This window comes from Papaver somniferum, chromosome 1 (assembly GCF_003573695.1).
Source record: "Papaver somniferum cultivar HN1 chromosome 1, ASM357369v1, whole genome shotgun sequence".
Lineage (NCBI taxonomy): Eukaryota > Viridiplantae > Streptophyta > Magnoliopsida > Ranunculales > Papaveraceae > Papaver > Papaver somniferum.
In genome coordinates, this window is record NC_039358.1 from 217728247 (window position 1) to 217800335 (window position 72089).

At 37.8% G+C, this 72089-nt stretch overlaps 4 protein-coding genes and 1 pseudogene across 5 annotated transcripts; 2 read left to right on the forward strand and 3 right to left on the reverse strand.

Moving 5' to 3' along the window:
• The first annotated feature begins 7520 nt into the window (after window positions 1-7520).
• On the forward strand, window positions 7521-8162 carry LOC113360285. The gene has a single exon (XM_026603811.1). The coding sequence runs from the start codon at window positions 7521-7523 to the stop codon at window positions 8160-8162; it is 642 nt and encodes a 213-aa protein (XP_026459596.1).
• A 1400-nt stretch (window positions 8163-9562) lies between these two features.
• LOC113316039 (protein HEADING DATE 3A-like) lies at window positions 9563-13341 on the forward strand. Its single transcript, XM_026564274.1, has 4 exons — window positions 9563-9892; window positions 10148-10209; window positions 10701-10741; window positions 12678-13341. Exons 1-4 carry the CDS (start codon window positions 9692-9694, stop codon window positions 12902-12904), a joined length of 531 nt encoding a protein of 176 aa, XP_026420059.1. The 5' UTR covers window positions 9563-9691; the 3' UTR covers window positions 12905-13341.
• A 265-nt stretch (window positions 13342-13606) lies between these two features.
• Window positions 13607-19710, reverse strand: LOC113316028 (PTI1-like tyrosine-protein kinase 3). 2 transcript variants are annotated; one of them, XM_026564267.1, is made up of 8 exons: window positions 19600-19710; window positions 18820-18961; window positions 18233-18477; window positions 17953-18079; window positions 17431-17704; window positions 16639-16771; window positions 15777-15863; window positions 13607-14192 (listed from the first exon to the last, which is right to left on the reverse strand). In XM_026564267.1, the coding sequence occupies exons 2-8, from the start codon at window positions 18911-18913 to the stop codon at window positions 14067-14069; spliced, it is 1086 nt and encodes a 361-aa protein (XP_026420052.1). In that variant the 5' UTR covers window positions 18914-18961; window positions 19600-19710; the 3' UTR covers window positions 13607-14066. The 2 variants fall into 2 exon arrangements, with proteins under 2 accessions (XP_026420052.1, XP_026420048.1); XM_026564263.1 differs by lacking the exon at window positions 19600-19710 and adding an exon at window positions 19377-19518.
• Window positions 19711-21120: 1410 nt separating this feature from the next.
• Window positions 21121-25014, reverse strand: LOC113360293 (annotated as a pseudogene).
• Window positions 25015-25334: 320 nt separating this feature from the next.
• Window positions 25335-29910, reverse strand: LOC113316044 (coatomer subunit delta-2-like). Its single transcript, XM_026564280.1, has 12 exons — window positions 29754-29910; window positions 29446-29513; window positions 28720-28759; window positions 28388-28611; window positions 27987-28229; window positions 27683-27854; window positions 27241-27542; window positions 26699-26894; window positions 26463-26616; window positions 26180-26242; window positions 25978-26074; window positions 25335-25672 (listed from the first exon to the last, which is right to left on the reverse strand). The coding sequence occupies exons 2-12, from the start codon at window positions 29446-29448 to the stop codon at window positions 25583-25585; spliced, it is 1584 nt and encodes a 527-aa protein (XP_026420065.1). The 5' UTR covers window positions 29449-29513; window positions 29754-29910; the 3' UTR covers window positions 25335-25582.
• Between the last annotated feature and the right edge of the window lie 42179 nt (window positions 29911-72089).

Sequence of the window (72089 nt, forward strand, 5' to 3'; positions counted from 1 at the left end):
GACTACCAATTCCTAGATATATCACAGTATGTATACTTTGTATGTGCATTGTGGAAGTATAGTTCAGTTCCGGAACTATTTTTTGCGAACTGGTTTACCTGTGAAAAGGTCCGGAACTTCTGTTCACGTACCATGTTTGCGAACTGCTGGAAAAAGCCAAAGTCGGGAACTGTTGTTCGCGTACTCAGTTCGCGAACACAGTGGTCAAGTTCTAAAATCGGTTAAGTGTGATTTTCATACTCATGAACACAGGTTCGTTTGCGAACTAACGTCCCTGGAACTTTAATGATTAAGTTATGTGAACTAGTTTTACAAACCGTGGCATTATGTTCATGATTTGGTTCTTGGATAAGTACTTTGTAGAATTAAAAACCAAACTGATTTTGTTTCAAATGGTCCATATATGTCTTTATGAGATGATGAACATTTGAACAACTCTCTTGAAACACATTTAGATTCAATTGATTATCTATCATGATTGATTGGTCATCATATTCCTAAATTATAAGTATTAATATGGATAACTTCGATTAACTATTATTGAGCCAACAAGGTATACACGTTTGGGTATGGTTCATCCATATCTAAATTATATAGGTATATTTCATTTGTGTATATCAAGCTAATACCATCTAACGGTGGATATTGATTGCTTAGTTTCTAAGTAGACTTAGCTTGAATCTTAAATCGGGAGTTCATCTAACGGTGAATATCAATTGCTTTGTTACTAAGCTTTCTTAGCTTGATTGTAAGCATCCCTGATTTGAAAGACTGTATAAGGAAAACTCTAGTAGCTGGGAAACCTAATCCCGACACGCTCGTGTGTCCTAGTTGTAAACTAGATTTGATTCTCCTTTAACCTAGGTTTTTCCAAAACCATTATTAGGTTAACGACTTGAAGAATTGATTTGGGATTCGTGAAGCCAGATCCAACTATTTTCTCTGTAGTTGGGTATTCTGATTTTACTTGTTCTATCGTATTGAGTTTTATCTTCTCTAAGATTTAATGGATAATTATCTACGATAGGTAAGATATAAAAAGTAATCACAACAGTTCTTCGTCTCGACTCTTGTGATTCCGCAATAACTTCTTCTGTTAATCAGTTAGGTTATTGTGAGGTGACTAATATTTTTAGGCTGCTCTTCGGGAGTATAAGACCGAATTATTAGTTGGTTCCTGTTCACCTTGATCGAAAGACGGAACAAAAATAATAAAGGATAGCCATATCTGTGGGAGACATATTTGTTTATAAGTCTTCGACTTTGGGTCGTAGCAACTCAAAGTTGTGGGTGAGATCATCTAAGGGAACCAAGTGCGTAGAGTCTTGCAGGGATTCAAGAGGCATAAGGAACGCGACTGTACCTTAATCGGTGTGAGACTTGGTTAGGGCTCAACTACATTCCAGTCCGAAGTTAAATTGTAGTAAGCTAGAGTCTGTAGTGGCTTAATACAGTGTGGTGTTAAAATCTGGACTAGGTCCCGGGGTTTTTATGCGTTTGCGGCTTCCTCGTTAACAAAATTCCTGATTCTGTGTTATTTCTTTTCCGCATTATATTTGTTTATATAATTGAGATATCACAGGTTGTGCGTAGTACAATCAGTTGATAAATCCGACTTGATTGTTGTATAGAACTTGATTGACACTCGGCCATTGATCTTTGGTACCATCCGAGTTATTCTCATATCAATCAGTCTCACGGATTTCTATCTAGTTGATTTACTGATTGTATTGAGAAAGAGATAAAGCTCTTTGATATCTTTCTTGATTGAGTCTCACTTTTAAATTGGTGCTCTCAGAATTATACTAGACCCGCGATTTCAACAAAGGGTAACGAGTATGGGTATCCAATGAGTTTATAAGCTGTCACCTTTATGTAACCCGAAACCAGACGGATTTTTAGGAATATGTCCGCGTCTAATTCATCTCCGAACGAGTCAGGTGTCCAACCCAATAAAATTGGTTCGGATCGGGTTGGGTTAGACGGGTTTACTCAGCCCTAAATTCTCGCGCTACAAGATTTTTTTTTTGGCAACAGACCATGCCAAAGGGTTCACTTACTTGGAAACATGTTATAAGAGTCGAACTCTTTATCATTTGTGGGCCAAATGTTAGTTTCGAACCGTTTTTTTGGCATTATTCCATTTTGGAGGGGACTACTATTTCTTTTTTGGGTGGATATTTGAAGTAAAGTTGAGTCACTCTTATCCATATATTTATTTTAGTACCAAAATTTCCCTTTCTAATTAAGTTACTGTAGTGATTAGTGAGTTAATTGATGATTAGTGAGATTAAATTAATAAGTTGATTTTTTTCAAAAGAAGAATTATTGAGAGGGACAAGAAGAAGATGAAGATGATAATGAAGATGAGGGTACTCACGAATACTTCAAATTTAGTCAATGGTGCTTGAATTGGCCAACACATTCCTAAAAATGAACAATTTACAAATTGATTTCGGTTTGGTTAAAAAAGTTCGGCTATGACATCTGAAAAACAGGTAGCCGAACTCATTTTCAAGTGTAGTTCGGCTAATGTTTCTGAAAACACAGATAGCCGAACTCAGCTTTAATGGAGTTTTTTCTTTCTGAGAAAAGTTCGGTTAGGAGAAGAAAATTACGATGTAACCGAACTCAATATATAGGTTTCTCAAAGAAAAGTTCGGTTAGGAGAAAAACATTGCGTCGTAACCGAACTTTTTGCGACGTAACCGAACTTTTTGCGACGTAACCAAACTTTTTTTGATGGAACCGAACTTTTTGCGACATAACCGATTTTTTTGCGACGTAACTGAACTAAAAGTTCGGCTGGGACATTTTTTTTGCGAAGTAACCGAACTTTTTTCTGGGAAAAAAAAACCTCCATTAAAGTTGAGTTCGGCTAGTTCGACAAAGTTTTTCACATAATTCCTAGCCGAACTCTCTCTGCAACTTCCATTTTCAACTCATTTTGATGATTAATTCTCATTTTTTTAACCAAAAACGAATGACAGTAATGGGTTTGTGAGAATATATTTGTTAATGATTTAAATTAATCTATATATATATAGAGGTGGTGGTGGTAGTCAGAAGTGGTAGGTGATGGTCGGTGGTGGTGGGCGGAGGTGGTGGGAGGAGGTGGTGGTTATATATATATATAGGAAGTTATTAGGTTTGCTTTAAATTAAATTAGGTTAAGGGTAGGTTAGTCATTTCCACATTTTAGGACACCCCTTATAACTATAGGGTGATATTCTTATCAAATAGTAGTCTCCCTCCAAAATGGAGTAGTACCCAAAAAACGGTTCTTTGGTTTGCTATTATGGGCTCTATTTCTAGAATTTTAAACGGTAAGTGTTGTATCCCTCCTGTAACTAGGCTACACTGTAGTCTGCCTTTATCTATTTATATGTGTGCCTTAATAAGTTAGCTTAGCTGCCTATTGGTTAATTGTTGGACCGTTGATCATTAGCCGCGTGTCAGTTGAGGATTGAGCCTCATTAGGGTTCAATGATTTGCTATTAAAGCTGTAAGAAGAGTTTATCTCTTCAGACATGAAATTTGTTGTTAATGAAAACCTTATTGGCTGTGCCTGTGTGCACAGATTTGGCTTGAATCATCGATTCAAGAGGTGATTCTTCACCATTTTTATATTCTCTGTGTGTTAATCGTTGTAAGGATACAACAATTGGCATCAGAGCCGTTCGTATCTACTCAGATTTCATCTAACATTTTTTCCAATGACTATCAAAGACGTAAATGATAAGGTGGAAGCAGACACTGCTGCCATTACCAAATTGGAAGCAAATTTCACAAACTTTTCATCAGATCTGACTCCTAAATTCGATTTACTTATGACGAAGTTAGATTCAATACTAGAGCCGTCTATTACTTCTCATACAGAACCTCAGGGTGGCAATCGATTTTCAAATCAACATCAAAATCACTATCATCATCACCGTCTTCCTAAGATGGATTTCCCAAGATTCGGTGGCGAGAATCCTAGAGCATGGATACAGTAGAGTGAAAGATATTTTGAGTTGAATGATATTGAGGAACACAAGAAGGTGAATATTGCTACAATCTACCTGAAGGATAAGGATGAAACTTGGTTTCTAAATTTTCAGGTCAGTAGACATATAATTACTTGGAAGGATTTAGCTATCAATCTCTGTGCACGTTTTGAAAACCCTATTGAGGAAAATTTTGTTGGTAGTTTTAATAAGTTGGTGCAATCGTCATCTGTGGATGACTATTATGAAGAATTTGAGTTGCTCAAAACACTAATGTTGAAAATGAATCCTTCTCTGAGTGAAGAATACTTTGTTATGAGTTTCCTTAGTGGATTGAAAGATGAAATTGGCAAAACTATTTTATGTTTCATCCAAAAACTTTAGCAGATGCTTTTTCCCTTGCCAGATTACAAGAACAAAAGATTACTCTAGCAGCAGCTGCCACTAAACTATTTACTAAGTCATTCAACAATTCCTTCAATTCTAACAGGCAATATTCTTATAGTAATTTTCCACCCAAACCCATTTTAACTTCTCCAAAATCTTCTCCCCTCACTCCTAAATTTTCTTTCACCCTTCCCACCAAACTTAATTCCCCAACTCCTACAATTAAAAGACTTACACCTGAAGAAATGAATAGAAGGAGAGCTCAAGACTTATGTTATAATTGTGATGAGGTGTATAAGACTGGACACTTTTGTAAAGGCAAACAGAAGATTTTCATGCTTCAGATGGACAATGCTGAATCTCCAGAAACTGAGGAGGAAGAAGAAGTTTTTGAAGAAACTATTGAATCTCCAGTATAATCTGATGTTGAAATATCGTTACATTCTCGTACAGGGACTGCTACTGGTGACACAATTAGGATTCCTGCTCTTCTCTATGGCCAAACAGTATCCATTCTGATTGATACAGGAAGAACTACAAGTTTCATTGATAGTGCTTTAGCAAGTTCACTACACTGCCATATTGAATCCACTGATCCAATGGTAGTCACAGTTTCAAATGGGGAGAGAACATTCAGTAATGGTATTTGTCCACAGGTTACTTGGACCATGCAGAGCCAGCAATCTGTAGAAAATCTCAGAGTCTTACCATTTGGAGGATGTGACATTGTTCTTGGGGCAAACTGGCTTAGAACCTTAGGTGATGTACTTTTCAATTTCTCCAAGTTGTGTATTTCCTTCAAGTACAAGAATAAGAAAATTACACTCCAGGGGACAACACCAACACCTTCATTCTCCATGATGAGCAGTAATGCAATCAAGAAATTTTTTAACACCACTTCTCATGGCATAGTGGGTCATTTTTACTCCATATCTACCACCACCACAACACCCTCCACACCTCCTGAAATACTTCCACTACTTTAAGAATTTTCTGACATTTTTACAGAACCAACTCAGCTACCACCACAAAGGCATCTAGACCACACAATTCCCTTATACCCCAACTCCACCCCTGTGAATCAAAGAGCCTACAAATTCCCTTATATACAGAAGGAAGTGGTAGAACAATTGGTCAAGCAGATGTTAGAAACTGGAATCATCCAACCTAGCCATTGTCCTTTTGCTTCACCAATTCTATTAATAAAAAAAAGGACAACACATGGAGATTTTGTGTTGACTATAGAAAGTTAAACAACATCAAAATTAAGGACAAATTTCCCATACAAACTATTGAGGAGTTATTGGATGAATTGAATGGATCTATTATCTTCACAAGAATTGATCTGAGAGCTGGATACCATCAGATCAGAGTGCATGTTTCAGATATTTTCAAGACCTCCTTCAGAACACATCAAGGCCATTATGAGTTTAAAGTGATTCCATTTGGCCTCACTAATGCCCCGGCTACATTTCAAGCATGAGATATTTCAACCAGCATTGAGGAAATTTATCCTAGTTTTTTTTGATGATATTTTAATCTATAGCAAAAGTATGGCTGACCATTTGGAGCATCTCAAATTTACTTTCTCCTTACTCAGACATCATCAACTCTTTGCTAAGATATCTAAATGTTGTTTTGGACAATCCTCCCTAGAATATTTGGGCCACATTGTTACAGGTGCAGGTGTTTGTGCTGATCCAAGTAAGATTGCTTGTATGCAATCTTGGCCAACACCAACAACTCTAAAAGAATTAAAAGGATTTCTTGGCCTTACAGGCTACTATAGAAAATTTGTCAAGAACTATGGAGCAATCAGTAAACCTCTCACTGATCTTCTCAAGAAAAATTATTTTGTTTGGACTTCAGCAGCCACAACAGCCTTTGAACAACTCAAGCTAGCCATGTCAACAACACCAATCTTAGCCTTACCAGATTTCACTAAAATATTTGTGGTTGAGAGTGATGCAAGTGACTTATGTATTGGAGTTGTATTACTTCAGGAAGGAAAATCAATTGCTTACTTTAGAAAACCACTGGGTCCAAGAGCTAGAGCATTATCAACATATGAGAAGGAGTTTTTGGCCATTGTCATGGAAGTCCAAAGGTGGAGGCATTACTTACAAGGTGCCAAATTCATAATTCAAACTGATCATCAAAGCATCAAGTATTTCTTGGAGCAAAGAATTACTACACCCTTATAGCAGAGATGGTTGCTATTGGGATTTGATTATGATATAAGATACAAAAAGAAGCTGAGAATATAGTGGCAGATGCACTTTCTAGAAGGCCTCATAACTCAGCTCATTGCAACATGTTAGCTGCTTCTACTCCAGCATGGGCTCAAGAGGTACTCTCTAGTTATGCAAATGATGAAAAAGCACAGAACATTATTTCTAAACTCCTACTCAGCCCTTCCAGTGTAGAGCATTTCACTTACAAGGAAGGCATCTTAAGATATAAAACAAAATTATACATTGGTACTGGTGGTAACATCAGACAAGCTCTCTTGCACTCTCTACAGACTTCTGCCGTGGGAGGCCATTCTGGTATTCAAACTACTTATGCAAGAGAAAAATCACATTTATATTGGCAAGGCCTAAAAAAGGATGTATTGCTCTTTGTATCTCAATGTGACACATGCCAGAAAAACAAAACTGATCAGACTAATGCTGTTGGCCTTCTACAACCTCTTCATGTACCAGATCATGCTTGGAAACATATTACAATGGATTTCATTGATGTCCTGCCAACCAGCAACAAGAAAAATGACATCTTAGTTGTAGTAGACAGACTTACTAAGTATGCTCATTATATTGCCCTGCAACACCCATACACTGCTTCCTCTGTGGCAAAGGTTTTCCTCAACCAGATATTCAAACTTCATGGTTTGCCTTCCTCTATTGTGTCAGACAGGTACAAGGTATTTACAAGTAACTTTTGGACTAATTTATTCAAAACTTTAGGTACAAACTTGAATTTAAGCTCTACATATCACCCTCAGACAGATGGTCAAACTGAGTGGGTAAATGCTTGTCTGGCAAACTATCTAAGGTTTTAACAGGTCACAAGCCAAGCAGTTGGAGCAATTAGTTGTCACTTGCTGAATGGTGGTATAACACCAGCTTTCACAGAGGTTTAAAGATGTCTTTTTTCCAAGCTTTGTATGGCTATTTACCTCCCCATCTAGCTTTTCCTTCTACTGCTACTACTTCTGTGGATGTTGTGGAAGCTTACTTAAAATCAAGAGACTATATGCTTGACATCATCAAAGAATCTCTGCATCAATCACAGGACAGAATGAAACTCTATGTTGATTCCTCAAGAGTGGAACGTATTTTTGCAGAAGGGGATTTGGTCTACCTCAAACTCCAACCTTACAGGCAAGCATCAGTGTCCTTGAGAAGGAACTTTAAGCTCTCAGCTAAATATTATGGACCATTCAAAGTTTTACAAAGGATTGGTGCAGTAGCCTATAAACTTCAGCTGCTTTCACACTCCAGGATACACCTTGTTTTTCATGTTTCACAGTTGAAGCAGCATATTGGTGTGAAATACACACCTTCACCTACTCTACCTGTTGTGGATCTCCATAGTGAAATTATCATGCTCCCAGAGCAGGTGTTGAAGATAAGAACAGTACTCAGAGGCAACAAGATGGTGCACCAAATGCTCATCCAATGGACCAACTCCTCAGCAGACGATGCTACTTGGGAGGACATCTCCAATATTAGGTCTCATTATCCTAGATTTGCCTTCGAGGACAAGGACAATTTTCAGGGGTAGCAATGTTGTATCCCTCCTGTAACCAGGCTACATTGTAGTCTGCCTTTATCTATTTAGCTGTGTGCCTTAATAAGTTAGCTTAACTGTCTATTGGTTAATTGTTGGACCGTTGATCATTAGCCGCATGTTAGTTGAGCCTCATTAGGGTTTAATGATTTGCTATTAAAGTTGTAAGAAGAATTTATCTCTTCATACATGAAATTTGTTGTTAATGAAAACTTTTTTGGCTGCGCCTGTGTGCACAGATTTGGCTTGAATCTTCGATTCAAGGGGTATTCTTCACCGTTTCTCTTCTTTGTGTGTTAATCGTTGCAAGATTACAACAGTAAGTTTGTTGGAGCCGGGAGTATGAGAAGGTGTGAATATATCTAGTGCTGAAATTCTCAATATTTGCTTAGATGAATTAGGTGTCGATGTTGGTCTGTTTATAGTAGCAGAAGGAACAATTTGACCGCATAAATGTCTGCCATCATAAGGTTTTGGTTGCTATATAGAGAGACAGATGTGACTAATAGTAGTGTGGAAAATGTTTTCTACTTCTCTTCTTTGATTCTTAGAAATGACGTTTGGATTAACATGAAAAGACGCAGTGGGAATTAGCTGTGGATAGACAAGAATTCTCAACACATGCTGATGATTTTTCTTAGCAAGTAAAGAGACCACCAGTATAGCATGTCCATTACCGCTACCATATATAGAGCTTTCATTTATTTTTTTTCTCACATCGCGCTATAGATTTTCGAAGTCACGGATACCCATACACTTATGCAAGATATACACAGTTAATTTGGGGGTTAACTATTCACAGGTTTATTTTGTATGTATTTTACATACGCATACATTTTAGTGCCCTGCTGCTGGCACATATATAATTTTGCATGGCGCCAAATGACATTTTTGTCAAACTATATTATATTATTAGGTGATCATTAATAGTGAAGAGGATGATGCAAACAAAAATGTCAATGACGTACCATGTGTTATTATCAACTTGGTGAATCGAATTGTTCTTAGGATAAAGAAGAAAACAAAGTAGTTGTCGAATCACTCCACGCCAAGTGGCAAAAGGAGAGGAGAGAAATGGATTTGTAAGTCTATGGTTCCACATGGATGCATTTAGTACATGTATATTGATCTGAAGCCAATCACAAGGCAGCAAAATATTATGCTGAATCAGAATATATGGCTCCTGTTAGTCTAAGGACCACTGAGTAAGAGCGGGAAGAAGACATACACCACATGAAAAGCTTCTATTAGTTTCTGACCTAGAGCAACAAAGTAAAGTGGATAGATTCGGTGTAAACATTTTTCATCACCGAAGAAAGCAAGATAAAATTTGAGAATTTTTATGCCACCCTCTAAATGTATCTTGCCTATATATAGACTTAGCTACTTAGTGATCTGCCATCATCATTTTTGCAATATATATATATACTTGCAAAAACACTAGCAAGATAATACTCATTTCATTACGTACCTTCTTCATTCTGCTAGATCTCTCTCTTTTGTGTCTCTAGTTAGCTAGCTTGATGCGCAGAGTACCAAGAGATCCATTGGTAGTAGGGAGAGTAGTAGGGGATGTATTAGACCCCTTTGAAAGATCAGTACCGATTAGGATATCATATACTTCAAAGGACGTCACTAATGGTTGTGAATTTAAACCTTCTGCTGTTGTTACTCAACCTAGAGTTGAGATTGGGGGTGATGACATGAGGACCTTTTACACTCTGGTAACTCTATATATATAGTGGTGTTACTCTCTATCTCTTTCTCTGTTCATGTTGGAGCTTCATGAATCGTAAACAAGTACTGTGTGGTTACATATGTGCATAAATTAACCATGCATGCACATATATAGACCTGCTTTCTAGTTTGAATCTCATGATTTCTTTCTGTTTCTGCTTTTGTTGAATTAATTAGTCTTTAGTTTTACGAGGCGTATGATCAAACACTAACTACATGAATATATGTACTTTTAACTGCAGGTAATGGTAGACCCTGATGCACCTAGCCCTAGTGATCCAAATTTAAGAGAATATTTGCACTGGTACGTTCAACTGATGATCTCCCGTAGTCTCATCCCATGCATGTGTCCATGCTAGACTTTAAAATGGGAAAATAATTGTTTCGAAAAGAGAGCTTATCTTGTCAGTGGTACTGGTTACTTAGTCATGTCCCAAAGCAAGCAAACTTGACAAATCGTTGAGGTGTGTGTGTCTCTTGAGCAGTTGAGGTTGAATCACTTTAATGAGTACACTGACTACAAAGAGTGAGCCAGAGAGTGATCAAACAACTTGTTTCACCTTTTGCCGGTATACTCATATTTCAAATACCCAAGTTTGAATCACACCAGTACCAGAAGTCCCTCGCTGATGGTTTTTTTTTTTGTTTTTTTTGTAGATTTCTTGAGTTTTCAGAATTTATCTATTTTTATTTTAAATAAAAAAAAAATGTTTCCACTAATAATTGCAGAATCACATCGTATGTTTCTTACTTGGCATTTTGTTTGAGTCTCATGATGATTTGTTTGGATTTTAGGTTGGTTACTGATATCCCAGGAACAACAGGAGCAACATATGGTATGTCAAAACAAATCCATTACAATCTAAACTTCTACAATATTCCAAAAGGGAAAAGAGATGTATCTTTTTAAACTTGTCTAGGCTGGCAGTGCATAAAACACAACCAGTGACCTAATTGCACTTTTTTTTTTTCTTTTTATCTTTTCACTTTTCTCTTTTCTCTTTTGGTCTTTTCCGGAAAAGAAATATCTTTCAACAAAAATCGCACAAATTCTTGTGTTTCGTAGAATTTAATTTCATGGTATTAGCGATCTTTTCATGGATATAACATGTTTGTGTGTTTTAAACTTGATTTCATAGAACTCCGTAAAAAAATCTTTCCTTACCTTCCCCGGGATAATGATTTCATGGTTTCTTTTCTCTGCAATTATACACAACCTTAATTCTCATAGTTGAATTCAGTGCAGTAAGTTGTCTGGATCCAGGTCAGGAACAGAGCCAGATAATCACTTGCTAATTGATTTTTAAAGCTTATTTGTTTGTATATAATTTTACTAAAATATCTTATAAACAATTTTTATTTTCATTATTTTACCTCTATGCATGATTTTTTTTTTACCTCCTTTTCCCTTCATTTCGTGCTCCGCCACCTATTCGGTGTTGATTTTTTAGAAAATTAGTGGTCTAAAAAATATATTTATAAAGTTATTCATCATGTTTATCCAAATTAATCAAAGCTTGGAAAAATTGTGGAATGTCAAGTCCAATTGTTTTCAATTTGGGATCATTCGCACTTTTTCCAAGCCACGTTCTAAGGTTTCATAAAGATAGTTTGGAATCCAAACTGAAGCTCACTACATTCTGAATTGCACTCAATCTTGTGGTTGATTTTGTTTCGAAATCTGATTGTCTGTTCTGATGATTGTCGATTTATGGGCCAAGACTGAATTCAATTTGGAATGGGTGTTTTGGAATTCATTTTACCTTCTATCATTATTCTTCTACGATCAATTTCAAGGACTGAGGTGTCATGGTACTTAGAAGATGAAATTTTTCCACCGTTAAGAAGAAAGAAAATTACATCTGGAGATTAAGACTTCGGCCAAATCCGAGTTCATGTAATACGAATAGACGCTAGGCCACGATAGAATTACAAGCACATTCAATGTTCGAAGAAGATAGAAAAAAGTGCTTTGTTTTCTTCTGTTTTTTACATGAGAAAGTGATACATATGGTCCTCAACTCTGCCTCCTCAAACTTTGATGGACCAATTTTTGACTTTTTTTTTCTTTCTCAAATCTATCGGATATACTTTTAGTAGGAAGAATCAACAAAGTCGCAACTTGCAACAGAAGCTATTAAATTCCAACTCCAACCGGGACACCATCCGCTAATGCTAGATTGACCGGAGTTTTTATCCCAAGCAAAATCCCCCATGAAACAAAGCCGGAATCCACTTTAGCTGATAGGTCCATTTTTCGGTTTCAGTGTGCACACACAGATTTCAGAATTTAAGGACAAAAAACCGGTACTATACAATACTCCAACAGACAGACAGACAGACAGACTACAAAGGTTTCAGTCTGATTGCGTGTTTCAAAGTGTACCCGTACTACATATTAGTCGGATTTATCATCATCATGATATGTAGATTTGATGTGATTATTTAGTCCTTGGATTCATTTCCATCACCTAGTCATTTTTACTGCCCTTTCCAGCTTTAAATGGAACACCCAAACTGTCGTAGTTGGGCATAAGTTACCTCCACCCGGAAACACACCTAGTTGTCAGACAAATGGGGGTAATTGACTCCACTCGCAATATTTAGGTGTTAAATGTTTTTCTTAAATTTCGCTTTTCCTTCTTTATTTTTCTTTAGTTTGTGTCAAACTGCTAAGCCTGTGGCTGCCTGCCTCCACAGTTTAATCATATTCATATTCTTGCCGTTGTGTTCTCATCTGACTCTGACAGTATTGTGCATATTCTTTTATAGGACAAGAAATCGTAACATACGAAGCACCTAGACCAACTGCGGGGATTCACCGATTTGTTTACGTGTTATTCCGTCAACTTGGTCGTCAAACTGTATATGCACCAGGCTGGCGTCAAAATTTCAACACGCGAGATTTTGCTGAAATTCACAATCTCGGCCTGCCTGTTGCTGCTGTATACTTCAACTGCCAGAGGGAGAGTGGCTCCGGAGGCAGAAGAAGAGCATGAAACACATCTTACCAAGATGATTCAGAACGACACTAGTATTTTATATATCACTATATATATAGATTGATCAAAATATACGAGGGGTGGTTTATATGAAGGGGAATATAAATCTATCCATATAGACAACAATAAAGTAGCACTCTATTAATAGCTACTACTATCGATGGCTGTCGATATATGAGCAACTGCTTAACGCGGTTCGTTACTATCGTTGGTATTCATCTCATCACAAGGTTGTGGTTTCATATCTCCATGGAATTCAGCTCTGTAAGTTGTGTTCTCATAGTTGGTATGGTTCTTTGTATTGCTATGTATCGATATTAGCAAATCCTCATCCATGTCCATGTGCGGAGGATTTGGTGTTCTATATTAAACTGTCCTTGATTGTGTTTGTAGTACAGTTTGCCCCTTATTTCAGTATATATTTGATGGATACAGATGATCTTCTTGTCTCATCCTTTGGAATTTGTCAAGTACACACATTCAACAACAACAAAAAAAAATTCACTAGTAAAAGTTACACAGTCATGTGTAAAACTGAGGGACAGTGGACAAAATAGAAGGTTAATTTTCTAATCCCTGTATTCACATTTCTATGCTAAAAAGGAGAGGCAAGACTACAGAATCCAACCCTAACTTTGATCAGATTCAAGCTGGTCTAGCTTTAGTTCTGGTTCTGAAAGCAAGACTCTGGATTTAAACTACACTGAAACTGAATGCTCATAAATTCGGGTAGACCAATCCAAAATGAACAAAACAATCTACTTGGGAGCAAGAAAGAAAGCAACAAAAAATAACTCAATATTACAATTACATGGATTGAACAAACGATTTTTTCCATCAGAATGTTAAATAAAGGAACCCAATGTAAATACGATAACTGACTTTTGGGTGCAAAGAAGATAAGGCACAGACAGCACAACCACCGAAGTGTCGTGTAACGGGATGATTCATCCACTAGAATCTGATTCCACTCTGAGCCCTTCATTCATTGATCTTAAACATTGAAATCTCGAATCAAACACAGAAAGTCTATATATATGAAACCAACCCAGACCTGGATCAATCTGCCGAGAAATAAATTCAAACCAAAATGCACAATATGTGACTGATCCCTCCTAGAGGCAAAGTGAAATAAAAATTCTCACTGCAAAACCCTTGTTTAAATCTCGGGAGCTGGGACTGGAGGCTTCTGCGTGAGAAGTGGTTTGAGTGCCTTGACAACAATACTCATGTTGGGACGAAACTCTGATTCATATTGTACACACAAAGCCGCCACAGCAGCCATCTGTAATTACAAAATATCAACACTATGTTAGTCCAGGATTCTGTTTCCTGCATGTTAGCTTTTGAGACCATCAGGTCGCACAATCTACTTACTATTACAGCACAAACATTCAAAATTCAGCATTTGGTTGTTTTTCACGAAATGGAAAATTAAACCTGAAATACAAATATCAAACTAGACATTCTTTATCCAACGAAGAGCATACATTTGGTTCATCAAATATTGATCCCAGGTTTAAGCTTATTAAAAATTGTGTATATATCATTCACAATTTTACATTACACCCAAAACATGCATAAAAGTACAGATTTCATATTTTATGGTGTTCGGGAAAAACAATGGTTGTAAGGCAACTGGATAAATTGTTACAAGTGTTCCCATGATGGACACCTGATTCTGGAGTCTAGTTGAACAAGAAAATAACCAAACCTCATCCCAACAAGTCAAGGTAGTGTACAAGTATATTGTACTGTGTTGCAACGATACGGATACGGGATACCAATACGGGATACCAATACGCTACTATGATACACCAACAGAAAAATTATAATACGACGATACGGCATACTCAATATTAGTCTGTAGTTTTAACATAAATATAGTTACATATTGTGCACTGGATTTTATTGTTTCCACCACCTTCATCACTTTTTCCTTGTTTTTCAACATAATCCCAAAGGGGGTATTGAGATTTGCATCTTTTGTAGCTTTTCTTTTCTTGTTCATAGCTGTATGTCAGTTTGTGGGATAAATAGGGTTTGGGTACATGAACGATTTTGGATTCTACTAGTTTTGGAGGAGATAAAACGGAGAGGGTTAGAGATAAGTATTAAGATCTAAGAGGAGGTAAATCAGAGAAAGGTTGAGATAATTATTGAGTGGAGGGGGTGAAGACGGCTGTTGATAAAATATCTAACTCTTTATTACTCCCTCCGTACCTAATATATAGGCGGAATTTTCATTTTTCCTTGTACCACTATATAGGCGGAGTCCAAATTTCAAAACGTTTTTTTTAGGTATATTAACCCTATTTATTTGCTTGGGAATCATCACAGTTGAATATATGTCTCCAGCATGGGAATATAATTAAGAGTAAAACATGAAAAAACATAAAAATTTATGAAATCAAAAAAATTTCTTAATCTAAGAGACTTGGTCCCTCCGCCTATATATGTGGTACGGAGGGAGTATTAAAGAAATATATGGACAGCTGTTGCTTCCTAAGAAACTTATCTAACTTTTGGTATTTTACCTAGAAAAAAGGACTATACAATTGGGATTTAAACGTATTGGCCGTATGGATACACGTATCCCTACAAATACATATTGATACGCCAAAAAAAAAAGTTTTGACGTATTGTTGCAACACAGATTGTACACTATTTTTTCTGTAGGCAGTAAGTATTATGCAAAAAAACATCTAAATAGGAGGGTATCCTCCCCTAAAACACAAGCCCTACATTCTGTGGAACCCCACACCTAGAGATACAGAATAGTGTAGAAGAGACCATATGGGAATATCCATTCCATAAATATGAAAGCAACATGGTTGAAATATTTAATTAATCAAAGAGAGAGAGAAACCTTGGCAACTCCTTTAGGGGGATACTCTCCCTTTAGCTTTGGATCAACACACTGTTTAACCTTGTCCTCGCTTAGCCTTGGTGTGGCCTATACTCAAAAACCAAAACACAGGAAAACAACATTAAAATTGATGGAATTAGAACTAGTTCAAATCATGTATGAAAAATAACCATAAGATTGTTTATGACTTTCTCTGTCAGTTCGGGCTCTACATCTTCGAGCTTCATACTTTCCGAGTTGACAAGTTTCAAGAAACAATGAAACTTCCCTCTCCACTATAACAAATATTATGTGCTCATCCGTGGAGATTCCATCCTTTATGAGATCATTGCTAGTACTAGTAGGAAAATAACTTCTCAATGGAAGTCAATCGAGATTTAACTTGATGGTACTTTTTTATTCCTATCCTAGTTGAAATCATATTTGCAGAAACCTAGCTACCCGAGATCCCAATCTTAAGGTTTGATAACACCAAAACAATCTCAAATAGGTATACTGAATTAGTAATATTTAGTTCTTCTAGCGAGCCATTTACACTCAGCAGAGAATGATCAGGATGACACGAGTGCAGCAAGACCGTAGTTTATCAATATAAAACACATGCAAAATCACTGCACATAAGTCATCGTTATCCACCATTCACAGAAGTCAGAACCCTAATGAAACGATCAAGCTCACCATATGGATAAGCCAGACTGCTGTGGGTTACTTTGAGTATGCATTCAAGACGACAAACTTGGGATATATCAGAACCAATTAGTACTAACTGGTATGGGACCATAAGTGGGCCTTTAAACTGGATCAAACAAAAAGGAAAAAAAAAAATAAGGAAGAAAAGAAAAAGGGAAAGAAAAAAGCTTACCCAGGTGACAAGACTCTGTTGCCCACGAGGCATAGTATGATCCACGGGTTTTCTGCCAGTAAGAAGCTCCAAGAGAACAACACCGAAACTATATACATCACTCTTTTGTGTCAATTGACCTGTCATGGCATACCTGCATCAGGTTATATGTACAGTGTCATCAACAAGGACAAAGATATTTCAACAAACGCAGTCCACAGTGTAGATGTAAATACTGGTAAACGTTGATTTGGTTTTTCTGCAGTTACATATTTACAGATTTCAATTTTTCTTACCACTGATTTCTTAACTTCTTAAAGTTCCAGTTACCTTTCTCAGCAAAACACTAAACAAAGAATATACCGAAGCAGTATGATGGTATTCCAAAGACAATAATATCTAAAAGTAACAACAAGAACAATGTCGGTTACAGTAGCATATGATTAGACGCAACCACAAATGAAGTTGGCAGCTGAGAAGTTATTTTCCTATTCTGCACCAAGCTTCTAACACATGAAAAAAACCTTAAATAAGAACCTAACGAGTTTACACTGTTCTAGCTGGGATAAAAAAGATATATTCTAAAAGGAAAAATACAAATAGAGTATCTAGGACGTTGGTACTGATGCTACAAAAGAAAACAAACTAGCCAGTTATACATAAATTAAACTATCAAAGAATATATTCATAGGCTGCATCTCTAAAAATAATAATAAGTACTGTACTAAATTTGCATCTATCTATGCACGAGATAGTATATGGCAAACCAACTTAAAGACCAACGATGAAAGACCAAGATTTCAGAAGCCTTACTCAGGTGCATGATAACCGAATGTTCCCAATACACGAGTAGAATGCAGACGAGCTGCCATGTCAGGAGCCTGATTTGAAAGGTTGAAGTCTGCAATTTTGGCCTTGAAGTCCTCAAATAGCAAGACGTTACTTGATCTGATGTCCCTATGTATTATTGAAGGTTGTTGCTTCTCATGTAAGAACTCTAATCCGCTTGCTGCATCAACAGCAATTCTCACACGCTGCATCCAGTCAAGCACAGGACCTGGTTGTGCACCTTGGACTCCTTTTCTACCTGCATATCCCAGGAATTCCAAGAAGACTAGTTATCAAAATGAGGAGAGAAAAGTTAACAACGAGGAGGTCACAACTATTAAGCGAAATGCAAAACAGTGACAAACATCCCCTTCATGATTCTTCCCGTCTAAACACTGTTAATAACAGCTGTGTCCACAATTAGGAGATCACAAATATTTTAAACACTGTTAACAACAGCTGTTTGATAGAGTGATGGGAACACACTAGAGCCTGTTTGTGTCATACCGTGCAAAATGTCGTGTAGAGATCCCATAGTTGCAAACTCATATGCTAAGACACGAAGACTGCCTTCCACACAATAGCCAAGCAACTCAACCAAATTCTCATGTTTAAGTTTTGAAACCATAGACACCTGAAAATAGAAAACAATTCAATCAGAGGATTGGAATGAACTGATGCGAACAAATAACAGCAAAAGGAAAACCTATTTTCTTGCCACTATAAAACAGGCTTAAGAAGCTGTTGAAATCATGCTGTAGACTACATGCCATACTAGCCTGCATACCTGTGTCAGAAACGTAACATTGGATTCGGGTTCAGATGCAACATCAAGCTTCTTTATAGCGACAGCACTTCCACTGTCTAAGGTTGCATAATATACTCTCCCATATGAACCTTCACCAATCAAAGACTTGGACCCAAAATTGTCGGTCTTTTCTTTTAGCTCATCTAAAGGCAGAGCAGGCACTTCAATAGGTGGTGGTGCTTTTACTTCGGTATTAGCTGTATTATTCTTGTTCCTTGTGTACGCTGAAACATCCAAATACATAAGTTTGAGAATACCTTAATAATATCACAATCCTATAAACATATTCCAGACTTCATATAACCTCTTCAGTGCATTCAGTAATCTTTTGGAGAAAAGAAAAGAAAAAGGCAATCTCATTCAGATAGAAGGGTGATCGTTAAAACATTCATTTGCGTATTGAAGTCAGATATCGTGCATCTGATACTGAATCACGTGAAATTCATTATCAGATGAATAAAATGAGCAGATAATTCATCTATAGAAACACGATAATTAGAGAGAATCAGGTTTCTGCCATAATTATCAGTAACCTGACAAAATTATAAAGATATATCCATACATACCATCATTATGGTCATCACTGTTTTTCAATGGTTCATCTTCATGTGGATTGTGTGACTCTTCAACTTGACAATTACAACACAACCAACGACGCATCTTTTCTCTTTTCTTTATTGAGTGAAAACCAGGTGAATTCGCATTTCCCTGTCGATGACAACATCAAATCAAACAACAACCCACATGTCAAATTCCTCAACAATAACCAGATCCCACACCTTTTTTTAAGAAAAAAATCGCTTTCTTGTGTGTGAATTCTCATTTCCCTAAATATATATAACATCAACAACCCCAACCCACATGTCAAATTTAACCAAATTTCACACTTTTTTTTAAAAACACTTTCCCGTGAGTGTAATAAATGCTAACTCAATAACAGAATCTCATAACCTACCAAACCCATCAACAAAGCTCTGTATAATAATTACATGAAATCAAAACCTTAATAATCATATTAATTAATTAACAGATTAACCCCGAGAAGTACAGTTTCTAAATATTAATTAACCACACCAACAGAAAATAAAAATTCAAAATTAAGCGATAATCAATTCGTTCTCACCAATAAACCATGCTTTTGAACTTCTTCTTCCATTTTTAATCAGAGAATTTCAAGTTTAAGAAAAAAAAGAATTCTGAGCTATGAAAATGTAAACCCTAGATCGAATAAATATATGTAGGATTTAGTTTATTTTAAATCGAACACGATCAAAGAATATACTTGAAAATTAATTATAAAAAATAAAATTCTTCAAAAAGACGAGAGAAGAAATGGATTTGATTACCTGGTTTTCTTTTTCTTCTCTAGGGTTTGTTTTTCTTGTGATCGAAAAAACCGGGAAGACTGGTATAAAGGAGAGATAGAACAAATTATTGCCAGGTAAGCCAACGCGGCATCAAAATGGAAATAAATAATTTATTTTCCATTGAACTGCGACATCGTTATTCGTTAATATGCTGTCTCGTTTTGTAAACACGACACGTGGGGATGGAATGTGGTTACTATGGATGAGTACGGGGGATTTGGGCACGTGGTGGGTTCTGGCTGCGGGACTATGGTTGGAAAAGTACAATGGAGCAATGATACGAACAGGCTGGATTGGTGGGTTGGCTGACAATGGAAAGGAGGGCCCAGTAAATAAGAAAGGAATGGTCAGTTCATTGCTTTGGATTGACGACTAAGTCAACTGGTCTCCTCCACTTTCTTTAATTTTTTTGGTCTGTGGGAGAAGACGACTATTGATTTTGCTTTTGGCCTTTGTAGTTGAGTTTTCAAATGGTAGAGGAGAGTATCTTTGTTGATTTTCTTTTCTTTTCTTTTATTGTGATTGCAAAATGCAAATGGACGGTGTTCCAGACTCCCTCGGATGCTTAAATTTAAAGCAAAGAAAAATGCTTCTTATGAATCTAAAAGCTCAAACTAAATAAAACAAAATCGAGTCCGATTTGTGCACAAATAAATAAATCGTGTATGGTAACATTATGGGTGCACAAAAATTGGAAAGAAAGTAAATTCAGAAGAGATCCTGACTGTCCATTTTTATTAAAATTTTTACGGTCGTTGAATTTAGGCATATAAACATTTTTTTCGTCTCCAGCTTCCATGTTTCTCGGCTTCTAGAGGTAGGTACCGAAACCCTCACTTCTTCCTGCTAAGGAGAGTCGGGAAGATTCTGATCACATCGGTGGAATTGTTTTATGACATATCAATTTTGCCTGCAGTTTAGTTTATTTGTTTGCGTAATCTTTCTAAGTGTTAGAAATTTAGTTTATGTGGGAGGATTTCATTGGAATTCTTTTCAAAAATCTATAACTTCGATAAATTTTATCATGTCATCTGAGATGCACAGTGTAGTGTGTCTGTTTGAGCGTCTGTTGTTGTTCCATTGCAGGTCAACAAAATAAAAGGGAGAGCTAGGCTTTGATATGTATGGAGAGGCCCGAGAGGGTAATGTGGTTGTTGCTATTGCTGTAGAGTTGCTGCACAACCACCCATGACTAAAAACCATAATGGCAGAAACAGTCCATATGGTAGTGGATTCTACTGCACAACTCCCCTACCAGAATTGTTTTAGTGTTTCTACATCTAATTTTTAATGCTTTTAGAAGCATGTGTGGTTAACTGACCCAATATTAGCTACAGAAAAGTCTGACATAAGCAGTTATCTGTTTGTTCTAAGCTGTGTCAGGTTATGTTCTGCAGTTTATATATGTTGGTTTTTGGAAATATTCATAAGCATATCACTATGAAATCTTTTTGTTCTCGAGTTTCAAGTTTCTGAGATCAATCTGTAGTAAAACTTTAATCAGATGTACTGGGAGATCTGGAAACAGGAGGTTGCTTCATCAAAAGGTGGGTCTAAAGGAAATTTCATGTAGCTCTGCCACTGCAACCATCTTATCAGGCTCCTTTCTTCTTTGTAGCTTTCTCCTTTTTTCACTTCCTTGGTGAGCATTCTGGGAGCAATAGCCATGGACATGAGTTCTTGGAAGAGCAGTTTACAGGCATAAGGTATGTGCACCTGAACGATGTCAGTCTTATTCTTGCAACCTCTGCACTCGAAGGTACCCTTTCTGAGATTTGCAATAGCTATCAATCCACAGTGCTCACACACATGAACCCTGTATGCATCACTCTGGTCCATCAAACGTTCTTTCAGAAAGTTTGCAGCACCATGTGCAATCATACAATCTCGCTCCATCTCCCCAAATCGAAGACCTCCGTCACGTGAACGACCTTCAGCTGGCTGCCTCGTGAGGATCTGGACAGGGCCTCTGCCACGAGAATGAACCTTATCATCCACCATATGTTTTAGTCTCTGGTAGTAAGTCGGACCCAAAAATATCATGGAAGTTAGCTTCCTCCCTGTGTGTCCATTGTACATAGTCTCATAGCCTCGCATCTGATATCCACACTTGTGAAGGGCTTTGCTGATATTGTCCACTGTTACATCAGTGAAGGGAGTAGCATCTCCTTCCTTCCCCACGTGAGCTGCAACCTTTCCCATTATACATTCTATAAGCTGACCAATTGTCATCCGAGAAGGAATAGCATGTGGATTTACTATAATGTCTGGGGTGATGCCTTCAACTGTCCATGGCATATCTTCTTGTGTGTATGTCATGCCAATAGTTCCTTTCTGACCATGCCTACTGCTGAACTTGTCTCCAATTTGAGGTATGCGAACAGATCTCATCCTTACTTTAACAAATCTCAAACCATTAGCATTAGTTGTCAATATGACCTGATCCACCATCCCACTTTCACTTTGCCTCATGATGGTACTGTGGTCACGGCGTGTGAACCGAGATGCCTGTCCTTGTTCAGCATCATCTTGTGCAACGGGACTGGTCTTTCCGATAATTGCATCTTCACCTGAGACCCTTGTACCAGGAGCTGCAAGACCATCATCATCCAATTTATCATACGAGCCATGTCTCATTCCCACAGTATTCTCCCTGCTAGGCCGCCCGAAATCCTCTTTAATAAGAGTTCCCACCTTTTTTTCCTCGTCTCTGTATGAACGGAAGAACAATGAACGGAAGAAACCACGGTCAATTGATGATTGGTTCATGATAACAGAATCTTCTTGATTATACCCAGAATAACAGGCAATTGCAACAATGGCGTTAATGCCAGCTGGGAGCTGCCTGAAGTGCAACTGTTCCATAGCACGAGTAGTAACAAGGGGCTTCTGTGGATAGTAGAGAACATAGGCCAAGGTATCCATCCGTAACTGATAGTTGGTCACATATATTCCCATTGCTTGCTTGCCCATGGATGATTGATATGTGTTACGTGGAGACTGGTTGTGGTCTGGGAATGGGATAATAGAAGCACAAACACCCAGTATCAGCGATGGATGAATCTCACAATGAGTGTAAGTATTAGAATACGCCTCATTTGGATTGAGTCTTGCAGATACAATATCATCTATTGTCATGGAAATCATAGTAGTTTCTTCTTCCTCTGTATCGACATATTCTATGTATCCTTTCTCGATAAGATCATGCCAGCCAATCTCCTCAGGAGACTCCCTTTGCTGCAATGCTTGAATATCTCTTTTCTTAATCAGCGGTCTCTGATTCTCTACAATAAACAGTGGGCGACTGCAGCGTCCATAATCAGTATACAGCCGCACTTCATTCAAACAAGCATCCCGGATGACTCCAACTTCCGTGTTGACGTCAATCCGTCTTCTCAACTGCCGTAGAGTAGTTACCAAAAGCTCGGGATTACGATGAATTCCAACCCAGCAGCCGTTAACAAAGATCTTGGTAGATCGGTGAATGACTACAGGAGAAATTTCCCCAAAATTTTCCACACCCCACTCGTCCAAAGTTTCCAGTATTGGGATTGCTGAGGATCCTACTGTTATGTAAGCCATAAGTGCGAGATTATTTACCAGTCCACAGGCCTGTCCTTCTGGTGTCTCTGCTGGACACATTATTCCCCATTGTGAATTATGCAGCTGCCTGGGTTTTGCCAATTTCCCTTCACGCCCTATTGGTGAATTTAACCTCCGCAGGTGTGACAGAGTTGATGCATATGTTAAGCGGTTGAGCACCTGTGAAACACCAGCTCTTGTACCTGCTGCATTTGCTTGCCCCCAGTTTCCGGTACCAAGGGAGTATTTCAGACCATTGGTAATTGTACTAGCTCTTATCCCAAAATGCAAATTACAATCTTTTCCATTATCAACACACCTCTGAACATATCCCCTGACATCCCTTGTCAACTTCCTGAACAGATTTCGGAACAGGCCTCCAAGCAGAGGACCAGCAAGGTCTAGCCTCTTGTTTCCATAATGATCCCGATCATCCTCAGGCCTTCGACCAAGTGCACAAAGCAAAAGCCGGTGAATGATGTCCCCAAAATAGTAAGCTTTCCTGGTTTCACAATACTCTCCAGTACCAACATGAGGAAGCATTTCCTTCTGGAGTATCTCCTTTGCATACTGGATCCTCTTTGCTCTTGTTGCACCAACAGTGGATCCTCTTTTACCAATGTAATCTAGCGCAACCTCTTGGTTATGAAACACAAATGCTTCTTCCAAAGACGGCCGAAGTAGATCCATCATCTCGCTATCTTGAAAATCATAGCATATGTGCTCTAGTATATCCTTGTCAGCAACAAATCCTAATGCCCTGAACACAACAATTATCGGTATATCTGAGCGTATATAAGGAAGCGTAGCTCGAATGCACTGTCCTGGAGAAGCCCCTTTCGCCTTTCCCCGAGAAACCATCCCCACAAACATACTGCTCGGTGGTCTACTATGCGACTCCCCATAGACCGCACTTCAGCAACATAAGCAAACTTGTTAGGCTGCTTCCTCTTGAATACATAGACATGATTAGTACTCATCTTCTCCTGAGCAATTAAAACCTTCTCACTCCCATTGATTATAAAATATCCACCTTGATCATAAGGACATTCACCCAACTCCACCAAATCTTTCTCCGAATTCCCGTTCAACGTACAATACTTCGACCGCAGCATAATCGGTACCTTTCCAATGAAAACCTTTGGCAACAATTCGGTTCCAGTAACTTCTTCACAATCATGTCCTCTCTGTACAATATCTTTAGTGACATCCACATAAAGAGGAGACGAATATGTCAAATTCCTCAACCGTGCAGCTCTTGGAAACAATGTTGCTGTTTCTCCATCAGCTTCAGTCATAATTGGTTTACTCACATATATCTGACCGAACTTAATTTTGTAAACTGTCTCAACAAATTCAGATTGTTGTTGTAGACGACTAGGGTTGTGTTGAGATTCAGAACGAATTTCGATATCAGGAGTCTCTGATACAATTTCTTGCATCGTTGTTTGGATGAATTCGTCGAAGGAATCTAGTTGTTGTCTTACTAATCCCATCTCTTCGAAGTAGGCGTTGACTACAGGCCATACATCTTCTTGATTTATTTCTTGTTTCTCTTCATCTTCTTCTTCATCTTCTTCCATGGGAACAAGAGCAGGAACAATTTCATCATCTGCTACATCCATGTTTAGTTTGATTTGATTGATTACTAATTATTGTCCAGTTAATTTTAATTTCAGTTTTCAGATTATTTTTTTTTTTGATTTTTTCGTTTTAGGTTCCGTTTTTGAGAGAATCTCTGATCGGAGCAGAGAAGTTGTGATGAAAAAAAAAAAAATTAGACCATCCATCAAGGGCTATTTAAAGATGGGATGGCGGTGGGGGAAAAGGAAATAGCCTAGAAGCTTCCTTAGTTATATGTTATGCACAACTTCGACTCTTACCAAGGGGCTATCCAGATTTCATCTGGAAGCTGAATAGTACATCCAATTTAGTGGGTGCTCAATAACAAATACACTTGCGCAAAAAAAGTCGTGCGTTTGACTATTTAAGGCAAATCCGCCGCCTCTTTTGAAAGGAGCAGTGGAGATGATTGCCGGATTTCGGGATAAAGGAAGAAAAAAACCTGAGTTTGAATCAACACATCTAGAGAAAGATAGCAATGGCCGATGGATGATCAATTGTTCTACTACTGGACCATGTAAGCTGATATGAATTATGCTCATTTTCAAAAAATATTAAGGTCGCAGAGCGGAAAAAAAAAAAAAAACACCTAATCGAATTGAATTCTATTACTTCAATAGATGTACTAAAAAAGTATTACCCGGTAATTGCGGTAAAAGGAACTCACGTTGATCATGTAAGAAATCTCATACTGCTGGACAATGTTTATATGGACTCACTTCTATAAATGGGAGAAGAAAACTCATACGCAGACTAATCAAACAACTTGGTAATGATCTGTGACTAGCTGTGTTCTCTGGGCAAACTTTGGAGGTGGACCATCTCTCAGTGGCAAGACATTCACAACCTGCAAAATAGTTTATGTTCAAAGTTAATAAGCTGGATTCAGCAAACAAAGTAACTCAAACAGCATATGATATGAGGAATATAATCATAAAAGCAAAGGATTGATGCAAAGACATTAGAGATGGGGGTTGAGCAGAACTCTAAAATCCTAAGCACGGACGTAATTAGTCAGAACGATTTCCTGAGAAAATTGAAACTACAGTTGTAATGTATTATTGAAGTAATTTGGGCAAGTCAAGTACTGTGGATCAAATTATTGGGATACTTATATCTACTATTTTACTTGTAGCTAGGAACTTCACAAACCTTTAAGTCGCTGAATGTTTTTGCGGCAGTGAACCTTACAGAAATGGGAAAGAACACTGAAGCATCCACAGCAGGGACAACAAACTCCATCGATCCACTATAAAGATATCAACAATACCAAATAAGATTTTCTAGTTTGCCATTGATTTAATGAAGGAAGCCGAGTTGACAAAAAAAAAAGAAATCAGTCGCATTAACTGACCTGCGGTTAGAGTTGTCAATTAGAAGTATTGACCACTCCAACATGGAACTCCTTGAGTTATACCTGCATTATTGAAAAGTACAAATTTCAAAGTCCAATGGCTGAAAGAACTTGCGACATTTTAGATGAAACATTAATTTGGCATGCACACACTGCAGAAACATTAGCATACCTCTCAAAATAAGAAAAAATAAAAATAGAAAAACTTAATTTGTCGTCAACACTCTAACACGGCATGCATGAGAAGGGCATAATAAATAAATAACAGAAAAGAACCAATTACCTCCAGTCACCATCAACCTGACTCACATTTGGTGTATCTCGAAGTGCAGGAAGGGGCACCGAGATCACAACATTGTGCAAATCAAACATAGTTGATGCCTCATATTCCATGCTAACATAACTGTCACCTCCAGAAACAGACGGCCAGCAGTTGACTGCAAACACAACATAGTTTAATAACATGTACCAGAACAAAAAATGACTTAACTACTAATGGTTTCCAGAATCAAAACTCACTGGTCAAGGGCACTAAAGACTCGTCAGTACTCTGCATTCTCCACCTCAAGAGACTAACACCCGCATCACCAGGTGGACAGATTGGAAAAGGTCTGTTTGGATCTTTCAGGCCTAGTATGTTTTCATTTGAAAATAACTCTTTGTTGATGTTCGGGTGTGTTTTGAAATGGACGGCAGAGTTGGTTCCAGTCTCGATCTGAAATTAGATGCAGAATATATTGATGAAATAAATTAGTGAATAGAACAACTAATTCAAGTTGGACCCACCTAACCATATCATTAGCTAATAAAATGCTAAGAAACCAACAGATGTAGAAACCTGAAAAGTGAACTAACATGTTATGATGTTATATACATTACAGAGTATGAAGAATGTGCACATCAAATATCAAGTTCTAATGGTTTTGGGAATAACAATACAGCTAACATCAACTTCCGTACCCTAAACCATATACACTCTATGTAAAGGACAACATCCATTACAGAAAAAATAAAGAGATTCCCGAAGTTATAACCATGCACGAGAAAGACAGACACAGTACCTGAGCTTGTATAAGTCCATCCTCCTGATTAAGTATTTGAAGCATAAGTGTACCTTGAACATCAAAGTTACTAACCCCACCTTCCCGCTTGAGTATCACATTGAGCTTCTCTTCAATATTTAATGTAATGGGATCAGTAGGTGGTGGTGCAGCTGATTTGGAGACAGCACCACTTTGTTTCACATCCTCAACAATAACTTCACCTTCAGCCTTTAAAGATTCCAAGAATTTGTTTGTCCTTTGTGTTTTACCAAGCTGCATGCCACCTTTAGGAGGAGCAGTAGCAGATGCATTAGGACGACCTGATTATGCAAATACAGAAAACTGTGATCTGGCTTGCGAAAGAACTATAATCTTCCCAGAAACAGTAACAGGGAAATTGAAAAGAACTATTAAAGCAACAGTAGGTTGTAGAAGTCAAGCAGATGAATAGAATAGTAACCTTTCGGCTTATTAATAAAGGACTCCAAATCGGGAGATGATCCAAATGGAGAACCACTTCCGATACCACCTCCAACACCAGATATACTCGAGTCCATGAAGCTACTCTCAATTCTCGATGATATTGACTGAATGGAACCAAGCCCTCCAGCCCCTCCTCTACCCCTCTCAAGCTGCATATGAACATGAAATATTATCATATTACTGCAAAACTAAAGGAATACAGTTGACCAACATGAAGAAGATTACATAAACATGACGAGCACAACAGATCTTAATATGGGGAGCCAATGTGTATATTGTACCTTGCTTTTGTCAATCTCACTAGCTTTACGCTTCATAACATCCTTGGTGTCATCGATCTTACTCTGCCTTAACAGCTTATGCAAGTTTTCTTCATGACTTTCCATCTCACAGTATTGTTTAACCTGTGAAATAGTAACATTTTCTTTGTGCCCGAGACAGATTACTTCATCGAAAGCAAAAATCAACTCAAACCCTGACTGGCAAATTCCTTCTTCATCTACAGCGGGGCAATATTCGGGAACCTGAATAGAATTAAGGAAACAATTTGTGGAATCTTCATCACCTTCTCATCAAAAGGAAAATTATATAGTATGTTTACCGTTTTCTAAGAGCCTAAATGAAAAAAATAACATAAAAAACATTGACACCCCTGCGCACATAGGCCGGACAAAAAGGATACGATTTTGGAAAGCAGTCGCAGAGTTTCCAAATCTTCCACTATGTTGCTCTGTTTGTTTGTTACAAGTAGCAAATAAAGAGCATCCATTGGTTGGTAGACATATCTGACATTTTCAGTCTCAACAAATGTGTGTTGTTTTCCTACACCAACCAACTTGGGAAATGCAGCAAGTAAACCTTCAATTCTTATACGAGTCATATCCACAAACTGCCTTGAAACAAGGACTGGAAGAAAAAAGAAAAAAAACCTTCAATGTTAACAAGTGTAACTCAAATGGTGTCAGCCCATTATAGAATATTAGTCAACAGTCGGCTAGATAAAAGCAATCTCACCTTTACCAGATTTACTAACAATGGAAGCAGCAAGAACCACCTAATCACACCAAAAAACAAAAAAAAAATGTAAATTTCAGCACAAACAAAATGAACCATCTTTACCAGATTCACAAATAAAAAACTTTGAAATCAAATATTTCATATTTGGTATGAATTTTCTTAGTCTCTTAACATTCACAAGATATTTTCAAGCTTTAATTTAGGATCAACCTCAATCAAACCACGCATACAAATGACATCAATAATAAAACAATCGTTGCTAATCTTTAACCAGCAATTACATGATTAAATTAATCATTATATTTTTCCAAGTAAACCATACAGAGCAGGAGATCAAATGATGAAAACCAATAAGCAGCCACACATTACATTACAACCAACTTGACATCACATTACATCCAATCACCAGATTGAGTCACATTCCAAGAACCAACATAATACATGACCTAAACCTATACGAATCAAGTGATCCTCATCATGGGGTAAGGTCCGTGAACAACACAAATAGAATTTCAAGTAGTTACCATAGTTTTCCTAAGTAATATATATTACATTGTTCGTGAACAACATATCTGCAGTTCGTATTCAGTTTCTCAACATTTATGCGTTCTATTTGTGTCAAAAACAACAATTTCAGAAGGAAAAAAACAAACAAATACAATTCTCAAGTCCAGTGCAATGTTCCTAGATTAAACTAAATGGATGAATAAAAAATAGCCGTACCATTTTGAGTGTTCTTCAAATCCACCAATCACCTGTAAGACCTCCGATCTCAGTTTCACAAACCAAACCTAGAAAGAAAAAAAGAAAAAGCATAACATATTTTCAGGTCAGAATTACGAATCATAACAATTTGATTCCACACTAAACCAAAATCAATAATTGACACTAGGGTTTCGAAAATTCAATCCTAATCACAAAAAAACTCCTATACTTCACAAGTAAGCAACACTGAAATTTCGCACATTCTCCGTTAGATCTAAGTAATTTCATTGAGAATTGAAAATTGGATCTAAGATTTTAATCTTTACCTTTAGTTGGAGATTGAATCGATAATTCTGTTTCTCCTCCTTCTCTTCGTTCGCAGAAAAAGGAAATGAAATTTGTAAACAGATTTTACTTTGCTTTGTAGAGAGACGGAAAGAGAGAGTAATAATTTTGTGTATTTTCCGTTCTGTTATTATAAACGGAGAGAGAGAGAGAGTATTTGAGCTGCTTGATGGAAAATTGAGTGGACGGTCGGGATCTCATATATTGGAAATTTTCTTTTTAATTTTTTTTTTTATCAGTTATCAACAGAAATCGAACACCTTACCTATAACTTGGGAGTTCGACCTCTGGTCAACTAGGCTAATACTTATTATTATATATTGAAAGTTGGCATCACTGTCCGCGGCTACTCCATCAGTTATCATTGCCTCCATATTTTTCATGGCTTCTAAAGTGGGTATCAGTTTGTTGAGGAAGGTACCGAAATTCGTATAAAACAAACTAGAAAATTAAATGTTTTATATGGATTTTGGTATACTTCACAGTATCCTGGCATCCCCCGTTAGCGATGTTGATACTTTTTTGGTCTTTCTGCATTTTTTTTTTCGTTTTCGTGTGCACTTTCCAACGACTGTATAGGTAACATTTGAAACTCCACCGTTGATATAATTCTAAGGGTTGTGTAATGAAAATTGAGATTCTAAACACGTATGGACTAAATTAATCGTTCATTAATCAACTAATCGAATTGACATGCCAAACACACACTCTTAAAGTAAGGATTATGGGTAGTCTCAGAATGAGCTATCTTATTAGTTTGAAGGAGAGAACAGGTCAGTGAAGAAGAAGCACAATATATGGCATATATGGTTGTTTGTATGCTAAAAATATGGATATAGATGGCCTGTTGTCAGTCGTCCCACCTAAAAATGTGTTTATATTTGTTCCCAAATGGCTGAAAGTTTGTCGTGTACTCTTGTTTTTCCTCCTAAACAATTGATAGTCTGGCTTATATTTTCTCACTCAGAAAATTGTTCCAGTTAAGTGTCACCATTAGTCACTTATTCGTATGAACAGATTTGGGGTGAAAGAGGGGGTTGGTAGTGTCCATAACTGCGCCAAAGTAAAGCAGGTTGGTATTCATTGCTCCTTCATTTTAAATAAGTATATTAGAGCATTGCTCGGTTGAATCTAACAAACGTTGGTATATCAAGGTTGGTTGTCATATTTTAGTATCAACACTCAAGTATAGTCGTTTGATTAAGATTACTAGAGTCAATTAACTTGGTTTAGGTTAGACTAGAAAGTCTAGGAATGTTGAGACATACAAGTACTACGCCGAAGACCTGAAGAACGTGAAGAGGTAACGACTACAACGAAGATATCATCATTCCACTTGAGGTTAGTAATACTGACTTGACTTGCTTCCATTCCTATCGTTTCTTTCAAGTCGTTTAAGATTGAAAACATTATATATATATATATGAACTCTAGTATTAGACTTGGTCATATTAGTATGATCAAAGTGTGAAGGAAGTATATTGAATTACAAAGTATAACGTTTATCTTTTGAACTTCATAAATGCGACATCGACATAATCTATGCAACTCATTACTTGATTGAGTATTGGATATAGGTGTGATTTCATCCTAGGAAACTATGCCTTATTGCATTGGTTTAAGAAAGTAGAAATACGAGCTTGTTTCGTAATCGAAAAGAAATCAATAGGTGTTTTGGTCTGGTTTTCTATGAAGATCTATTGGATGACCAATTCGAACCTAAGGAGGGAATTCAGGTATAACCGATCTTAACTTATCTTGAAAGTCAAGGTAGAACCGGTCTCTACCTATCTTGGGATATTTGGTAGAACCGATTCTAGATTTTGTTGGGAATCATGGCAGACTAATCCCTACGTATATTAGGATACTTGGTAGAACTGATCCTAGATTTTGTTGGTATTCAAGGTAGAACCTATCCCTACCTATATTGGGAGACTTGGTAAAATAGATCCTAGTCTATGTTAGGAGTCATGGTAGAAACGGTCTCAAAAGAAAACCTACTTTCAATATTCACATATTACTTTAGGGTTTGTGTGAGTTTGGAATTAGGGTTTGCTAGATAGGAAAAATTTAGATGTCGACATGATTTGAACATATGCACAATTCTTATCATTGATTGTTCAAAGATATTCCTTAATGCTCAAGGTGAACCCAAACCAATTCTGGAGAATCTTTTAATTAAGATTTTCGATATATATATTTTTGATTTTCCAGCAATCAAGACATGTCTCTATTAAAATATATTAGTTAAGAGATAAACTAATATTAGATATTTTCCAAAGGGATCTTTCGGAATTACAAGTTGGAAATTAGTTAGAAATATGAACAACTGAAATTATGTACTTCACTGCATATCTTGAGAATCTTTTCGATTTTGGAATTTTCTTGTTATCCAAGCAACCTTGGTATATAGATAGTGAAGTTTGTTATTCTCGCAAACTATCCTTAGCTAGGAAAACTTCATTTTTTTTTTGTTGTTTTATAGTGGAGCCGACTAATTGTATTACTTGTAATACTATTTCGGAGAGGAGAGTACCCTAATTAGGAGAAATCTTTTATGTCCGCTCGTTTAAAGACTTATGTGGGTTCAAGAAGCTCGTTTGATTGACTAACAGTTGTTGCAAATTTGACTGCACCTAGTTTAATTATTCTTGAGAGCCTTCTCTTCTGAAATAAAGTCACACAAACTAGATCAAAGTATCTACTGGATATTCAGAACTGGTTTTAGATCTGAAGAAAACTTGTGATCATCCATTGTTAACATATTGCATTCTGAAAGTGATCGATCATAAGTGGAATCAAGTTTTGTGTGCAGGTACAATTAAAGATAATTGAAGATTAAAGACAAGAAGATTTTTATGATTGGTTTTCGCATCTTGTGATATTTTTGCACACACCTTAATTAGCTGGGATCCGATTAAGTTCTTATTTATCTTTGGTAGATTGGATCAAGTAGTCGTATAGATTGGTTAGAGATGGAGATGGATCTTTGGAGTTGGAGATTTTTCCACAATTCCTAGGGTATGCGTTAGTTTTCTTCTTTATTACACGGTCCTTAAGAAATCCAAGATGAACTAATTTATTTTTTATCGGTTAGAGGTATAGTCATAAATCGGAAAACATGTTATTTAATTGAATTATTCATTCTCGTTCTTTCATAATCTATTTGTATCACGTTTGTTCTACCGTTTGTAAACCCATGTATGATTAAATGCTTGTTTATTTAAAATGCAAATTAAATAATCATTCGTCTATATTTATTGATAGATTAGAGATTGAGATTTAGAATCGTCGAGTAATCCTTGTTATAAGTAGCATATCATAGTTGTTAACGACGGGATGTTTCCATGCAATTATGTGTAACAGCGTAACCTAGGTTAAATCCGTATAGCTGTTGCACCGGATTGCATAGAATAACCTTAACTCATAGATATTGTTACTTTCATTGGGTTAAACTTGAGTGACTTTTTGGCCAAGTTATTTAGTTAAAAGGATTCAAAGAGTGGCTCTTACGCTTATGATGATAATATAAGTTTTTCCGGAGTAAGCCTACAATAGGACGCTCTAGGGTTATTTATATTCAGATAAAACGAATGTTGAGGTTGATTCAGTTGATAACATGTTGAAAGATGGGAAATAAAAAATATAATTAGTACTCTTTATCTTTGGTGTTCGTATTAATTTACTTGCTTTAGTATATATTAATTTACTTGCTTTAGTATAATTTAGTTATATTCACAAAAAATCCCCATGTTTAATTCCATAAGTAATCAAAATAATTTGACAACCCATATACAGAGGATCAAACTCGTTCTTATCACTATACTCTTATTTATATTTGTGAAGTATAGAACTTGAAAATAATTTTGCTTGGATGACAACCAACCAACTGCCAGTGCCATATATTACTTTGAACTCTTAGAATAACAAGGGTTGAGTTGAAACTAATAGCCACAAAATTTTATGGCAAGCAGGAACATCGGGGTTGCCAAGTGTGGCTCTGGATTTTCTATGTCGTCAGAGCAAGTTATGAATCACTATTGTCTGTTGGTTTGGACTTGTCAGTATTTATCATGCAACAAATTTCTTGGGACTAAAGAAAGATGAAGGGATAAGTTGAATGATTTATTTACACAAAGAGACTATATAATAAAAAAAAATTGATTCAAGAGACTATATAATAATTACTTCAAATAGTTTTGGAGTCGCTTGAGTACTATAAATTTTCCACGCCTTAAGTAGCGAACCATCACTTGTTGGGGGAAAACCGTCTAAGACGGTGGATAGTAATCGGCTACCCCTGACACTGGTAAAGTGTGCAGTATCAAATTTCTAGAAGTCCATTACTATGAATACATGGAAATCCTTCAAGGACAATTGCTTGCATCCTACTACTCTGGCTTTAGAGATTGTTCCACACAGTATTACCATAAAAATCGGCATCATATTCAATGACCCTTGTGAAACAAAACACAATGGTGTAAGAAAATTTAATGATCGAGTGTTATGGTATGGGAATTACACTTTGAAGATTTTGAAATTATTCATATTAGAGCATTCCTCAGTCAACCCTACAAGTTTTGGTATGTCAATCATATTGTCAATTTTTGTTGATCAAAACTGTACATGTCTGGATTTATAGTACTAAAGTCAGTCCAAGAGTAAGATTAGAGCATGGTACTTGAGTATCAGAATTCATCAATCGACCTTGAAGATTAATACTGAAGACGGCAACACCCCCGAACTTCATCAACAAATGTATGTGAGACTGGTTATCATATTTACTCATATAATCTACCATTAATTATATCTACCGAGACAAGTCATATAACTTCAGCATAATGATGAATATTTGCAAAAAGGAATGCAAGCTAAGGAGTAAGTAAAGTTAGTTCTTAAGGTTGACAAACAGTTTAACCAATTCACGAACTTGAATTTTTAATTATAAAGGATTGATATTTGTATCTCAATTAACTCGCGTACACGAACTGAACTAGTCAATTCGCGAACTAGTCAATTTTGAGATAGTATTAATCAATGTTTAATTTAAATGTACTCAAATTGTTTTGAGAGTTCACAAACTAGATGATTTTGAATATTTCGCGTACACCAACTGTTTTGACAGTTCGCGAGATTTCCCAAATCAAAAGGTTTCTGAGTTAAGAAATGACTTTGAGTTCACAAACTATTTTGACACTTCATGAACTGACGCGGTCTTGTAATAATTACATTACTTACGCTTGACAGTTCTAGAACCACTTAAACATGGCTCTCTGATAACCACTTGGTGTATCATTATTGCGCACAATATTAAGCATAATTTACATAGAGAAGATTAACTTGTTTGATTACAAATCAATTCATAAACATGGAAGCTAGTTTATGAATCTGCTTTATTTATCATTGTTCATCAATATAAATATAGAGGACTCGGGTTTCAAACTGGAACCCAATCCTTGCATCTATGTATCTTAGTTGCAGACTATAGTCGTTCTCTAAAACCTAGGTTTATTTTGGAGAAATTTTATTAGATTACGATTTTGAAAGACTTCATTAATGGATTCGTGAAGCCCGGTAAAACTATCTTTTACCTGATAGTTCTTGTTATCCGGATATTATTCTTATTGATATTCTAAGTTTTCGAAACGTTAATTAGATCAGGAACTTAATAGATAGAAATCACAAAGTTTTCTTCATCTTAGACTTTTTGGTTCCACAAGATAGATATACAAATCACTTCTTGTTTGATTTGTTTATATTTTTCTTGTGGGATGGTAGTAATCTATGATTTTCTTTGACAAGAGTGAAAGTGTTCCAGATCCTTGAGGTTTGCTAGACTTGTTCCATTGAAAATATATTTACATACCTTGATTAAAATATATCTAAAGGAAATCAAATAGGTTTTCTGTTAGAGGTAGAACAGTCATAAAAGTCTTCACTTAGGTTGAAGCAACTCATAGCTAGGCCGGTAATGGATGTCAGCTGGAGGAATCATGTTGCGTAGGGTATTATGAGATCCAATATTCGTAAAGGAGCGAAACTGAAGCTGAATTGCTCATAGGGCCTATTTTGTCTCAACTACATTCCATTCCGGAGTTTGATAGTAGGCTAGTGTATGTAGAGGCTTAATATAATATAATGCTCATGTTCTGGACTACATCCTGGGGTTTTATTGATTGCATTTTTTTCGTTAACAAAATTTTTGGTATCTTGTGTTATTTCTTTTTTCGCATTATATTGTTTATCTTTATAGTAAAAATATCACAATTGGTACGTTAGAATAACTTAGACAGTATGTAAGCCTGAAGACTGTATAGAATCTCTACAAGATTTATTCTTGAGAATTCGTATCTTAAAAGAAAGATTAAAAGATTTTATTTTGTTGTAATTCGGTTCGTATTAAATTTCGGGTATTGATTTCTAAGATCGTCCAAGTTAAACTTGTCTTCAGATCATGTATCAGATATTTACTGTTAATTTTTGCTACTGGTTGTGACAAGTTTTCCTATACAAGTTTTCGAATTGAAAATTAGTGATGTGCTTGGTACTCCCGTTTTCTTTCAGTTCCCGATAGTATTGTGAACCCTTTTGGGATTCCAGGGATGCGGTATGGGACGTATGCTCAGAAGGTCATAATCGATGTTCGCGACACATAAATTAAGAACCACTGTGGGATTCCTGAGTGTTATGGTATGTGAAGTGGTGGCTCTCTAAAAGAGTCACAAACTGATACTTGCAAGTGCATAGGGTCTGTTGTAGTGAGTGTGCAAGGCAGGGTCGAACCACAGAGACTAGGGTGTATAGTTGAAGTTTTTAAGCTAGTTATCTAAATTAACAAGGCAGTAACTAAAGCAATGAGGTAACAGTGACAGAGAACAAAGAAAGTGAAATTCAGTGGCAGTGAATAAGAAACATTGAAACAAAGATAAACAAACCAAGGATGTGAGCCAAGGGAAGTGATAAAGAAACAAAGACAGGTCCTCCAACTATGTTCTTGTCCCTTGTTAGTTATCAGTCAGCTTCTAGGCTTTCTGAATAACTAGATGACAGTTGCGGTTCAAAGCCGGCTGTTCATCTAAGGGTTGGTCTAGAAAGGAGGCTGAAGGCACTAAGATGAATTCTAAACATTGTGATAGTTGGGGCTCTCACACTGCAACTACCCGCAGAGAAGCTTGCTTCGTGTTTTAACAACCTATAAGGATATTCAATCCTAGACAATTCAAGCACAACAAGATCAGAGCATGGATAGGATAAAAAAATTGAAGTTTACAACATCATTTAAAATAAAAACTAACCCTTGAGGCACTGGCTATTCCAGTCCTCTTGGGTGAAGCACTGGCTAGTACAGGCATGCCCAAATTCACAACCCTTAACACCTATTTATACATATAAGAAAAATCCCAAAAATCCCCCAAATCAGTGAAATTAGGGTTTACCAAATATCCAAAATTGACTCACCTAACAGCTCTGATTTTACTCAATTATCTTCACCCACTCTGCTATTTCTAGTTACAATCAACAATTCCCAAAAATCTTCAATTTGTAAAATTAGGGTTTTCTGTTGTGAAATAGAAATCAAAATCGACTCACCTAATCTCTGATAACTGCTCCAAAGTGTCGACCCATACTTCAATTTCCTCTCTTGCGTCTCCTGTTGTTCCAACTGCTCCTCTAGCTCGAGCTATTTTACCAATTTCTCTTCTTTCCTGTCTCTGAAACCCTAGGAGAGAAATTGGTATGATAGATGGCTAGAAAGAAGGGGGAAATAGATAGGGTTTCGTTAGGTAATACCCATGATGGCTTTTGGTGGTGGTTGTGGCAGTTGAGGAAGGTGGTGGTGATGATGGTGGTGCGGCAGGGTATGGTGGTGTTGCAGAGGGTGAGGGAGAAAGAGAAGAAGTCTATGGAAAATGGATTGGGGTGCGTTTGTTTTGGGTATAGGGTATTTGGTACTCGGGTTTTGAGCGGGTTTAGCAATTGTTGATGAACAGCGAGGATGAGACGTTGGATGCGAAGATGATGGATCGATCTAACGGCGAGATGGAAGGAAGCGGGGAGCGACCGTTGGATGCCCGATACAACGAAACTGACGGCTCAAGATGGAGTTAGGTGTTGTAGTGTTAGACAGAAGCTTCAGACTTTGATGTACTGGCGATGCTTCCACCGTAGGATGCTGAGATGATCCAATCTGACGGCTAGAAAGGGAAACGGGTTTGGGTATTGATTTTAGGCTTAGAAAATGGGTTTGGGTTTAGGAAATGTGTTTGGGCTTAAACAATCTTGAGCCAACTTCTTATTTAAGAACAATTTCTTCCTTTGTGAGCCCATTTTCATCCTTCTGCTCTTGTGCACAACATTCTTCGCGGTTTCCTTGTGTAATTCCTCCCGGCTTTTCACCACTTTTCTGCTCTTTTCCGCTCCGCTATTCATCCAAACTTTATTTATTACCTAAAAATGCAAAATTAGATAATAAAAATATTTATTCTTGAAAACAAAGAAAATACAGAATATGGGATAAAATGTAGAATTAATGCACAAAAGATGAGTTAAATGCCAAGAAAAATATATAGAAATATGCACTTTTTAGGACTCATCAAATACCCCCAAACCTGAATTTTACTTGTCCTCAAGTAAAACAAAACTAAGGAAATCCTACCTATACCACTGTCGCTGGTCTCTCGATTGCATTTATCGAATGCAATAAGCCTTTTAAACCACTAAGTGTCCCTAGTGGACGAGTTGAAGTCTCGTGAAGGTTTGCTTAGAACGTACCTACAAAGTTCTAGGCCAAAATATAAGCTCAGATTCCATGAAATGTGACATGTGCAAGACAGTTTAAGCTCACAGCAAAATGGAGATGTCAATCTAGCTATCAAAGGCACAATCCTAGCACTGATAACAAATAAAGACATGTGATAAGAGTGTAAAGTATATATACACATGTGTAAAGAAAGATCGGATGTTATGACTACTAATCACCAAGATATAGTTTCTCAGGCTAAGAAATGAGGTCGAAATCTAGCTAGCTGTCCGGAGTTTACGAGAATTGTGAATGAGTTGGAGGTATTTCACAATTACTCGCGTTGTACATCAATGGCATGCACCCTTCCTTGCTTATTACAAAAAAAAAACACAAAAGATGACTCTTTACATGACTCTTATTTACATTGACTACTCTCTTTTTATTTTTGGAACAAGAGAGGATGGAATTGATAAATACTTGATTCTTTTTTTTTTTTGATTTTTTTTCTGAATAAGTATATCATTTTTTTTATTTATTTATTTTCTTTTTTTTTCTTTTTTTCTTTTTAACATGGTAACACATTTGATACATATACAAAAGGAAACAAAAAAAAATTACATGACTCTTAGCAAGAGGTAGCCCTTTTTGATGCAACCAGTTAAATTCGAGGGTTGTTTTTCTTAACGTAACCTCCACCTTCTATCCAAACCAACCAAAGAACAAGCTAGTCAAGTTTCGTTCAGTATTCTAAAGTGATTTGCAATCGTGACTTCCTATCAAACACCTTGAAGATCGAGGCTATACATGTATTGGTAGATCGTGCGCGTGCAAGTTTCTTATCACTAGGTGAATTGTGCTAGAATCAGGGTGCCTAAATATCTAGACTAAGACTCCTAAAAATTACATATTTGCACAAGAGTCAACATTTCAAGGTAAATGAGCTCGATTTTTATGTTTTTTTTTATCATTTTTTAATTTTTTTATTTTTATTTTATTTTATTTTTTCAAAAAGGAAGAGTTCAATTTTTCGATTATGTCATATTATCATGGTATCTACTCTATACCCCCAAACCTAAACTAAACATTGTCCTCAATGTTTCAAAATATGAACAAAATTATAATACAACATATGAAGAGGATCATGTTGAGTAGGGAAAAAGGAAAGAGAATACCCGGATGTCGGCGAAAGCAAGATTAGAACTCCGTTATTCAAGGCAAAAATCCAACATATTTCAGTTAAGAGTCACATTGGATTAGCAAAATATGTACAAAAGAAACAAAAGATTTAACTAAGAAACTATCTACTAGACTCTATACAAGAAAATTTGGTTTTTAATGGGATTGGACTTTTTGGGAAAATTTTGGTTTTTAAGGGAATGAACAACATTTGGTTTTTATGGGAAAAAGCCTTTTGGTTTTAATGGGAAAAAACTTTTTGGTTTTTAGGGAAAAAGCCCAGCTAATGGGCTTAGAGATCTTTGGCTTTTAGTTTGTTTGAGGCCCAGAATTTAGTTAAACTTGGCCCAGAATCAAGCCCAAAGAAAATTTAAACAAGCCCACAAACTGGGTTCAGGGGCCCAGTTGGGTTTTCAAACAGAGTGAGAGTGGTGCAATTGGGTTGTTGGGTTTTGAAGCCCAAAGTTTAGTTAAGTACCAAGCCCAGCTTCTGGTTTAAACAAGCCCACTATTCAGTTAAATTACAAGCCCTCAGAACTAAAACAGAAACACACACTAATTCATACAAGCCCACAAAACTGTTTTGAGTTTAGGCTTACTGTTTTGCTCCTTCCCTTAGCTTGTGCAGCCCAGCTTGGGCCTTGGTCTAGCAGCAGCAGTAGCAGCAACAGGTGTGCAGCAGCTAGCAGTAATTCCACAGCAGCAACAGCAGCACAACAGCAGCAAAAGCAGCAGCTCAACAACAGCAGCCTTTGGTTCAGGTACTGTTCAGTTGAAGCCTAGCCACACCATGCTTTTCTCTTCTTCTCTTTTGCTTTCTCTTCTTCTCTTTTGCTTTCTCTTCTTCTCTTCCAGTTCTTAGGCTTGTTGTCCAGTTAAGCAACATCACCATCTACCTGCACACTTAAATGTGTGTGATCAGTACACAGAAAAAGGCAGGGAATTGTGTAAGTGGAATGAAGAACTGCATAAAGCAGTGCAGTTCAGGTGAAGAGTGCAGTTGAATATCAAAGTGAGCAAAATTGAAGAACTGCAATGCTGCAGTGGAAAAATAGCCAAATGCACTCAACAATATTGTTACAGTTGCATAACAGAATGATATCAACTACACTAGCATGCTAGCACAGGGCAAAGATGCAAGAACAATGATGCAAATATGCAATGATGTATGTGGTGCAGCAGATGCAGATGCTGATGCTAAGATGCTAAAAACTACATATGCAGATGCAGTGAAATGGAATGAAATGCAGATGCAGATGCTAAGATGCAAAAATACAGGACAGACATGCAATGATGAAATGGAATGAATGCAGGTGCAGTTGCAACAAAACTAACAAGCTAATGAGCACAGGCTACAGGGCAAAGCTAAAGACAGTTACACTAATATAGCTAAGTTACAGCAAAATTTGAAAACAGAAAACAAGAGCAAATTTTTTTTGTTTTGATTTTTGATTTTTTTTTTCTTTTCAACTACACAGCACCAATCCCCGGCAACGGCGCCAAAAACTTGGTGGCTCTCTAAAAGAGTCACAAACTGATACCTGCAAGTGCACAGGGTCTGTTGTAGTGAGTGTGCAAGGCAGGGTCGAACCACAGAGACTAGGGTGTATAGTTGAAGTTTTTAAGCTAGTTATCTAAATTAACAAGTCAGTAACTAAAGCAATGAGGTAACAGTGACAGAGAACAAAGAAAGTGAAATTCAGTGGTAGTGAATAAGAAACATTGAAACAAAGATAAACAAACCAAGGCTGTGAGCCAAGGGCAGTGATAAAGAAACAAAGACAGGTCCTCCAGCTATGTTCTTGTCCCTTGTTAGTTATCAGTCAGCTTCTAGGCTTTCTGAATAACTAGATGACTGTTGCGGTTCAAATTCAGCTGTTCATCTAAGGGTTGGTCTAGAAAGGAGGCTAAAGGCACTAAGATGAATTCTAAACCTTGTGATAGTTGGGGCTCTCACACTGCAACTACCCGCAGAGAAGCTTGCTTAGTGTTTTAACAACCTATAAGGATATTCAATCCTAGACAATTCAATCACAACAAGATCAGAGCATGGATAGGATAAAAAAAATTGAAGTTTACTACATCATTTAAAATAAAAACTAACCCTTGAGGCACTGGCTATTCCAGTCCTCTTGGGTGAAGCACTGGCTAGTCCAGGCATGCCCAAATTCACAACCCTTAACACCTATTTATACATATAAGCAAAATCCCAAAAATCCCCCAAATCAGTGAAATTAGGGTTTACCAAATATCCAAAATTGACTCACCTAACAGCTCTGATTTTACTCAATTATCTTCACCCACTCTGCTATTTCTAGTTACAATCAACAATTCCCAAAAATCTTCAATTTGTAAAATTAGGGTTTTCTGTTGTGAAATAGAAATCAAAATCGACTCACCTAATCTCTGATAACTGCTCCAAAGTGTCGACCCATACTTCAATTTCCTCTCCTGCGACTCCTGTTGTTCCAACTGCTCCTCTAGCTCGAGCTATTTTACCAATTTCTCTTCTTTCATGTCTCTGAAACCCTAGGAGAGAAATTGGTATGATAGCTGGCTAGAAAGAAGGGGGAAATAGATAGGGTTTCGTTAGGTAATAGCCATGATGGCTTTTGGTGGTGGTTGTGGAAGTTGAGGAAGGTGGTGGTGATGATGGTGGTGTTGCAGAGGGTGAGGGAGAAAGAGAAGAAGTCGATGGAAAATGGATTGGGGTGCGTTTGTTTTGGGTATAGGGTATTTGGTACTCGGGTGTTGAGAGGGTTTAGCAATTGTTGATGAACAGCGAGTATGAGACGTTGGATGCGAAGATGATGGATCGATCTAACGGCGAGATGGAAGGAAGCGGGGAGCGACCGTTGGATGCCCGATACAACGAAACTGACGGCTCAAGATGGAGTTAGGTGTTGTAGTGTTAGACAGAAGCTTCAGACTTTGATGTACTGGCGATGCTTCCACCGTAGGATGCTGAGATGATCCAATCTGACGGCTAGAAAGGGAAACGGGTTTGGGTATTGATTTTAGGCTTATAAAATGGGTTTGGGTTTAGGAAATGTGTTTGAGCTTAAACAATCTTTAGCCTACTTCTTATTTAAGAACAATTTCTTCCTTTGTGAGCCCATTTTCATCCTTCTGGTCTTGTGCACAACATTCTTCGCGGTTTCCTTGTGTAATTCTTCCCGGCTTTTCACCACTTTTCTGCTCTTTTCCGCTCCGCTATTCATCCAAACTTTATTTATTACCTAAAAATGCAAAATTAGATAATAAAAATATTTATTCTTGAAAACAAAGAAAATACAGAATATAGGATAAAATGTAGAATTAATGCACAAAAGATGAGTTAAATGCCAAGAAAAATATATAGAAATATGCACTTTTTAGGACTCATCAATTACCCCCAAACCTGAATTTTACTTGTCCTCAAGTAAAACAAAACTAAGGAAATCCTACCTATACCACTGTCGCTGGTCTCTCGATTGCATTTATCGAATGCAATAAGCCTTTTAAACCACTAAGTGTCCCTAGTGGACGAGTTGAAGTCTCGTGAAGGTTTGCTTAGAACGTACCTACAAAGTTCTAGGCCAAAATATAAGCTCAGATTCCATGAAATGTGACATGTGCAAGACAGTTTAAGCTCACGGCAAAATGGAGATGTCAATCTAGCTATCAAAGGCACAATCCTAGCACTGATAACAAATAAAATTATGTGATAAGAGTGTAAAGTATATATACACATGTGTAAAGAAAGATCGGATGTTATGACTACTAATCACCAAGAGATAGTTTCTCAGGCTAAGAACTGAGGTCGAAATCTAGCTAGCTGTCCGGAGTTTACGAGAATTGTGAATGAGTTGGAGGTATTTCACAATTACTCGCGTTGTACATCAATGGCATGCACCCTTCCTTGCTTATTACAAAAAAAACACAAAAGATGACTCTTTACATGACTCTTATTTACATTGACTACTCTCTTTTTATTTTTGGAACAAGAGAGGATGGAATTGATAAATACTTGATTCTTTTTTTTTTTGATTTTTTTTCTGAATAAGTATATCATTTTTTTTTTTTTTTTTTTTTTTTTAACATGGTAACACATTTGATACATATACAAAAGGAAACAAAAAAAAATTACATGACTCTTAGCAAGAGGTAGCCCTTTTTGATGCACCCAGTTAAATTCGATGGTTGTTTTTCTTAACGTAACCTCCACCTTCTATCCCAACCAACCAAAGAACAAGCTAGTCAAGTTTCGTTCAGTATTCTAAAGTGATTTGCAATCGTGACTTCCTATCAAACACCTTGAAGATCGAGGCTATACATGTATTGGTAGATCGTGCGCGTGCAAGTTTCTTATCACTATGTGAATTGTGCTAGAATCAGGGTGCCTAAATATCTAGACTAAGACTCCTAAAAATTACATATTTGCACAAGAGTCAACATTTCAAGGTAAATGAGCTCGATTTTTATGTTTTTTTATCATTTTTTAATTTTTTTATTTTTATTTTATTTTTTCAAAAAGGAAGAGTTCAATTTTTCGATTATGTCATATTATCATGGTATCTACTCTATACCCCCAAACCTAAACTAAACATTGTCCTCAATGTTTCAAAATATGAACAAAATTATAATACAACATATGAAGAGGATCATGTTGAGTAGGGAAAAAGGAAAGAGAATACCCGGATGTCGGCGAAAGCAAGATTAGAACTCCGTTATTCAAGGCAAAAATCCAACATATTTCAGTTAAGAGTCACATTGGATTAGCAAAATATGTACAAAAGAAACAAAAGATTTAACTAAGAAACTATCTACTAGACTCTATACAAGAAAATTTGGTTTTTAATGGGATTGGACTTTTTGGGAAATATTTGGTTTTTAAGGGAATGAACAACATTTGGTTTTTATGGGAAAAAGCCTTTTGGTTTTAATGGGAAAAAACTTTTTGGTTTTTAGGGAAAAAGCCCAGCTAATGGGCTTAGAGATCTTTGGCTTTTAGTTTGTTTGAGGCCCAGAATTTAGTTAAACTTGGCCCAGAATCAAGCCCAAAGAAAATTTAAACAAGCCCACAAACTGGGTTCAGGGGCCCAATTGGGTTTTCAAACAGAGTGAGAGTGGTGCAATTGGGTTGTTGGGTTTTGAAGCCCAAAGTTTAGTTAAGTACCAAGCCCAGCTTCTGGTTTAAACAAGCCCACTATTCAGTTAAATTACAAGCCCTCAGAACTAAAACAGAAACACACACTAATTCATACAAGCCCACAAAACTGTTTTGAGTTTAGGCTTACTGTTTTGCTCCTTCCCTTAGCTTGTGCAGCCCAGCTTGGGCCTTGGTCTAGCAGCAGCAGTAGCAGCAACAGGTGTGCAGCAGCTAGCAGTAATTCCACAGCAGCAACAGCAGCACAACAGCAGCAAAAGCAGCAGCTCAACAACAGCAGCCTTTGGTTCAGGTACTGTTCAGTTGAAGCCTAGCCACACCATGCTTTTCTCTTCTTCTCTTTTGCTTTCTCTTCTTCTCTTCCAGTTCTTAGGATTGTTGTCCAGTTAAGCAACATCACCATCTACCTGCACACTTAAATGTGTGTGATCAGTACACAGAAAAAGGCAGGGAATTGTGTAAGTGGAATGAAGAACTGCATAAAGCAGTGCAGTTCAGGTGAAGAGTGCAGTTGAATATCAAAGTGATCAAAATTGAAGAACTGCAATGCTGCAGTGGAAAAGTAGCCAAATGCACTCAACAATATTGTTACAGTTGCATAACAGAATGATATCAACTACACTAGCATGCTAGCACAGGGCAAAGATGCAAGAACAATGATGCAAATATGCAATGATGTATGTGGTGCAGCAGATGCAGATGCTGATGCTAAGATGCTAAAAACTACAGATGCAGATGCAGTGAAATGGAATGAAATGCAGATGCAGATGCTAAGATGCAAAAATACAGGACAGACATGCAATGATGAAATGGAATGAATGCAGGTGCAGTTGCAACAAAACTAACAAGCTAATGAGCACAGGCTACAGGGCAAAGCTAAAGACAGTTACACTAATATAGCTAAGTTACAGCAAATTTGAAAACAGAAAACAAGAGCAAATTTTTTTTGTTTTGATTTTTGATTTTTTTTTCTTTTCAACTACACAGCACCAATCCCCGGCAACGGCGCCAAAAACTTGGTGGCTCTCTAAAAGAGTCACAAACTGATACCTGCAAGTGCACAGGGTCTGTTGTAGTGAGTGTGCAAGGCAGGGTCGAACCACAGAGACTAGGGTGTATAGTTGAAGTTTTTAAGCTAGTTATCTAAATTAACAAGTCAGTAACTAAAGCAATGAGGTAACAGTGACAGAGAACAAAGAAAGTGAAATTCAGTGGTAGTGAATAAGAAACATTGAAACAAAGATAAACAAACCAAGGCTGTGAGCCAAGGGCAGTGATAAAGAAATAAAGACAGGTCCTCCAGCTATGTTCTTGTCCCTTGTTAGTTATCAGTCAGCTTCTAGGCTTTCTGAATAACTAGATGACTGTTGCGGTTCAAATTCGGCTGTTCATCTAAGGGTTGGTCTAGAAAGGAGGCTAAAGGCACTAAGATGAATTCTAAACCTTGTGATAGTTGGGGCTCTCACACTGCAACTATCCGCAGAGAAGCTTGCTTAGTGTTTTAACAACCTATAAGGATATTCAATCCTAGACAATTCAATCACAACAAGATCAGAGCATGGATAGGATAAAAAAAATTGAAGTTTACAACATCATTTAAAATAAAAACTAACCCTTGAGGCACTGGCTATTCCAGTCCTCTTGGGTGAAGCACTGGCTAGTCCAGGCATGCCCAAATTCACAACCCTTAACACCTATTTATACATATAAGCAAAATCCCAAAAATCCCCCAAATCAGTGAAATTAGGGTTTACCAAATATCCAAAATTGACTCACCTAACAGCTCTGATTTTACTCAATTATCTTCACCCACTCTGCTATTTCTAGTTACAATCAACAATTCCCAAAAATCTTCAATTTATAAAATTAGGGTTTTCTGTTGTGAAATAGAAATCAAAATCGACTCACCTAATCTCTGATAACTGCTCCAAAGTGTCGACCCATACTTCAATTTCCTCTCCTGCGTCTCCTGTTGTTTCAACTGCTCCTCTAGCTCGAGCTATTTTACCAATTTCTCTTCTTTCCTGTCTCTGAAACCCTAGGAGAGAAATTGGTATGATAGCTGGCTAGAAAGAAGGGGGAAATAGATAGGGTTTCGTTAGGTAATAGCCATGATGGCTTTTGGTGGTGGTTGTGGAAGTTGAGGAAGGTGGTGGTGATGATGGTGGTGTTGCAGAGGGTGAGGGAGAAAGAGAAGAAGTCGATGGAAAATGGATTGGGGTGCGTTTGTTTTGGGTATAGGGTATTTGGTACTCGGGTGTTGAGCGGGTTTAGCAATTGTTGATGAACAGCGAGGATGAGACGTTGGATGCGAAGATGATGGATCGATCTAACGGCGAGATGGAAGGAAGCGGGGAGCGACCGTTGGATGCCCGATACAACGAAACTGACGGCTCAAGATGGAGTTAGGTGTTGTAGTGTTAGACAGAAGCTTCAGACTTTGATGTACTGGCGATGCTTCCACCGTAGGATGCTGAGATGATCCAATCTGACGGCTAGAAAGGGAAACGGGTTTGGGTATTGATTTTAGGCTTAAAAAATGGGTTTGGGTTTAGGAAATGTGTTTGGGATTAAACAATCTTGAGCCCACTTCTTCTTTAAGAACAATTTCTTCCTTTGTGAGCCCATTTTCATCCTTCTGGTCTTGTGCACAACATTCTTCGCGGTTTCCTTGTGTAATTCCTCCCGGATTTTCACCACTTTTCTGCTCTTTTCCGCTCCGCTATTCATCCAAACTTTATTTATTACCTAAAAATGCAAAATTAGATAATAAAAATATTTATTCTTGAAAACAAAGAAAATACAGAATATGGGATAAAATGTAGAATTAATGCACAAAAGATGAGTTAAATGCCAAGAAAAACATATAGAAATATGCACTTTTTAGGACTCATCAAATACCCCCAAACCTGAATTTTACTTGTCCTCAAGTAAAACAAAACTAAGGAAATCCTACATATACCACTGTCGCTGGTCTCTCGATTGCATTTATCGAATGCAATAAGCCTTTTAAACCACTAAGTGTCCCTAGTGGACGAGTTGAAGTCTCGTGAAGGTTTGCTTAGAACGTACCTACAAAGTTTTAGGCCAAAATATAAGCTCAGATTCCATGAAATGTGACATGTGCAAGACAGTTTAAACTCACAGCAAAATGGAGATGTCAATCTATCTATCAAAGGCACAATCCTAGCACTGATAACAAATAAAGACATGTGATAAGAGTGTAAAGTGTATCTACACATGTGTAAAGAAAGATCGGATGTTATGACTACTAATCACCAAGAGATAGTTTCTCAGGCTAAGAACTGAGGTCGAAATCTAGCTAGCTGTCCGGACTTTACGAGAATTGTGAATGAGTTGGAGGTATTTCACAATTACTCGTGTTGTACATCAATGGCATGCACCCTTCCTTGCTTATTACAAAAAAAAAACACAAAAGATGACTCTTTACATGACTCTTATTTACATTGACTACTCTCTTTTTATTTTTGGAACAAGAGAGGATGGAATTGATAAATACTTGATTCTTTTTTTTTTTGATTTTTTTCTGAATAAGTATATCATTTTTTTTTATTTATTTATTTCCTTTTTTTTTCTTTTTTTTTTTTTTTTTTAACATGGTAACACTTTTGATACATATACAAAAGGAAACAAAAAAAAAATTACATGACTCTTAGAAAGTGGTAGCCCTTTTTGATGCACCCAGTTAAATTCGATGGTTGTTTTTCTTAACGTAACCTCCACCTTCTATCCCAACCAACCAAAGAACAAGCTAGTCAAGTTTCGTTCAGTATTCTAAAGTGATTGGCAATCGTGACTTCCTATCAAACACCTTGAAGATCGAGGCTATACATGTATTGGTAGATCGTGCGCGTGCAAGTTTCTTATCACTATGTGAATTGTGCTAGAATCAGGGTGCCTAAATATCTAGACTAAGACTCCTAAAAATTACATATTTGCACAAGAGTCAACATTTCAAGGTAAATGAGCTCGATTTTTATGTTTTTTTTATCATTTTTTATTTTTTTTATTTTTATTTTATTTTATTTTTTCAAAAAGGAAGAGTTCAATTTTTCGATTATGGCATATTATCATGGTATCTACTCTATACCCCCAAACCTAAACTAAACATTGCCCTCAATGTTTCAAAATATGAACAAAATTATAATACAACATATGAAGAGGATCATGTTGAGTAGGGAAAAAGGAAAGAGAATACCCGGATGTCGGCGAAAGCAAGATTAGAACTCCGTTATTCAAGGCAAAAATCCAACATATTTCAGTTAAGAGTCACATTGGATTAGCAAAATATGTACAAAAGAAACAAAAGATTTAACTAAGAAACTATCTACTAGACTCTATACAAGAAAATTTGGTTTTTAATGGGATTGGACTTTTTGGGAAAAATTTGGTTTTTAAGGGAATGAACAACATTTGGTTTTTATAGGAAAAAGCCTTTTGGTTTTAATGGGAAAAAACTTTTTGGTTTTTAGGGAAAAAGCCCAGCTAATGGGCTTAGAGATATTTGGCTTTTAGTTTGTTTGAGGCCCAGAATTCAGTTAAACTTGGCCCAGAATCAAGCCCAAAGAAAATTTAAACAAGCCCACAAACTGGGTTCAGGGGCCCAGTTGGGTTTTCAAACAGAGTGAGAGTGGTGCAATTGGGTTGTTGGGTTTTGAAGCCCAAAGTTTAGTTAAGTACCAAGCCCAGCTTCTGGTTTAAACAAGCCCACTATTCAGTTAAATTACAAGCCCTCAGAACTAAAACAGAAACACACACTAATTCATACAAGCCCACAAAACTGTTTTGAGTTTAGGCTTACTGTTTTGCTCCTTCCCTTAGCTTGTGCAGCCCAGCTTGGGCCTTGGTCTAGCAGCAGCAGTAGCAGCAACAGGTGTGCAGCAGCTAGCAGTAATTCCACAACAGCAACAACAGCACAACAGCAATTCCACAGCAGCAAAAGCAGCAGCTCAACAACAACAGCCTTTGGTTCTCAGTGCTGCTAGCAACAGCTTTTCAGGTACTGTTCAGTTGAAGCCTAGCCACACCATGCTTTTCTCTTCTTCTCTTTTGCTTTCTCTTCTTCTCTTCCAGTTCTTAGGCTTGTTGTCCAGTTAAGCAACATCACCATCTACCTGCACACTTAAATGTGTGTGATCAGTACACAGAAAAAGGCAGGGAATTGTGTAAGTGGAATGAAGAACTGCATAAAGCAGTGCAGTTCAGGTGAAGAGTGCAGTTGAATATCAAAGTGAGCAAAATTGAAGAACTGCAATGCTGCAGTGGCAAAGTAGCCAAATGCACTCAACAATATTGTTACAGTTGCATAACAAAATGATATCAACTACACTAGCATGCTAGCACAGGGCAAAGATGCAAGAACAATGATGCAAATATGCAATGATGTATGTGGTGCAGCAGATGCAGATGCTGATGCTAAGATGCTAAAAACTACAGATGCAGATGCAGATGCAGTGAAATGGAATGAAATGCAGATGCAGATGCTAAGATGCAAAAATACAGGACATACATGCAATGATGAAATGGAATGAATGCAGGTGCAGTTGCAACAAAACTAACAAGCTAATGAGCACAGGCTACAGGGCAAAGCTAAAGACAGTTACACTAATATAGCTAAGTTACAGCAAAATTTGAAAACAGAAAACAAGAGCAAATTTTTTTTGTTTTGATTTTTGATTTTTTTTCTTTTCAACTACACAGCACCAATCCCCGGCAACGGCGCCAAAAACTTGGTGGCTCTCTAAAAGAGTCACAAACTGATACCTGCAAGTGCACAGGGTCTGTTGTAGTGAGTGTGCAAGGCAGGGTCGAACCATAGAGACTAGGGTGTATAGTTGAAGTTTTTAAGCTAGTTATCTAAATTAACAAGTCAGTAACTAAAGCAATGAGGTAACAGTGACAGAGAACAAAGAAAGTGAAATTCAGTGGTAGTGAATAAGAAACATTGAAACAAAGATAAACAAACCAAGGCTGTGAGCCAAGGGCAGTGATAAAGAAACAAAGACAGGTCCTCCAGCTATGTTCTTGTCCCTTGTTAGTTATCAGTCAGCTTCTAGGCTTTCTGAATAACTAGATGACAGCTGCGGTTCAAAGTCGGTTGTTCATCTAAGGGTTGGTCTAGAAAGGAGGCTAAAGGCACTAAGATGAATTCTAAACCTTGTGATAGTTGGGGCTCTCACACTGCAACTACCCGCAGAGAAGCTTGCTTAGTGTTTTAACAACCTATAAGGATATTCAATCCTAGACAATTCAAGCACAACAAGATCAGAGCATGGATAGGATAAAAACAATTGAAGTTTACAACATCATTTAAAATAAAAACTAACCCTTGAGGCACTGGCTATTCCAGTCCTCTTGGGTGAAGCACTGGCTAGTCCAGGCATGCCCAAATTCACAACCCTTAACACCTATTTATACATATAAGCAAAATCCCAAAAATCCCCCAAATCAGTGAAATTAGGGTTTACCAAATATCCAAAATTGACTCACCTAACAGCTCTGATTTTACTCAATTATCTTCACCCACTCCGCTATTTCTAGTTACAATCAACAATTCCCAAAAATCTTCAATTTGTAAAATTAGGGTTTTCTGTTGTGAAATAGAAATCAAAATCGACTCACCTAATCTCTGATAACTTCTCCAAAGTGTCGACCCATACTTCAATTTCCTCTCCTGCGTCTCCTGTTGTTCCAACTGCTCCTCTAGCTCGAGCTATTTTACCAATTTCTCTTCTTTCCTGTCTCTGAAACCCTAGGAGAGAAATTGGTATGATAGCTGGCTAGAAAGAAGGGGGAAATAAATAGGGTTTCGTTAGGTAATAGCCATGATGGGTTTTGGTGGTGGTTGTGGAAGTTGAGGAAGGTGGTGGTGATGATGGTGGTGCGGCAGGGTATGGTGGTGTTGCAGAGGGTGAGGGAGAAAGAGAAGAAGTCGATGGAAAATGGATTGGGGTGCGTTTGTTTTGGGTATAGGGTATTTGGTACTCGGGTGTTGAGCGGGTTTAGCAATTGTTGATGAACAGCGAGGATGAGACGTTGGATGCGAAGATGATGGATCGATCTAACGGCGAGATGGAAGGAATCGGGGAGCGACCGTTGGATGCCCGATACAACGAAACTGACGGCTCAAGATGGATTTAGGTGCTGTAGTGTTAGACAGAAGCTTCATACTTTGATGTACTAGCGATGCTTCCACCGTAGGATGCCGAGATGATCCAATCTGACGGCTAGAAAGGGAAACGGGTTTGGGTATTGATTTTAGGCTTAGAAAATGGGCTGGGTTTAGGAAATGTGTTTGGGATTAAACAATCTTGAGACCACTTCTTCTTTAAGAACAATTTCTTCCTTTGTGATCCCATTTTCATCCTTCTGGTCTTGTGCACAACATTCTTCGCGGTTTCCTTGTGTAATTCCTCCCGGCTTTTCACCACTTTTCTGCTCTTTTCCGCTCCGCTATTCATCCAAACTTTATTTATTACCTAAAAATGCAAAATTAGATAATAAAAATATTTATTCTTGAAAACAAAGAAAATACAGAATATGGGATAAAATGTAGAATTAATGCAAAAAAGATGAGTTAAATGCCAAGAAAAATATATTGAAATATGCACTTTTTAGGACTCATCATGAAGGTGCATGCTTATTGTTGATACATGAAAATTATTACCCCTTAGCAAGACTAGGGAGCCCCTAAAGGGTGCCCAACCCAACATGAAACATAGGGGACTTGGGGACTAAAGTCCAAGTCCACTAAGAAGTATCCATGAGGAGAAAAGGATAAGGGGGAATTAAGGGAAAACAAAGAGGTTGTGTTAGAGTAGGAGTGACATTAGTGGTAATTAAGGAAGTTTAGGACATGTGACATGATGTCATAAAAGAAAGGGCTTTTAGGAAAGTTTATATAAAGAGGTACATATTACAATGGAAGGAAAGTTCTCTCTCATAACATTCCTAGAAAGTGGAGTCATTTGGTGTAGCTAGGACGGGTATAACCAAAATCATATTCACCCCTCAACATTTGAAGACCACACCCGGAGGCTCGTGCCTAGCTCACCATGACACACCCAGGAAGCACCAGCACATGCGCGCTAGGAAATCAAGCAACTAATCAGCTCCCTAATCTCGACCAAGTGACAATATAAGAAGAGAACGGAGATAGCAAAGAGGAAGTGCTAGCACAAGGCGCGGAAAAACAACGGGCGGCACATGAACCTTAGATTAAAGAGGTACGAATGATACAAGGGAAGCTCACACAACAAGTGACTCAACCACCGCAGCTCTCGCCTCTAACGTATCAAGACATATGGAAGGAGTTGGAAGTACGACACAAAGGAAACAAGAGCTGATAAGATGGGTGGAACATGATACAATAACAAATCAAGATATTCCCGGAGGAACGACAACGAATGAAGAACACAAGGATGACGAGCCAATAACAATGTCACAAGAAGCCATGGCAATATATCTAGAGACAAATTACTGAGTGGTTAGACAAGACAACTACGGCCCCATGAGCAGTCCCTACTCAGCAAGTATTAACGAGTATCAATACCCAGAGGATTATAAATCACCAAAATTCAGAACGTATGATGGGCAAGGGAATACGCGAAAACACCTTAGTCGATTTTTGTCAGCAATGAATGATAGGGCCTCTGATGGGAGCTATGCTTAAGATAATTCCCTAAATTACTCACAAGAACGCCGTTTACATGGTACGATAACTTAAAAGCAGAACGTGTGGACTCATGGCAAACCATGTCCACCCTCACCCTCAAAAAACTTTATTCATCCAAAAGAAAAATCACATCAATATACTTGAGCAGATGCAACCAACGAGTAGGAGAAGAAATAGGGAAATACATCTTTCGATTTCGGCATTTCGCGCTGGAATGTCACGAGGATATCAGTGAAGGAGCGCTAGTTGAAATTTGCATACCCGGGATGGCGTCTTCCTTTAAGAGGAGCCTGATAAACTTCAGATTCCAAGCATTCGTCGAGCTAGAAGATGCAACAGAGAGGATCGTCGATTGTGTCGAAGAAACGCACAACACACAATCAACGTCGTCTCTGAAGCACCACGTTACATGAGGATCAACAACGGCAAAGGACGGAAGGATTCGTTCCAGACCACCGAGGGAAACCCAGGGGGACTCAAAAGACTGAGGCGAGACAACCCTCCACCTCCTCTACCATGCAGCCGGAGCAGATAATCGAACTCCTGGACCAATGGGTAAGGAACAAGGAAATAAATCTGCCTTCCACGGTGCTAGATGTCAACAAAATGGACAAGGGAGCGACCAGGTACTTCCATTATCATCAAAGGTTAGGCCATCCAACAATAGAATGCTTCGTCATTAGGAGCATTTTCGACCGCAAACGCGCATGCTGGAGAAATCGAAGTAGCAAAGCAAGCAATTGGACACGACCCTCTCCCCCGCTACTGAACCAAAACTGGGAAAGGTATCTGAAAAACAAGCATACTAGTGAAGAACCGCGACCCTCCCTTTGAAAACCCAGCCACGAACAACGGCGTCCAGCAACTAATGCAAGTTGTGTTTCTTTTTGTCCCTATGAATGATAAATTATAATAATAAGTAGAGATGTTGGCAAAAAGAGAAAGAAAAAGAAAAGGCCATGGGATGCACAGACACCCGGACGGCTGACGAATTTACAAAAGGCCACAAGATGCATAGACACCTGGTCGGCTGACGAATCACGAAAGGCTACGGGATGCATAGACACCCGGTCGGCAGATGAATTTACGAAAGGATACGGGATGCATAGACACCCGGTCGGCCGATGAATTTATACAAGGCTACGGGATGCATAGATACCCGAATAACTAGCGAGTTTACAAAATGCCACGGGATGCATAGACACCCGGTCGGCTGACGAATTTACGAAAGGCTACGGGATGCATAGACATCCGATCAGCTAACAAATTTACGAAAATCCTTGAGATGCATAGACACTCAGCTGGATGATTTATAAAATGCCATGCGATGCTAAGGGGAGTAGGTGCGTCTTGATCCCACCATTCCTTGGAAAAAAATAAAGAGGGGTATAGGCGCGTTTCTCATACGCCCTGCCCACCCAAAACCCGCTCTCCATTTAAAGAAAGACAAGAGAAAGTAGGCGCGTTTCTCATACGCCCTGCCCACCCAAAATCCGCTCTCCATTTAAAGAAAGACAGGAGAAAGTAGGAGCGTTTCCCATAAGCCCAGCCCACCCAAACCCCACTCTCCATTTAAAAAAAAAAAAGAGAAGGGGGGAGTAGACGCGTCTCACGAAAACTTGCTCCATGAAAAAAGTATGGAGTAGGCTCATACGACCTGCCCACCCAAAATCCGCTCTCCTTAAAAGGGGGGAATAGGAGCGTTTCTCTATCCAAAACTACGCCACTGCCTTCTATATAAGAATAGGCGTGTCCAAACGTTTGCTCTACCCGAACTCGCTAAGATGAACACACAACACCATCCCATATCTCAGAAATAGGCACGTTTCCCTTCCTAAGGTAAACACAACGCCACGATTCAAACACAAACCTAGCCTAAAGTTCGACAGACGCTAAAATTAGCACATTCTACATAGAAATCCACATACGACATAACAAGATAGAGTTAACAATAACATAAGACTAATCAAAGAAATTACGGGATGCAAATTCCAAACTTAAAATAAAAAGCACAACACCCCACATAATGTCTACAAACAACCAAACATAGAAATTGTTCAAAGAAAAGAAGATGCACAAAGTAAATGAAAGAAATGAAGAGGAAACGAAAGCAGAAGCGCATCAGGTAGACTGGAACAGGGACCACTCATGTCTCTTCCTTTAAATATCCGTGTGAACTTTCTCCTCTGCAACCTCCGCCTGTTGAGCCACAATGGCTGCCGCCCCCACGCTGGCGGTAAGTTGGTTCAGCGCCACCTTCTTATCAGAAGTAACTTTGGAAAGACGAACTAGATCCTCCTCGAGTTTAGAAATCTGGCCAGGAAAATGTACACGCGGGTCATTACGATCTTTCACCTTCGTCAACAAATCGTCCAACCATTTTACTCTGAAGCCAATATTAACCGCAGAACTAATAGTGGTCTCCCAACCTCGCTGAACACTGGTATCAACATGACCATTCCCCACCCGTGCAAGCTGATCAGCTACCTCGAGGAGATTCTTGTTCATATAACATAATATCTTCATATCGAGGAGATCCTCCTTCACCATGTGACCACCGATGCGCTCGATGATATCCCTGTAAGTGACAGCAAGAGCAGATAGTACCCAAAATCCATGAACCAGTTTGTAAAGGGAAGGATCAACACCAGCCTCAACAACATCCACCACCTTTGTAAAGCGAAATTGTGAATCCTCAGGAATCGATAACTGGTCAGAAGTGTTGGGGCGCCTCTCCAGATGATCAACTAATGTAGAGCCATTACCATCTAATCGGGCGCGTTTTGCAGACCCATCACCAGGGTCACGTGTCTCCCACCTTTGATACTAGAACCTTCATGCTTACCGGTTTCCTTGCGCTTGTGACCCATATCCTAAGAAAGCGGTATACACGCAAATGAGAAACAAGGAGAAAGCACTAATAAACGTACAAAGAGCAATTATTAAAGAGGGCGCTAAAATAAAAGGCCTGACAAAGAAGAGACCAACCTCGGTAGTGAGCATGAGGTTTCTGATGAGACGCGGAAGAAGCAGAAGAAGACTCCGAGTCACTCGTAGAACCTACAAAACAAAGAATAAATGACATTGTGAAGAGGAACTCGAATATATCTATATAAAGAGAGAGAATGGAAAAACAAAGGATGCCATTGAATAAAGGTACACATGTCAACGAATTGTCACCTTCAGAATGATATGGCTGAGGTGCCACGTGAGCTGAGGGCCCTCCTGGAACTGACCTATTCGACCCAGAAGGACTCAGCTTATGTAACACGTCACCAGTGGACTCCAAAGCTTGGCCCTTAATACGAAGGGTCTCCGCCCGCAAAAGATTGACAGATGATATATGGAGGCGTGGAGACACCCAAACAGCCCCTTTAGACAATTTAATGCCAATATTTTGCACAAGATCCACGAACGAGGGAGTCGGGATACCACCAGTACCTCGCTGAGCTCGGGATGGGCTGTTCGGCCGAGCCTGTATGGGGCGCGTAAATAAGACGTCAGCAGGAGAGCATGGGCGGGAAATAACCAACTTAGCCGCTTCCTGTTTGGCCTTTTTAGCAAGACTCTTCTCGGACCAATCACTCATAGGCATGTTGAGGTATTACTCTATCAAATAAGAAGGCGCCTTCCATCCCACGTGATTGGACAAAGAAGCTTCCTGAGACTGCAGGCTCCACCCGCCTCTTTTTACAAAAAGATAACAAACAAAACAATGACAAGAACGAAAAAGATGTAAATAAGGGAATTACCTGGGGCACTAGTGAATCTACAGTGGTCTTAGGGATATGGAGTCTAGGAGGCTTCAGATTAGAAGAAGGCCTCGCCACTTTCTTCTTCCTTATGGGCTCGTGACCCTCAGGAGGGTCCCAAGAAGTCACCAACGGATCCATAGGGAGATCCTTGGTACCAGAGGTGAGGCCGTTTTTCTCAGCTATCCCCTTATCAAGCTTAATCCGACCAGAAGCATACAAAATACGAAGATCCGCATAAGACAAATCAGGAGGAGGAGACGCGTTATGCAAAAGAAAGTTCAAGGCTCGGCGACGAGTGAGGAGATGATATCCGTGAGCCAACTCGGTTACCGCCAGAGGACGCTCGGGAAAAGGCTGCCGGAAAGAGAAATCAATTCCTCGATCGCTTAGGCGCGTTGGTCCTTTAAAAACGAAGCGATCAAAGCTGGAAACGATATCCATAATCTCGGAGCTACTCCAAGGAGGGAAACTGGCAGGAGCCCCCTGAACAAACCCAACATGCCGAGATGCACGGTCAGGATTATAAGACATGGCCATGAACTTACCAGAATGGTAACCAGGGAGGTAGCCGAACAGCACCACCATCACTGAATCGAAATCGGATTCTGACAAGAATTGCGTCGAATCCAATTTCGCGTCCTCCAGCGGCGAAGTGAAGTCGTAGTGCCCCGGACCCGAACGACCGTCATGGTAGGGAAAGGGTTTGAAATCCTTGGCTACATCCATGAATTTAGCTATATCTCCCTTGGGTACTTTCCCTTTACCATTCCAGAGGGCCATCGGCGGATAACCATAAGTGACGTCGGTTTTCGTAATGGTGCCATCGTCTTGTTCAACATCCTCCTCTCGATGAACCGCCAAAACATGAGGATCAGGAGCATACTCGGGGAGGTGTTCCCGGACCATGCTTGCATGAAAGAGGCGGGAACTTGTAAATCGCATTAACTATGCAAACGTCATGGAGGAATAGATCCAAGTAACGATATAAACCACCCAAGAACATAGGCGCAAGAGGAAAAAAAATGCCCCGAGACAACAACACGTCCATCGGTACAAGCTCGCTCTTGATGGTATCCTGAGGACTATACTCAAACACATCATGGCAAAGCCAGAACAAAATATAAGCCGCCAACTCAGCGCGTGATTCTCCTATTTCCTGGGAGGGGGGGATTGACATTTTTATTAACCATCCGTGGAGCCCAATACTTGATCCAGAGAGGAAAAGAGGCGCGCCGGTTGCGTTTGATAACCATCTCAGGACTTTCCTGCGCCGAAGGAATTGGTGAACCATGAATTGCTTCATAAGCACGAGTAGAGATAGCAAGTAATCGCTCCCTTGAAGGGTGCGATGAAGAAGATTTCTTATCCTTGACCGCTCTAGCTTTGCCTTTGGCAACAGTTGACAACCGCTCCCCCTTGCTTACACTCGTAGCTTTTCTTTTACCTCCATGATGAGCTGGCGACTGATCTTTCCTCACCCGCTCATTGCGAGAATCATCTTTAAAATCCAACAGATAAGCCCACAACTTCTTGCCCTCATCATTTAGAGCTGCATAGACGGCGACCTCCTTATACGAATGACTTACATGGACGGGTAGTCCCGTGAGGGAAACCATGTCCTCTAGAACCACGGTAGCCTCCCCCCATGCAAAGGACAATGTGTGGACAGGGACACCCAATGACAAAAAAGCCGCGTCATGGCGCGCCTACACCTGACCACTTCTCGTTTAAGTGATGAGTTTATAGCCTCATCGATACCCGCCAAACGAATGATAGTTGCATGATCCGGGTTGGAACGGATGTAAGATGTCCAATGCAGACATATGACAGGCGTCGCAAATGAAGAACATATCTCAATAGCGTGGAGATCATAACCACCGCGGTAAATGTCCGCACGCGGAACTTTCTTAAACGAAAAGGTGTCTAAAGTATCTGCCTCGGGATACATAAACCGTCCAGGAGACGCGGGGTAGGGTAATACAGAGAGATTGAGGAGGCGTGGAACCAATACGTCGTCTAAAGGGAAAAAGCACTGACCATCGTGGAGGCCTCTCAGTTTCAACGCGCGCTTTATGTAATTCTTCCTGAGCCTCGTACTCAGTCTCCTCAGGCTGAGTGCTCATCACCTCCTCACACTCTGCCTCTTCCTCCTCGGATGAACTATTGCTGGAAGAATCACTGGATATGGCGCGTATAAGGGTATGTTTAAAGATGAAGTGAAAAAGGAAATAACGGGGTAAAATAAGAGAAGGGAATGATCCAGCAAGTCTATATATAAGCGATCTTGAGACTTGAACGTGGCGGTTATAAAGGGCGGGAAAAATGAAAAGTTCTCCCATGTCGCGGGAGATCAACCGTCACTTGAGAGACGTGGGGTTAATAAAAGGAACTCCCTCTTTTCATCCATCCAAAAAGAAGAGATCCAGGTAAAAAAACGGTTGACCCCATAGTCATGGGACTAATGTTGATACATGAAAATTATTACCCCTTAACAAGACTAGGGAGCCCCTAAAGGGTGCCAAACCCAACATGAAACATAGGGAACTTGGGGACTAAAGCCCAAGTCCACTAAGAAGTATCCATGATGGGAAAAGGATAAGGGGGAATTAAGGGAAAAGAAAGAGGTTGTATTAGAGAAGGAGTGACATTAGTGGTAATTAAGGAAGTTTAGGACATGTGGCATGATGTCATAAAAGGAAGGGATTTTAGGAAAGTCTATATAAAGAGGTACATAGTACAATGGAAGGAAAGTTTTGTCTAATACCATTCCTAGAAAGTGGAGTCATTTGGTGTAACTAGGACGGGTAGAACCAAAATTATATTCACCCCTTAACACTTATAAATCCTAATTGATAAGTATACCTATGACTACTGTTATTTTGAATTTCAGGTTAATATTTTTTAAAGTGGGTGATGTTGTGACATCTCGTATTTTCCTTATAAAATACTTTGGTACGTGTCATTGGACGAGATAAGGCATCATTTCAGGAATGTGTGACGTACTTTGGGATGCATTATTCAGAAAAAGATGCACCATCTCGAAATTGTGATGCATCGTGTCTGGAAATTCACAATTTGGCAATAGTTTTCCCCCATGGTGCGTTATCAGGACAATGGTACATCATTGTGTGATGCATACTTTTTGTGTGGATGTTGTATCATATTGCTACACCCGTATCAAAATACGCATCATTTATTAATGTTTTTTCCCAAGGAACATTGATAATAATACATCAGTATGGTTGGACCTTACTTAGATATGCAACACTGGTAAATGTTGCTTATCCTTAAGATGCTTACTCGAGGATGTAATGAAGTTTAACCTAGGATGCATTGTTTGGTTGTGTTTCTTACTCGAGTACGTGTTAAGAAAGAACGACTTGATGGATAGAAAACACTCCCGAATTTTTATGTGTAGAAATGTCAATAAACTTATATAAGTAGAGAGGCTTGGTAGAAAGTGCATAAGTAGAGATGTATCTTATGTTATATTGCATACACGATATTGCATTATTGTGCAAATGCATAATCATGATGTGTTGCATGTAGGAAGATCCGGCATGTTGTGAAGGAATCACTGTTGTTATGTTGTCTACCAGGTATGCATTATTTTGATGCATGAATGTTGCAATAATTTTCTTGATATAAATTATGCATTGCTTGGCCTTTGGCCTTGGAATCCGAGTTGGTTTCAGTTGATAGTACTATATGCTTGATCCCTCCATGGTACGGAGTTGGGTACGTAGGAATATGCATGGAGGTCTATCATTTTGGTAACTCATATCACCTGGCTCGGTGTGCGAGTCAAGCAATGATTTTTTCCACACTTGATGAGATAGTTGTAATCCGTTACTTGATGTGATACTATCTATTGAGATATATGCAATGTTAGTGAAAAAACGGGGATATAACAACTACACCCAATATTTCGATTAGCAATCTGTATGGACTAACTTAAGTATACTTTCTAGAGAATCAAATAGACAGTCAGACTCAATCTACAGAAAAGTATATCGAGGAGTTAATATCTCTCTCACTTGATTTGATCTTTACTCAAGCAAATAGAAATCTGCGAGTCTTTATCAAATACAAGGATAATAACTTGGATGGTATCAAAGACCAATATCCAAGTTTCAATCAATTTAAATGAACAACCAAAGGTTGAATATTCTAATTGATTGATCTTTACGCACAACCTGTGATATTTCAATTATGTAAAAAAATATAATGCGGAATATAAATAACACAGACACCAGAAATTTTGTTAACGAGGAAACCGCAAATACAAAAAAACACCGGGACCTAGTCCAGATTGAACACCAAACTGTATTATGACGCTACAGACACTAGCCTAATACAAACTAACTTCGGTCTGGACTGTAGTTGAACCCTAATCAATATCACACTGATTCAAGGTACAGTTGCGCTCCTTACGTCTCTGATACCAGCAGGATACTACGCACTTGATTCCTTTAGCTGATCTCGCACACAACCAAGAGTTGCTACGACCCAAAGTCGAAGACTTTAATAAAAAAATATGTATCACACAGAAAAGTCTATGATAATAGATAAATCTATCTCCCACAGATAAACCTATGAGTTTTGTTTTGTCTTTTGATAAATCAAGGTGAACAGGAACTAATTGATAATCCGGACTTCTATTCCCAAAGAACAGCCTAGTATTATCAATCACCTCACAACAATCTTAATTGTATGGTAGCGAAACAAGATGTTGCGGAATCACAAACGATGAGACGAAGATGTTTGTGATTTTTTTTATCTTGCCCTATCGGAGATATAATCTCTAGTCAATTATTCAATTGAACTCGTACGATAGAAAATGGCAAGATCAGATCACTCAACTACAAGAGAGGTAGTTTCGTCTGGCTTCACAATCCCAATGAAGTCTTTCAGTCGTTAACCTACAGGGTCTCGGGACCAAACCTAAGGTTAAAGGAGAATTGACTCTAGCAAACTAAGTATTATCACACAGGAGGTGTGGGGATTATTTTTTCCAATTGTTAGATGTCTCCTTCGTTAGAGCATTGCTCGGTTTGGGAGAATAACCTAATTAGGCGAAATCTCTTACGGCCGCTCAGTTTAAAGTCTTCTTTGGGATTGAGAAGCTCTAGCGTGTACCGTTAATGGGAAACTAGATAATTGCGTTTTATCTTTTGTTTTCAATTGATTGACTAACGGTGGTTGAAATATGATTGCACCTAGTTTGTTTATTCTTGAGAATCTTCTCTTCGGATATAAGATTCACTCAAACTAGTTCAGAGTTTCGACATGGATCTTTAGACTGTTGTGAGTTCTAAAGACGATCTTGTGATAATCCATTCTTAACAGACTCTGTTCTGTGTGTGATTGATCACAAGAGATTCAAGTGATTGTGTGCAGGTTTTTATTGAAGATTTAAGAAGATTTGAAGACAAAGAAGATATTGAAGATCTGACTTGGGTTTTATAATCTTTGGTGTGCACAATACTTGATTTGGTAAAAGAGGATCCAATTAATAATCGGTTTATCCTTGTGGTAGATTGGATTGATTAATTGAGTAGATTAGCATCAACATAATTCTTTGGATTAAGAGTGTTGTTGGCTTAATCTTAAACGATTACTTCGGTAATTGAACATAAGATAGATCTAAGGACCTGACGAAGAAGTTTATGTTAAGATAAACGGAAGAGCCTTTGTCCGACTCATATCACTTGGTTGAATAGAGTTGATACCAAACAGATTTGTTGTTCATTTACTATTTGTAATATGAACCAAAGGAATTGTTCCAAGTACGTGACTTGTTTATAAGTTGGAGGCGTGGGAATACAGACGGAACTAGGTGAACTATAGGTTTAGTTGCTTGGTCTGAACTATGCGAAGTTGGTGTAATTTTGTGTAGCGGCTTAGTCCTGAGAGTATTCAATTCTGGACAAGCTCCCGGGGTTTTTCTGCATTTGCGGTTTCCTCGTTAACAAAATCTTGCTGTGTCATTTACTTTTATTTTCCGTATTATAATTGTTTTATTATAATTAAAGTAAATTACACAAATGTTAATTCCTATTTACTTGATAAGCAATCCTATTGTGTTTGGTTGAGTCCGAACCTTTGTATCAAGTAAACATACTTCGTTGTTGTATTGTCTCGATCCCGTATCCATAGACGATCACACGAAGTGTGAACCGATTAGTTGTATTGTCTCGAATCTGTCCATAGACAATCACTTTCGGAGAAATGACTTATAGGTAGGAAAAGTTTTAGCTTGAGGTATATTTGGGTACCCTCGCCTTTTCAATTGGTATCAGAGCAGGCAAACACGAAAATATCTAACAATCTGTGTTTGGTGCGATCCAACCCATAAGAATGAACTCGAGTTCTCATGAATCGACTTCCATTAACGTACCGCCAGGATTTGACGGAACAAACTATCTATGGTAGAAATATTCTATGAAATCTTTTCTTCAATCACGAGACTTTAATACTTGGCTATTAGTCGTTCAAGGATACATTTACCCTAAGGTAGAAAATTCGGATACTGAGCCCAAACGCGTAGTGGATTTTTCAAACGAAGAAAAGGCTCTTGCCAAACATAATTCAGATGGTTTGAATGCTATTATTCATGTTGTAAGTCGTAATTTACAACATCATGTTTCAACATGTCAAACTTCGAAAGAAGCTTGGGATAATCTTCAGATCGTATTCGAAGGAAATACATCAGAGAAAGAAGCTAGACTTCAAACCCTTATGTCCAATTGGGAAAATCTTCGTATGGATGACAACGACACTTTTGAAGAGTTTCATTTTCGACTCTATGAGATAATTAATGCCTCTTTCTCTCTTGGAAAGACTATTTCTGAAAAGGATATAGTATGCAAAATTCTCAGATCGTTGCTATCTAGATATGATTCCAAAAAACATGCAATCTTGAAGCTAATGATCTTTCTTCTCTTTCTAGAAGTTCCTTAGTTGGAAAACTGAAAATTTTTTATCAAGAGAATCTGTCTAAGCAAAAGGAAAATATGGCATACAATGCCTTTAAAAGGGTTCCGACTGAATTTACGGAAAGCTTTAAAGATCAAGAAGATCAATCTGATGAAGATGAAGCTGAAATAAATCATCACTTGTCTCTTATTACTCAACGATTCAAGAGATGTTAAGACATCGAAAAAGAAAATCTCTTGTGTCAAAAGGAAAACATGTTCCTTCACATAAATGTGAAGACACCTGGGATGATGATGATATCATTCCTCAATGCTACAAGTGTAGGGGATTTGGTCATATTTCTCCAGATTTTCCAACCAAGGCACACAGTGGAAAAGAAATGCTTACACTGCCACTCTTGATTATTGTCCTAATGAGAATGATCAAGTTGATGAGATAGATCATGTTGCAACTTTTGCAGAAGTCTATGAATCTGAAGGTCTTCCAACTATAGACACTCAAGGAGAGCTTACCCCTTCCATTTTCGAGGAGATTTTTCCGTGTAAAGATAAAAGAACTCACCTTCTTAAATCTGACATTGTTGAAATAAAATCATCACTTAATCAACTCAATCAGAGTTTTCTAAATGATAAATAAAAATTCAACAAGCGACTAAAGAAAATTGAAGTTACTCAATGCTCCAGAGAAGCGCAGGTGTCTAAACTCATCTTCGATATTCATTTTTTCCAAGATGAGATTAGGAAGCTAAAAGCAGAAAATCAGAAACTGAGAGAAAGACTCAATTACCTTGAAAAATCATCACCATGTATGTATGCTTCAAGAGACAAGAAAGTGAGGCTAAACAATCAAGGATCTAAATCCAGAAAAAGTAATATTTCTGATGTTTGCTTCTTGTGCAAACAAAGTGGGCACTTTCAAAGAGAATGTCCGATACTAAACAGAGAGAGAGAGACTGTATAAAACCAGAAAATCAAGATCTAAGCCTGGATCAAAGGTCTCTTCGAAACAAGAGAATAAGCTCTTCGAGCATCATGATCACACAACGAGATTAAGGGATGAGTCTAAGAAATTATTGAAATCTTCAAGGGAAGAAATTTCAACAAAATTGTGACAACCTAACCGGTTATCATGAATCCTTACTTGTTACCCTTGATAGTATACAGTAAGGATATAAATGTAAATGTTTTGGTAAAAATATTTCTAAAAATTGATTTTTCGGTTATGAATTTAATTAAATTAATATTCTCAAAGATATTTGAGAAAAAGTTATAGATATTATAAGAGGTAAGATATCTTACTTCATTTTCATAGAGTTCTGACAGAATGTCTACCTCTAGTTGCAGTTCTCGCAAAATCGAAAAGGTATGGACTATATTGTTTCCGAACAAGAAACTTCGTCTTGAGTCTTCTGATGGCAATTATGATTCATCTCCAGAGCTTCAATATGATATTCCTAATGAAGAGATCTCTTCTCTCAATGATAATCTTCTCAAGAATCTCTTACTAAAGTTAGATCTAATTCTATGTGAAGTAAGGAACATGGAAAAGAATTTGAGGAAGGAAGTTAAAGAAGTCAATGAAAACGTTGTGAGTCTTGAATCAAGACTTGTAATTATAGAATATGATTGGAATCCGGTGAAATCTGTTGATCCGGTTTCAGTTTTGGAAGAAAATTCTAAAAAGTCAATTTCAGAGTTTCAAAAATGGGAATAATAGACATCAATTTTTGATTTCTTTCATTGATTGTATTGGTCTATTAATGAATAAAACTATTATGAATAAAATTATTTAATTGGTAATTTTTCTTGTGATAGTTTTCCGTTTACATAGCATGTGCTTGAATGCTTTTATCTTATTGCTATGTATGTTTATGGGATGTTTGATTTCGGTTTTACTACCTTAATATTCGATCTCATATATATTGTGAACCCTTATAGTTTGGGTGACTTTTTGGTTTAGCAGGATTAAGTTCTAGCCCATGTTGGTAGGCTTTATCAAAGAATCATGAGGGGTGATGGTAGAAACAATATGTGAATAAGTCACAATATGTTGAATCGGTTTTGGTTTAGTATAAAAGCATATGTGTTTCGATGGTTTTCAACTCTTGCTTGCAATTGTTAAAACCGGTTTTCAACCTTTCTTTGGTAAAGGTTGAGGGTTGTTGTTATTCTTTTGTTTTGGCATAATGATGACAACGTGATGATATTTCGATATCAATTCTCCCTGGATGAAGATGCAAACATATTGGAGAAGTGGATGCAAAATTTGAGGTAACAATCTTGTTAGTTAATTGTTTTCCTGTTTAAGAAAAGCCTGAGTTTATATTATATATATTTTTTGCTTTTGCTTAACAAAGTTTCAGTACAATTGATGTTTATTCCATGATGTATGTGTGCATGTGTGATTCAATTGGCTCCGGTTAAGAAAAACTATTGTTATCTTGCTTTATTGCATGGTATCAATTGTTTAGGCTTACAAAATTTCGGTACAATTGATGTTGTGTGTGATTCAATTGGTTCCGGTTAAGAAAAACTATTGTTATCTTACTTTTGTATGGTATCAATTGTTTAGGCTTACAAAATTTCGGTGCAATTGCGGTGCTTTTAATATCTATGTTGTTTCAATTGCTTCCGGTTGAGGTGAATAATTATGCAAGTTGATTTATTTTGGTTTGTATGAATTATTTATGGCTTAACGAAATAAAAAGTGTACGGGATGAGTTGTTTAGTCCAATTCGATTCCGGATAAGAGAAACTAAGTTAATTCTGATCTTAGTTAGACTATCGAAGTGAGGTTTCGGTTATTCAAGTCTAATAGAATGCCTTAAAAAGAAATGCTAGTTAACTAACCTAGTACTTGTCTTGTTTAAAATTTATATGTCTAAGTTTATGGATAATTAGAACCTGATGAGAAAAATAGAGTTTATCTTTATTTTGGTCTTATCGAATTAAGCGGTTGTTCTTGAACAATCGGTTTAGCAAAGGGACTAAAGTGCTTAGTTGATTTTTGGTTTGCTAAACTAAATTGGAAAAATTGTTTTGGACAATTGTTTCCTTGATAACATATAAAAATAAAACTACTGGTAGTTTCAGTTTTGATATTGGTTATCAGAACATGATGTGTGGAACCCTCGTGCCTAACTCTACATGTTTGCAAGTCTATTTTGAGATTTGTAAGATTCTTTTCGTGTTGTCTTTTATTTTTTTGTTTCTTTGTCATTTTTGTGACAAAAAGGGGGAGAAATATATGGAGTAAACAGGTGATACTGGCATTGATTTTATATTGATTAGTATCGCTAAGGAATAGGACAGCGGTGCTTGAACGTTTATCTAACGAAAGAGTGAAAGCACAGACTAAGGGGGAGTAACATGTCATATGAATTGGTATAACAAAGACGTGTGGATTGAATATCTACCTATCTTCCTTAGGGGAAGTATTTGCTTTGTTATTATAATGTCAACAACGCCATTTTTAAGGATTGAATGTAAGCAATTTTACTGTGTTGTTGAATCGGGAATCAAGCGGATGTGTAATGAATTCTTGTAATTTGTTTATCCATATGATGTAAGAGTGTTGTCACTAAAATTGACAAAGTGGGAGATTGTTAGAGCATGGCTCAGTTGAACCCACCAAGCGTTGGTATGTCAAGTTTGGTTTCATATTTTAGTGAATCAAAACTCATGTTAAGAGTCGCTTGATTATGTACTAGAGTCAACTTCGTATAGGTTAGCTTGAAAATATTAGGATATGAGACATTACAAGTATTGAGAAGTCTTGAAGATGTGAAGAAGCAAGGAGCTACAACAACAACAATCATCCTTCCACTTGAGGTTAGTGATATTTGACTTGAACTGTTTCATTCCCTAACGTATCTTTCAAGTCGTGCATATTGAAAACATAACTGCGAAGCATATTTAAACTCTAGATAGACATAGTATTAAGGAATACAATACGAGGTTTATTGCTTAACCATTAAACTTTGTAGATAAGACATCGGCATAATCATTTGAATGCTATTGTGATTATGTATGGGTATGAGGTGAGGATTTCATCCTAGGGAACAATGTTTACATGTGTTCTAAGGAAGTAAGTTCATAAACTTGTTTTGTGAACCGAAAAGTAAATTGCCAGGTGCTATTGTTTTTTTTATTCATTGTTTATCTTATGAGCAACCAATATGTGTGATGGAGTATAACCGCTCACAACTTGTTTGTGTTCTTGGTAGAACTATTCACAAAGGCCTGACTTATGTATTGGTATGAATTTTATTAGTACAACCGATCGTAAGTAATCACCTGAGATGGTATGATCGGGTTTGTGTTTTGTCTGACCAAATATGGGAAAGGGAAACTGATCCTAGTAAGAGGTGCAGTACATCACAAAGGGGAACCGATCCTTGTATAGGGTGCAGCAAGGTTTATAGCAGAAAGGGGAACCGATCCTATGGACATGTGCAACACGTTTTTAGGAAAAGGGGAACCGATCCTATGGACATGTGCAACACATATAAGTTAGATACCATATATATGTGGGGAACCGATCATAGTACCTAGTCAACCGAATTTTGGAAAGCTAGTGTGACTATGTACAATACTCACATGGAGGTAGAACCGAAACTTTTTTTGGTAGAACCGTTAAACCCATGATTGTGATTGAATGTTGGTTTGATCAATCACATAGTTCTTGAAAGTCAGATGAATCAATTCTAAACTTGTTTGGAAGCATGGAAAATCAGTTTCAAAGTTGTAAGTGTGAAATAGAATTTACAAAGTAAGGATGTCGACATACTTGAACACGTGCTATGAATGTTTATTTCTTTAATTGTTCAAAGATATTCTTCAACGGCTAAGGGAAGAGAATCCCATGATCGAAACATAAGTAAGTTAAGAATCTTTTAATTAAGGTTATTAATTTCATTTTGAAGAAAAATTACAGAATTAGTAATGTGCATTTACTAATTAGATTTTCCGAGAGATTTCGATCATTATTTTTGGACAGAGCATTTCCAGGAATTATGAAAACCGAATTTCTGCTTTAATGAATATCTTGAGAATATATTCTGTTTTGGAAATTCCTTGGTGTCCAAACTTCCTTGTCTATATATACTTGAATTTTGTCTTTCTAACAAACTAATCCTTCGTAACAACAGACTTCCTCTTTTGTTGTTGTTACTGGTGTAGACGCCTATTCGGAGAGAAGAGTAACCTAATTAGGCGAAATATCTTATGACCGCTCAGTTTAAAGTCTTCTTTGGGATTGAGAAGCTCTAGCGTGTACCATTGGTGGGAAACTAGATAATTGCGGTTTATCTTTTGTTTTCGATTGATTTGATTGACTAACAATAGTTGAAATCTGATTGCACCTAGTTTGTTTATTCTTGAGAATTATCTCTTCTGATATAAGATTCACTCAAACTAGTTCAGAGTTTCGACAGGGATCTTTAGACTGTTGTGAGTTCTAAAGACGATCTTGTGATAATCCATTGTTAACAGACTCCGTTCTGTGCGTGATTGATCACAAGATATTCAAGTGATTGTGTGCAGGTTTTTATTGAATATTTAAGGAGAGTTGAAGACAAAGAATATATTGAAGATCTAACTTGGGTTTTATAATCTTTGGTGTGCACAATACTTTATTTGGTAAAAGAGGATCCAATTAATAATCGGTTTATCCTTGTGGTAGATTGGATTGATTAATTGAGTAGATAGGCATCAACACAATTCTTTGGATTAAGAGTGTTGTTGGCTTAATCTTAAACGATTACTTCGGAAATTAAACACAAGATAGATCTAAGGACATGACAAAGAAGTTTATGTTAAGATAAATGGAAGAGCCTTTGTCCGACTCATATCACTTGGTTGAATAGAGTTGATACCAAACAGATTTGTTGTTTGTTTACTATTTGGAATGCAAACCAAAGGAATTGTTCCAAGTACGTGACTTGTTTATAAGTTGGAGGCGTGGGATTACAGACGGAACTAGGTGAACTATAGGTTTAGTTGCTTGGTCTCAACTATACGAAGTTGGTGTAATTTTGTGTAGCGGCTTAATCCTGAGAGTATTCAATTCTGGACAAGGTCCCGGGGTTTTTCTGCATTTGCGGTTTCCTCGTTAACAAAATCTTGTTGTGTCATTTACTTTTATTTTCCGCATTATAATTGTTTTATTATAATTAAAGTAAATTACACAAATGTTAATTCCTATTTACTTGATAAGCAATCCTATTGTGTTTGGTTGAGTCCGAACCTTTGTATCAAGTAAACATACTTCGTTGTTGTATTGTCTCGATCCCGTATCCATAGACGATCACACAAAGTGTGAACCGATTAGTTGTGTTGTCTCGACTCTGTCCATAGACAATCACTTTCGGAGAAAGGACTTATAGGTAGGAAAAGTTTTAGCTTGAGGTATATTTGGGTACCCTCGCCTTTTCATCCTTTATATAGTTTTCAAATCAGGGTTTGTAATCCAAGTTACCTTGGTAACAAAGCATTCAATATTCACCGTTAGATGAAAAACCTAATTTCTCCAAGCTAATATCTTTCAACCGTTAGATCGAAACTTAGCTTGTCATACACAAATGAAATGTGTTTCATTTAGGTTTGAGTAACCGTACCTAAACGTGTATACTTGGTTGGTTCACAAATAGTTAACCGAGGTTATCCATATGAGTACTTTCATATCAACCATATTCATCTTTCTCATAACTAGTTCAAATGACTCATAAGAACTAGTTGATAGAGTTGTTCAATTGCTTAGGTCTTTATTCATAGACACAATTGAAACAAAATCGGTTTGATTCACATGAATCAATTCATGAACAATATAGCCATGGTTTTCAAGATTGCATTCCTTATTAATTTATTGTTTTAAGTTCATGAACTTCCGATTTGAGAAATAACCAGCTTGGGTACGCGTACGGGTATGCGTACCTTAGCTGCCGGATTTGAGTTTGGAAACTCAGCAGAAATTTTCGGTTCGAAAACTTCCGTGAGTACGCGTACGGGTACGCATACCTAAGGTGACTGGTTTTCCAGTTTGTAAACTACAAACTCCAGCAGAAGTTTTCGGTTGAAAACTTCCGCCAGTACGCATACGGGTACGCGTACCCAACCTGTCTCCTTTACCAATGTTGCATGCACAAGTGCACACAATTAGTTTCCGACACATGGATTTATACACTAATGTGCAAACACACTATATATGCTTATATCCATAGTTGGTTACATAATCTCAACTCTACATTTCAATCATTGAAACATTCTTTTATAATGTTATAACGATCGTTGTTCACGACTATCGTCATCAAAGCTATTTTCAAGATTGAAACGCCATCATGACTTTCATCACGAATAAATATGAAAAGTGGTTAAAGCAAAAGCTCACCAACACGTATTTCGAGAAAAAGATAGGCGAATAAATTCGGTTCGAAATAGAAAATGTGTATGTATGAAAACTATCATACTTATACGACTTTGTCTCAAGAGTAGGAGATAGAGAGATAGACTTTTGAGTGATAGATCAGTTCAAGTTTCCACATACCTTTTAGTCGGATGAAGTTCCACTAGTTCCTTGAGTAGTTCTTCGTCTTCGTAAGATGATCGCCATGGAGTCTGGAGCTCAACTACATTAATCTGTCCTAAACCGAGACTTAACTATAAGTAGTCTAGAAATCAAGACATATAGGTTTGACACCTAAACTTGACAAACATGCTTGAGATAGCAACGCATGCGAGTTCGACCGAGCAGTGCTCTAACAGTTAGCATACCCCATTGGCTGATTTAGCATGGCCAGGTAAATATGTTAAATCAGATTACAAACCAATTCCATTACAAGAATGATACATAAAAAAAATAACA

Excerpts from the sequence above, each read along its gene's own strand:
- LOC113316044 (XM_026564280.1), bottom strand. Across the intron at positions 27,543-27,682 it reads CTTTATTAATAAGCCGAAAG|GTCGTCCTAATGCATCTGCT; the intron begins GTTACTATTCTA and ends TTGCATAATCAG. Across the intron at positions 26,243-26,462 it reads CAGGTTGATGGTGACTGGAG|GTATAACTCAAGGAGTTCCA; the intron begins GTAATTGGTTCT and ends TCAATAATGCAG.
- LOC113316028 (XM_026564263.1), bottom strand. The coding sequence starts at position 19,409 with ATGGAAGAAGAAGTTCAAAAGCATGGTTTATTG. Across the intron at positions 18,478-18,819 it reads CAGTGATGACCATAATGATG|CGTACACAAGGAACAAGAAT; the intron begins GTATGTATGGAT and ends TGGATGTTTCAG. Across the intron at positions 18,080-18,232 it reads ATGTTACGTTTCTGACACAG|GTGTCTATGGTTTCAAAACT; the intron begins GTATGCAGGCTA and ends TTCTATTTTCAG.
- LOC113316039 (XM_026564274.1), top strand. The coding sequence starts at position 9,692 with ATGCGCAGAGTACCAAGAGATCCATTGGTAGTAGGGAGAGTAGTAGGG. Across the intron at positions 9,893-10,147 it reads TGAGGACCTTTTACACTCTG|GTAATGGTAGACCCTGATGC; the intron begins GTAACTCTATAT and ends TTTTAACTGCAG. Across the intron at positions 10,742-12,677 it reads AACAACAGGAGCAACATATG|GACAAGAAATCGTAACATAC; the intron begins GTATGTCAAAAC and ends ATTCTTTTATAG.
- LOC113360285 (XM_026603811.1), top strand. The coding sequence starts at position 7,521 with ATGTCTTTTTTCCAAGCTTTGTATGGCTATTTACCTCCCCATCTAGCT.